General features: G+C 38.0%; 5 protein-coding genes and 1 pseudogene across 5 annotated transcripts; all 6 read left to right on the top strand.

The window, feature by feature from the left end:
• Nucleotides 1–754: 754 nt before the first annotated feature.
• Nucleotides 755–1666, top strand: LOC101831559 (annotated as a pseudogene).
• Nucleotides 1667–9071: 7405 nt separating this feature from the next.
• LOC101831833 (olfactory receptor 1468-like) lies at nt 9072–10004 on the top strand. Its single transcript, XM_013111570.1, has one exon. The coding sequence runs from the start codon at nt 9072–9074 to the stop codon at nt 10002–10004; it is 933 nt and encodes a 310-aa protein (XP_012967024.1).
• Nucleotides 10005–24414: 14410 nt separating this feature from the next.
• On the top strand, nt 24415–25359 carry LOC101824855 (olfactory receptor-like protein I9). Its single transcript, XM_005067420.2, has one exon. The coding sequence runs from the start codon at nt 24415–24417 to the stop codon at nt 25357–25359; it is 945 nt and encodes a 314-aa protein (XP_005067477.1).
• Nucleotides 25360–41075: 15716 nt separating this feature from the next.
• On the top strand, nt 41076–43358 carry LOC101827392 (olfactory receptor 1468-like). The gene is made up of 2 exons (XM_005088327.3): nt 41076–41089; nt 42416–43358. The coding sequence occupies exons 1-2, from the start codon at nt 41076–41078 to the stop codon at nt 43356–43358; spliced, it is 957 nt and encodes a 318-aa protein (XP_005088384.3).
• A 14854-nt stretch (nt 43359–58212) lies between these two features.
• LOC101832090 (olfactory receptor-like protein I9) lies at nt 58213–60415 on the top strand. The gene is made up of 2 exons (XM_005067807.2): nt 58213–58228; nt 59469–60415. The coding sequence occupies exons 1-2, from the start codon at nt 58213–58215 to the stop codon at nt 60413–60415; spliced, it is 963 nt and encodes a 320-aa protein (XP_005067864.2).
• A 10484-nt stretch (nt 60416–70899) lies between these two features.
• On the top strand, nt 70900–71844 carry LOC101832348 (olfactory receptor 1). Its single transcript, XM_040748002.1, has one exon. It carries the CDS (start codon nt 70900–70902, stop codon nt 71842–71844), a length of 945 nt encoding a protein of 314 aa, XP_040603936.1.
• Nucleotides 71845–72089: the final 245 nt, after the last annotated feature.

The raw sequence follows: 72089 nt of genomic DNA, 5'->3' as shown, positions 1-72089 counted from the left end.
GTGAATTTATCTTGGGATGTATTGAGTCATAGATACCTATGAGAAAAAACAATGAGTTACTGACTTCTATAGGTTAAAGAGAGTCATCTATGTTTGACATTTAATTGGCAATATAATACATTGAAGTGTACGTGTTTTTCTTGGGCTCATATAGAGTTGTGAGGATTGGTGTACAAAAATAATTCAAGAAAATTCACAGAAAAAGAAAATACACAATTATGTGAACTATAGTTGCCTAGAATAAGCAGGACGTCAGGAAAGAGATATACCAACACATTTGCATATCATAAGTAATTAGTAGTGAGTAGGCAATGCTAAAATAGTAGGTTATGCTAAAGCATATTAAGAAAAGTCAATGATGGCTATAATGACAAAACATATTTGGATAAAGAGATTACAATTATTTTGAGGAGAGTAAGGTTAATTAATATTGAGTATGCAACAAACCACTGGTGTTACAGAAAAATGTCTGTTTTCACTGGGTCATGGAGATGGATGGGGAGTGTCAGCAGAGTATAAACAACAGGATTAGCATGTCATCATCTGTCAAAGTTAACTGAAGAATTCAAAAAAAAATGAAATATATTCTAAGCCATAGTGAAGTACAAAATATACAAATTAAGAATAGGAAAAATAAAAATATTCTTGCTAAATGAGACAAAGGAGTGGAATTTAAATATGATCTCACACAGGCTCAACTACTAGAAGGTTAAGAAATTGGTCATTTTTATCTTTCATTCATTGGAGGCAGATCATGACTGGAAACAACCAAATTGACATTTCTCTCTTCCTCCTCCTGGGCTTGCCCATTACCCCAGAGCACCAGCACCTGTTCTATACCCTGTTCCTAGCCATGTACCTCACCACTGTTCTGGGGAACCTCATCATCATCCTCATTCAACTGGACTCTCATCTCCACACACCCATGCACTTGTTTCTCAGCAACTTGTCCTTCTCTGACCTCTGCTTTTCTTCTGTCACAATGCCCAAATTCCTGAAGAACATGCAGATCCAGGACCCATCCATTCCCTATGTAGAATTTCTGATACAAATGTACTTTTTAATAGTTTTTGGAGACATGGAGAGTTTCCTTCTTGTGGTCATGGACTGTGACTGGTATATGGCCATCTGCTTCCTATTTTACTACACAGTATCATGAGTCCCAAGCTCTGTGCTAGTCTACTGATGCTACTGTAGATGCTGACTGCATTCCTGCTCATAGACAGTTTGTCTTTTATGACAACAAGGTGATTCTTCACTTTTTCAGTGAACTCTGTTCTCCTAAAGCTGTCCTGATCAAATATTTATGTTAATGAGTTGATATTAATCATGAATGGACTCACTGTTAAAATACCATTCCTACTCATTGTTGGGTCCTATGCAAGGATTGTACCCCACATTCTCAAGGTCTTTTATACCCAGAGCATCCAACAAGGTCTTCTATACCTGTGGTTCCCACCTGTTTGTGATGTCTCTGTTCTATGGGACAATTATTTGTCTGTACTTATGTCCAGTAGCTAATAACTTTATGGTGAAGGAGATTATCCTGGCCATGATGTACACAGTGGTGACACCCATACAGAATCCCTTCATCTACAGCCTAGGAAACAGAGACATGAAGGGGGCACTAAGAAGAGTTATCTGCAGTAAGAAAAAATCTTTGTAATGTTAACACAGGATTTTTTTTACTAATTCTGTGTAATAAATGTAATGATGTTAATATTTTATGTCAGATGTCATTCCTTATGAAAGGGCATGCTACATAACTGTTCAGTACACAAAAGTAGGATTGTCTTTGATATCTGGACATATCTTCCTTCTTACTTCACATGAGCAATATTAGAAATGCATAGTGAAAGAGTTACTGTCTAATATGATCTCCACTCCTTACAACATTTTGTCATCTTACCCTGATTGTGATATTGACTGGTATGTCAGTTAAAGTAGTATAAAAAATAGATTTATGACACTTGATAATTATGAATTCTCTCCACAACCCAGCTTCCTTATAACATTTCCTAAAGGTTCTCCCACACTGATTTTGACATCATTTTTTTCAGTTAGCTTCCACTATTGCATTCATATCTTTGTTATCTTTCCTGATTAGTCTTCACCCTAAACATATTTATAGAAATTGTTTTGAATAATTATCATTTGCATAATGTTATCTTATTCTGAAATTGACTAATAACCAGGGACCATTCAATTTACTTCTTTAATATGCAGGAAAGAAAACTAGAAGCTGGTACTGCCTCGTGTATGTTTGCGCCAATTCAGATGGAGAAACTCTGTTACATCAAGGGCCACGATAGCCACCAGAAGTCAAGGTTCCAACTCAGATGGAAACTCCCTCCTGGACCACAGGTTAAACCTGCTGACAAAACTCCAAGCTACACAGACCAGAAGACCAGAGAGGAAACAGAAAAAAAGGAACAAAAACAAACATCCAACAAAGAAAAACTCAGAAATTGGCACCTATAGTCACTACAAAACACAGATACTTATACACAAGTATAAAAATACAACCAAAAACAACCAGGGTAATATGTCACCACTGAAGTCTATCATATTACACCAAGCCCTTAGAATTTCAGCAAAGATGAAGTACAAGAAAAATGCCTTAAAATCAACTTTATGAACACAATGGGGGTCCTTAGAGAGGAAATGAATAAATACCTTTAAGAAATTGAAGAAAGCTGAGCAGTGGTGGCACATGCCTTAAGCACTCAGGAGGCAGAGGCAGGTGGATCTCTGTGAGTTTGAGACCAGCCTGGTCTACAAGAGCTAGTTCCAGGACAGTCTCCAAAGCCACAGAGAAAACCTGCCTCGAAAAACCAAAAAAAAAAAACAAACAAAAAAACAAAACAAAAAAAGAAATCAAAGAAAATGATAAAAATGGAAGAAATGAATCCATTTTAAAAATTCAAGAAAAACAAACAGATGAAAAATAATGAGATTGTTCAAGGCCTGAAAATGGAAATAATAACCATAAAAAACATAAACTGGTAGAAATCTAGAAATGGAAAATCAATGTAAGTGAACAGGAAGCATAGATGCATGAACAACACAATACAAGAGATGGATAAAAGAATCTCTGGAAGGCAGCTATGCTCACCACTATACCACCAACGCAAGAATCTCTGGTGTTGAAGACATGACAAAAAAGATACATTAGTCAAAGAAGCTGCTGAATCTAAAAACTTCCAGGCATAAAACATCCAGGAAATCTAGAATGAAAGCCCAACTGTAAGAACAGTAGGAACAGAAGAAAGAAAATATTCCCAACTCACAAGCCCAGAAAATAATTTCAACAAGGTCATAGAAGAAAAATTTACTAACCTAAAGAAGGAGATGCCAATAAAGGTAAGAGAAAGACACGTAACAACTAGATTGGACCAGAAAAGAAAGTCCCCTTGCCAGATAACAGCTAAAACAGTAAACATTCAGAATAAAAAAGAATATTAAAATCTCCAAGGGAAAAGATTTAGTAACATATAAAGGTAGACATATTATAATTAAACCTAACTTCTCAGTAGAGACTCTAAAACAAAGAAGGGCCTGGACAGATATCCTACAGATTCTAAGAGATGCCAGTGCAGACTACTACACTTAGCAAAGCTATCAATCACCATGGATTCAGAAAACAAGACATTCCATGAGAAAGTCAATTTCAAACAATTTCTGTCTACAAATCAGGCCTACAGAAGACACTGGAAAGAGAACTCCAAACTAAGATTACTAACTACACCAATGAAATTACAGGAAATACATAATCACTCACATCAAAATCAAAATGAGGGAAGCACTCACACACACACACACACACACACACACATTTGCACAGCAACACCAACAACAAAATAACAGGAATTAACAATCATTATTCAAGATCTCACTCAACATCAACGGACTCAGTTTCCCAGTTAAAAAAATCCACCGACTAAAAGAATGGGTGCGAAAACAGAATCTGTCCTTCTACTGCATACAAGGACCACACCTCCACATCAAGGATAGGCATTAGCTCACATTAAAAGGTTGGAAAAAAGATTTTCCAAGCAAATGGATGAAAGAAGCAAGCAAATATAGCCATGCTAATACCTAACAAAATAGACTTCAAACCAAAATAAATCTAAAAGGATGGAGAAGGACTCTTCGTACTCAAAAAAAGAAAAATCCACCAAAATGATCTTTCAATTCTTAACATTTATGACCCAAATGCAACGATGTTCATGTTTATAATGGAAACTTTACTAAAGCTTAAAAGACACATTGACCCTCACACATTGCAGAAGATTGCAATATCCCAACTCACCAACATACAGTTTATACAGACAAAAACTACACAGAGAACTACTGGAGCTAACAGACATTATGATCCCAAATGGGCCTAACAGATATCCACAGAATATTTCACCCAAACACAAAAAAAACCATAATTTCTCAACACCTCACAGAACTTCATCCAAAATTGACCACATAGACAGTCACAAAGCAAGTGTCAGCAGCCATAAGAAAACTGAAATAACACCCTGAATCCTGTCAGACCACCACAGATTAAAGATGGATTGAAACAACAGAATGCCTACAAACTCATAGAAATTGAGTATCAAGGATAGACATTAACTCAGAGTAAGATTATAAAAAGATTTTCTGAGCAAATGAAACTAAGAACCAAGCTAATGTAGCCAAGTCAATACCAAACAAAATATACTTCTAACCGAAATGGATTAATAAATGACTGTGGAGTCAAGGCAGAAATTAAAGACTGCCTAGAATTCAATGAAAATGAATACACAATATACCCAAATTTTTTTTGGTTTTTCGAGACAGGGTTTCTCTGTATTGTTTTGGAGGCTGTCAGTCCAGCCTGGCCTCGAACTCATAGAGATCCGCCTGCCTCTGCCTCCCGAGTGCTGGGATTAAAGGCGTGCGCCACCACCACCCGGCCAATATACCCAAATTTATGTGACATAATGAATGCAGTGGTAAGAGAAAAATGCCTACATAAAGAAATTGATCTCATTCTAACAGCTTAACAGCACACCTGAAAGCTCTCAAATAAAAAGAAGCAAGCACACCCAAGAGGAGTAGATAGCAGGAAATAATAAAACTGAGGGTGAAATCAGTAATATTGATTGGAACAAAGGAAAATATACAATCAATGAAACATATTTACTATTGTAAATAGTACACTGCATATGTACTATTTATGTATGATATTATATAATATGGAGATTTATATGTATATCTAAAATATACACAAAAGTATACAATAAATACCCATTGGTAAAGCCTTAAAAAATCAATGAAACAAAGAGTTTTCTTTGCAAAACTCAACAAGCTAGGCAAACCTTTCTCCAAACTAAATAAAAGAAAGAGAGAATACCCAAATTTAAATAAATCAGAAACAAAAAGGGGGAGAAAATAATAGATACCTAGGAAATCCAAAAGAAAAGTGTTCCTTCTGTTTATATTTTTGCAAAATAATTTGAGCAGTATTGCTATTAGTTCTTCTTTGAAAGTCTGGTAGAAGTCTGCACTGAAAACATTTGGCCCTGGTATAGTTTTGGTTGGGAGATTTTGATGACTGCTTCTATTTCATTAGAGGGTTATAGGTCTATTTAAATTGCTTATCTGTTCTTGATTTAACTTTGGTAAGTTATATCTATCCAGAAAATTGTCCATTTCCTTTAAATTTTCCAATTTAGTGTTGTGCATGTTTTCAAAGTATGACCTGATGATTCTCTGGGTTTGCTCAGTGTCTGTTGTTACGGCCCCTTTTCATTTATGAAAATGGGGTACAGATCTGAACAAAGATCACTCAACAGAGGAAACTTGGATGGCATGGAAACACTTAAAGAAAAGTTCAACATCCTTGGCTATTAAACATGCGATATACTTGCCATAGTCCTGATTTCATATACTGACACATACAGAAAGTTGGCTGATGAAGTTTAAGTTTTCCAGAAGGTTGTATATCTGCACTAAGTCTTTTGGAGGTAATCTGTCCTGTTGAATTGAGATGCTGTCCTTGGAAGTCTATCCAGTGTGTGTGATTTTCTAAGATCTCACTCTACTTAAAAACTATTGGATGGGCTGGAAATATGGATCAGCCAATCAAGGCTAGGCTCAAAATCAAAAATATAAAAACTTCTGGTTACTTCCTTTATGGGATTTTGTTGTATGACACACTTTAAGTCATTAACAATGAGAATAAGGTCTAATAATTTGGGGTGGTTTTTCCAGTCACCCATATGCACTTCTCCCCCTAAGAAAGTGGGGTTCAGTCAAGCAGAAATCCTGATCATTACATGAACAGTCAATGAGAATGCATCCTTCCATTCTTTTTTGGCTTCTGGTTGCTGTTATTTGCTTATGTGTTTTGCTTGTTGTTTACATTCTACTTTCCCTATATGTAGGAAGGAGTGATTGGTGACTGTAATTGGTCTCCACTAGAGATCCCTGAGGTAAATTGACCCTAGAAAGGACCTAGGTAATTACTATGTCATTAATTATTTATACAGGATCTGGACTCCTCTGGGATATAGAGCTTGTAAGGCCAGGGGATACCAGTAGGGGGTTGTGACTAGGGATGGTGCAGATAGGTGATGAGTACAGAGGTCACTAGTTCCTGCAAATGCAAATAAATGAAGGTGAGCTGAATAGTGAACTAGAAACTTTGACTAAGCCTCAGCAGATCTGGGTAAATTCAGGGAAAAAAGTGTCTTGCTGTCAATCCACATAAATTTCCAGTGTGAATCAAGACATTTTTCCAGGTATGATATTCTTTTTATCTCTGTCTCCCAAGACTTCACCACAGTGAAAAGTTATTTGTTTCATGACCATCATATAACTGCTCTCATATGGATGGGTTCATTACAATTATTCATTATGCAATTTTCTCTCAATATCATACCATTTCAACACAAGAGAAGCGCTGTGAGATGGAGTTCACTGCTGTAGTGTGGTATGGCTATTTACTATACTTTCCCCTGTGGGGTCTTAACAAACTCTGAGCAATGTCCTATCCAAGATGATGATTGGTTTTTTATTTGTACAAGTTCACAAACCTGTGTTTTAGTGGTAACATCTGTGATTGCTCCTAAGCACATTCCATGAAGAATGACATTAATATCATCTGGGTGTTCGTGTAAAACATACAGTGAAAGCTACTCAAACAAAATCAGTACTGATAGAGAATCTTAAATGTCCAAAACATAAGAAACACATTCCTTTGGGATTTTTATGTGCTGTTTATTTTGAGAATGGTGGACTTAACATCTAAAGAAAGGATGAAGTCCATTGACCCATCAGTGGTAACAGTTGATGCTATTACTCTGGATGTAGTCTTTGCAAACATGTCTACCTAACACAAAGGTACTGTTCATTTACAGGAGAAAGAGAAACTGAGCACAATGACACATGCCTGTAATACCAGTGCTTGTGAAGCAGAGGCAGGAGTGCTGCTTGTTTGAGGTCAGTCTTGTATACATAAGGAGCTCATCTTTTTAAATGTTCCATGATACTTTTCCTGAATGTTTTCCTCCTCTGCCATGCTAATCTATAATATCTAAGTGTGCAAACTCTTAACTTGGCTGTATTAAACACAGTCGGTCTGTGCAGATACAATCAGTCGGACTTGGTTGTTCTATTTAAGAGAAGGTGTCTCAGATCTCTTGATGTTTCTGCTCCTTCCAGGTGATAAATTGGTTACCCAAGGTTGTCAATAATAAGATATTAACAAATATGTGTTTGTGTGGTGTGTGTGTGTGTGTGTGTGTGTGTGTGTGTGTCTGTCCATGCATGTGACTTAGTACACAGACTACCCAGTGCTGGAGGCTGATACGGTCAACATTTGAAGAAATGACTACACATTGGAGTCCTTGAGAAGGCTGGAGGTTACAGACTTGTATCGAAAGCAGGATATGAAAACTTTTCTGCATTATACTATCCTTTTCCTTTAATTCCTTAATATGATTGCATGAAGGTCATCATCTTATGAAGTGCTTGTTACTTTACTCAAAGTCTACAGATTAATTGACTGTTAGAATGCCATGGTGTAACTAGAAGAGAATGGTCAGGAGACAGGTGAACATAGACATGAACTGAGTCTGCTTCTATATTCCAGTCAAAGACAAGATGTGATCCTGATATATGAATATAATCTCACAAAGTGATGGATGATGTAGAAAGGTAATGAAGGGAGACTCTGTATAATGTATGACAGAAGTTTAAGGTAAGGAAAAATGAATGGATCAAAATTCACAGATCTCTGACTCATACATGAATTTCTTTAACTATACTATGGTATACTAGGGAAGTAAGAGAATGAGGAATGCTTTGGAAGACAACGAAGTGAAGACATGAATTTCACTTGGGGGTTTTGACCTCCTGATGGCTGTTATATGTGCAATGGAGGAAAGATGATTAGTGAACAGCATAGCAGAAATCAGTATGTTACAGAGACATTCATGCCTGAGTTTGAAATATTAATCTTAAATTATATAAAATTATGATGCTAAAGCTCAAAGCAGCCAGCCAGTAGCTCTTACTTCTACCAAGGCTGAATTGTAGATCCTGTCTTCCCTGTGACTGGAAACAACATCTCACATGAGAATCTTTGCTTCTTCCTTAAATACCTCTCTAGTACTGAGATTAAAGGCATGAGCTCTCTTTCCCTTTAAAAAAATTATGATGCTAAAGTTCATCCACTTTCTTCAAGAACATCAATATACAAAATTTCATAAGGCAAAGTGTAAGTGAACATTCAACAGTTACCCAGGATGTGCAGATAGAAGGAGAGAGGAGCATCATTCCACTTGGTGTCTCAGTAGAAATGCATAGAAATGTCTGGGAATGGATGAAAGATCAAAACATATTAAACAGAAATTGAGAAAATCACTAATGATTAGAATTATTACAGACATTTGGAATTTGAGGTTATAATTGTGATGATGACTTCCAGATCTTTTGTTGAAGAATACCTATTCTAGATATATGTTCACTTTTACTTTGAATTTTTAGGGACCATGACATTTTCTCATTAGGATACTGGAGATAAAGAAATAATAATGAACAACCAAACTGTAACCCCCAAGTTCCTCCTCCTGGGCCTGCCCATCTCCCCAGAGCACCAGCTCCTGTTCTATACCCTATTGCTGGCCATGTACCTCACCACTGTCCTGGGGAACTTCATCATCATCATCCTCATTCTACTGGACTCCCATCTCCACACACCCATGTACTTCTTTCTCAGCAACTTGTCCTTCTCTGACCTCTGCTTTTCCTCTGTCACAATGCCCAGATTGTTGCAGAACATGAAGAACCAGGACCCATACATCCCCTATGAAGGTTGTCTAACACAAATGTACTTTTTAATAGTTTTTGCAGCCATGGAAAGTTTCCTTCTTGTAGTCATGGCCTATGACCGCTATGTAGCCATCTGTTTCCCCCTTCACTACACCACCATCATGAGCCCCAAACTCTGTTTGTGTCTGATGGTGCTATGCTGGGTACTTGCCATGCTGTATTCCATGTTGCACACTCTACTCTTGGCTAGGTTGTCATTCTGTGAGAAAAATGTGATCCCCCAGTTTTTCTGTGACATATCTGCCTTGCTCAAGTTGGCCTGTTCTGACATTCATATTAATGAATTGATGATATTTATCATGGGAGGGCTTGTGACTGTCATCCCATTCTTACTCATCATTTTGTCCTATGTACAAATTGTCTGCTCCATCCTAAAGGTTTCATCCACTTGGGTTTTCCACAAGGTCTTCTCCACATGTGGCTCCCACCTGTGTGTAGTCTCACTGTTCTATGGGACAATTTTTGGTCTCTACATATTTCCATCAACTAATAATTCAACTGTGAAGGAGACTGCCATGGCCATGATGTACACAGTGGTGACTCCCATGCTGAATCCCTTCATCTACAGCCTGAGGAACAGAGATATAAAAGAGGCCCTGATAAGAGTTTTTTGGGAAAAGAAAATCTCTTTATAATAGTAACTCCGGGATTTCTTAATTTTTAAATTTTACCTAGTTAATATATTAATATTATAAAATCCATCTGTGAAATGAAACACATTCAATAACATACTACATAATATTTCCACTGCAAACAGGAGTTTTTCAAAGGAGTTCAGTTAGGGAATGGGACATTAATGACTCAGTGATGCTATCCTCTGTCTTTCAAGTGTCATTCTAGAAAGTTGTTAGATGAGAGTCACTGTTTTATCAGATTACCATTCCTTACATTCTTGTCATCAAAATGTTGTGATTTAATGGAAATTCCTGAATTGAATAAAATATAATTTTTAAATATGAATAAATGATATATCATGATCCTATGTTGATACTCATTAATCTTTTTGTTTATTCATTTTTTTCACTCATACCATACATTCTGACAACAGCTTCCATTCCCTCCACTTTTCCCAGTCCCTCAACAATTCCCACCTCTCTCTGATCCACTCTTCCTCCATTTCCCTTCAGAAAAAGAGCAGACTTTCTAGGTATATCAAGATGCAACAAGACTATGTACAAACCCTTATATCAAGTCTGGAAGAGGCAATTCAGTAAGAATAAGGGAATCCCAAGAGTAGAAAATGACTCACAGTCACCCCAACTCCTACTGTTAGGAGTCCCACAAAAACCACAAACTAAACAACCACAGCATGTATGCAGAGATCCTAGCACAGACTTATGCAGGCTCCATGATTGCTGTTTCCATCTCATAGTAGTTTTGATTTGAATTTACTTGATGATTAAGAGTTTCTCGGCCTTTTGGAATTCCTTTGTTGAGAATTCTCTGTTTCAAACTGAACTACATTTTTTAATTGGAATTTTTGGTTTGTTGGTGTCTAGAGTCTAGAGTTCTTGTATATTTTGGACATTAGTCCACTATCATGTGTGGAGTTTGCGAAAAGCTTTTCCCATTCTTTGGATGCTGGCTTGTCCTGTTAACAGTGCCATTTTCCTTCCAGAAGAAGATTTTCAGTTTCATGAGGTCTCATTTATTAATTGTTGATCTTAGTGTCCATGCTATTAGTGTTATAATCAGGAAGTTGTCTCCTGTGACAATGCATTCAAGGCTATCCCCTCCTTTCTCATCCGTCACATGCAATTTGTTCTTTAATGTTAAGATCTATGATCTCCTTGGTTTTGAGTATTGTGCTGGGTGACAAATATGGATCTATTTGTATTCTTCTACATAGTGACATCCAGGTAGACCAGCACCACATGTGGAAAATGTTTCCATATTCTGTTGTATATCTCTGGCATCTTTCTCAAAAATAAGGTGTCTGTATGTATATGGAATTCCGTCTGAGTCTTCAGTTCTATCAGTTCTTCAGTTGATCAACATATCTCTTTTTATGCCAAATAGCATATGGTTTTTGTTACTATATCACTATAGTACAGATGGAAATCAGTGATGGTGATACCTCCAGAACTTATTTGTGTGGGACTATTCTAGCTATCCTGGGATTTTATGCTTTCCCATATGAAACTGAGTAGTGTCCTTTTGAGGTCTGTAAAGAATTATGTTGGAATTTGAATAGGTATTGCTTTTGGCAGGATACCCATTTTTACTATGATAATTCTACCAATCCATGAGCATGGTAGATCTTTCCATTTTGTTATATCTTCTTTAGTTTCATTCTTCAAAGACTTGAAGTTTTTGTTATACAAGTCTTGGAATTGTGAGGGACAGGTGAGTATCTGAGATACTGGCAGAGGAGCCCTGATATCTAGGTACTATCCCATACCCCTGCCTCATACACAGCAGCCCCAGCAACCAAACAGCAGCACTCTCTCCCATCAACTATTCCCCACCACTACACTAGTATAGTATCCACCAGACCTCTTCCCACATCTGGAGGTACAGTGACCACCAGTGCCACATGCCCCAACTGTTCCTGGAGAAAGAGACCCTAACTACACCTGGAAGAAGAGCAACCAACAGAGCTGCAGACCCTGTACTGATTGGAGGAAGACATGTGTAGACAACAGTGTAAGAATACATTCAACAACACAAAAAGCAATATGATACCACCAGGACCACAACAAGACCTGAAAAGTCCAACACAGATGAAGCAGATGAAAAAGCCTTAAAATAGCTTTATGAGGATGATAGAGGACACTAAGGGAGAACTGAAAACTTCTCTTAAAGAAATGAAGAAAAAGACAAACAAAAATGAAAGAAATCAATAAATTCCTTAAAGAAAGCAAAGAAGAAAAAGAAAAAAATCCAACAATTCCAAGACTTGAAAATTGAAACAGAGCAATAAAGAACGCACATAGAAGAAATTCAGGAAATGGAAAATCTGGGTAATTGAACAGGAATTACAGATACCAGCATAACTCATAGAATGCAAGAGATAGAAGAAAGAAACTCAGACATTGAAGATACAATAAAGAAAATAGATTGATCAGTCAAAGGAAATGTTAAACCCAACAAAGCTTAATAAAAAACATCAAGGAAATCTGGTACACCATGAAAGACCAAACCTAAGATTCATAGGGATAGGAGAAGGAGAAGTAGTACAACTCAAATTCACAGAAAAACTACTCACCAAAATCAAAAACAAAAACTTTCCCAACCTACAGAAGGATATGCCTAGAAAATAAAGCTAAATTTACATATTTAAAAAAGGGGAAGGATATGCCTATGAACATACAAGACTCTTACAGAACATCAAATAGACAGGACAAAAAAAGTCCCCTTATCATATAATAATCAAAACACTAAACATATAGAGTAAAGAAAAAATACTAAGGCCTGCAAAGACAAAAGGCCAAGTAACATATAAAGTCAGACCTATCAGAATTACACCAGAGTTCTCAATGGAAACTCTGAAAGCCAGAATGTCTTGAACAAATATTTTGCAGACACTAGGAAACCAGGCATGCCAGCCCAGATTACTATATGCAGCAAAGCTTTTAATCACCACAGATGAAAAAAACAAGATATTCCAGGACAAAACTAGATTTAAACAATAACTATCCAAAACTTCAGCCCTACAAAAAGTATTAGAAGGAATGCTCTAACCAAGGAAGCAGGTTGGAAGAAAGTTACTTGAACCCACAAAAACACAGGCATCAGATAACCTCACACCAGCAATCCCAAGAACAGAAACACATGGACGCTACAACCATAAACAACAAAACCAAATATCTGGTCATTAATATCTCTTAACATCAATGATCTCAATTACCCTATAAAAAGACATGAGCTATCAGAATGTATAAGAAAACAAGATCCATCCTTCTACTACATACAATAAACATACCTCAGTCTCAAATACAGATGTTACCTCAGAGTAAAGAGTTTGGAAAACACTTTCCAATCAAATGAACCTATGAAACAAGCAGGGTGTAGCTATCCTAATGTCTAACAAAATAAACTCCAAACTAAAAATAATCAAAAGAGATGGATAGGAAAATTTCCATACTCATAACAGGAAAAATAATTCAAGATGAAGTCTCAATTCTGAATATTTATGCCCCAAATACAAGGGCAAACACATTTGTAAAAGAAATACTCCCTGTATCTTATGGGTTCACCAGGGCTAAAGTTAGAATTCAACAACAACACTAATTGCAGAAAGCCTACAAACTCAAGGAAATTGAACAATTCTCAATTGCATTATTCCTGGGTCAAGGAAGTAATAAAAAAAACTAAAGACTTTTTAGAATTCAAGAAAATGAAAGCACAACATACCCAAAATTATGGGACTATGTGAGAGCAGTGATAAGAGGAAAGCTCATAGTACTAAGTGCACACATAAAGAACATGGAAAAAGGCTTTTTCAGCATCTAGTGAGATGATCATGTGGTTTTTCTTTCGCAGTTTGTTTATATGGTGGATTACATTGATAGATTTTCTAATGTTGAACCATCCCTGCATTCCTGGGATGAAGCCTACTTGATCAAGGTGGATGATTTTTCTGATGTGTTCTTGAATCCGGTTTGCTAGTATTTTATTGAATATTTTTGCATCGATGTTCATGAGAGAAATTGGTCTATAGTTTTCTTTCTTAGTTGTGTCTTTGTGTGGCTTGGGTATCTAGGTAATTGTAGCCTCGTAAAAAGAGTTTGGCAGTGAGCCTCCTGCTTCTATTGTGTGGAATACTTTGACGAGTACTGGGGTTAACTCTTCTTTGAATTTCTGGTAGAATTCTGCACTGAAGCCATCTGGGCCTGGGCTTTTTTTGGTTGGGAGACTTTTGATGACTGCTTCTATTTCATTAAGGGTTATAGGTCTGTTTAGATTGTTTATCTGCTCTTGATTTAGTTTTGGCAAGTGATATCTATCCAGGAAATTGTCCCTTTCCTTTAAATTTTCAAATTTTGTGGAGTACAGATTTTCAAAGTATGCCTGATGATTCTCTGGATTTCCTCAGAGTCCGTTGTTATGTCCCCTTTTTCATCACTGATTTTGTTAATTAGCATGCTCTCTCTCTGTCTTTTGGTTAGTTTGGACAGAGGTTTGTCTATTTTGTTGATTTTTCTCAAAGGACCAACTCTTTGTTTCACTGATTCTTCTCAATGTTCTCCTGGTTTCTACTTGGTTGATTTCAGCCCTCAATTTGATTATTTCCTGGCGTCTACTCTGAACAGATGGGGAACACGGCGAGGGGTGGGGGGGAGGGGGATCTGGGAAATAGAGAGGGGGAGAAGTGGAAGAGAGAGTAGGACATGGAGGAACAGGAAGGTCGACTGGGGTGGGTAGGATAGGGGGAAGAGGGAATCATAGGTTAGAAGACAGATCAGGCACCACTGTGACCTCTAGTGATCTAAACGGATGACACCAATTGGCAAGCTAAGCAATAGTGTAGAGACCACCTCGAATGCCTATTCCTGATAGTGAACTTGATGTCTATAACCATCTGGGAGCCTTCATCCAGTGACTGATGGAAGCAGAGGCAAACACCCACAGTTAAATACTGAACAGAACCCAAGGAACCCAGCGACAGAGAGAGAGGAGCGAGCGAATTGGCAAAGAATGGGCTGGCAAAACCAGCAGAGACAGCTGATCCAAACAGGGAAGAGCTCTTGGACCCCAGACCGACAGCTGGGAGGCCAGCATGGGACCAATTCAGACCCGTGAATGTGAGAGTCAATGAGGAGGCCTGGGCTACCTATGGGGTCCTGAGCAGTGGATCAGTGTTTATCCCTCAAATAGTAACAGACATCGTGTGTCTATAACACAAAGAGGGTTGTTCTCTCTGCCTGGACTCTTAGGGAAGTGCCTGGACCCTACCCTGAATGAAATGATAGATTCTAGATATCCCCTATGTGGAAGGAATTGCCAATAGGGTGGGAGGATGGGGGGATGGCGGGGGGGGGCCGGGGGGAAGAGGGGAGGGAGAGGGAACTGGGATTGACATGTAAAACAAGCTATTTAAAATAAAAAATATATAAAATAAAAAAGAAAATGGAAAAAGTCTCACACTACTGACTTAACTGCACCCCTGAAAGCTCTAGAGCAAAAAGAAGCAAACTCTCACAGAGGAGGAACAAATGACAGCAATCAAATTGAGGACTGAAATAATAAAATATAAACAAAGAGAACAATAAAAAGAATCAATGAGCTGTAGGAGTTCCCTGATAGAATTTTTTGGGTCACTTATACACACTATCACATCATCTGCAAATAGTGAAAGTTTTATTCTTCCTTTCTGATTTGTATCCCCCTTGATCTCCACTGTTGTCTTATTGCTCTAGCTAGAATGTCAAGTACAATAATGAAGAGATATGGTGAGAGTGGGAAACCTTGTCTTGTTCCTGATTTTAGAGGAATCTCCTTGAGTTTCTCTCCATTTAGTTTGATGATGACTGTTGTCTTGATGTATTTTGCCTTTATTATGTTTAGGTATGTTCCCATTATCCCTGATCTCTCCAAGACCTTTATCATGAAAAGGTGTTAGATTTTGTCAAAAAGTTTTTCAGCATCTAGTGAGATGATCATGTGATTTTTCTTTTTCAGTTTGTTTATGTGATGGATTATGTTGAATGATTTTCATATGTTGAACCATTCTTGCATATCTGGGATGAAGCCAACTTGATCATGTTGGATAATTTTTCTGATGTATTCTTGAATTTGGTTTGCCAGTATTTTATTGAGTAATTTTGCATCAATGTTCATTAGGGAGACTGGTCTCTAGTTCCCTTTCTTATTCATGTCTTTGTGTGGCTTGGGTACCAAGGTAATTGTAGCCTCGTAAAAAGAATTTGGCAATGACCCTTCTGTTTCTATTGTGTGGAAAATTTTGAGGAGTATTGGGATTATCTCTTCTTTGAATTTCTGGTAAAATTCTGCACTGAAACCATCTGGACCTGAGCTTTTTTTTCTTTGGTTGGGAGTCTTTCTACTATTTTTTAGGGGTTATAAGTCTATTTAAATTGCTTACTTTTTCTTGATTTGAATTTGATAAGAGATGTCTATCCAGAAAATTGTCCACTTCCTTTAAAGTTTCCAATTTAGTGGAGTACAGGTTTTCAAAATATGACCCGATGATTCTCTCAATTTCATCAGTGTCCATTGTTATGTCATACTTTTCATTTCTGGTTTTGTTAATTTGCATATTCTCTCTCTGCTTTTGGTTAGTTTGGATAAAGTTTTGTCTATCTTGTTGATTTTCTTGAAGAACCAACTCTTAGTTTCATTGATTCTTTGTATTGTTTTCCTAGTTTCTACTTTATTGATTTCAGGCCTCAATTTGATTATTTCCTGCCCTCTCCTCTTCCTGGGTGAGTTTGCTTCTTTTTGTTCTAGAGCCTTCATGTGTGCTGTTAATTCTCTAGTGTGGCTGTCCTTCAGTTTCTTCATGTGGGCACTTAGTGCTATGAACTTTCCTCTTACCACTGCTTTCAAACTGTCCCATAAATTTTGTTACATTGTGCCTTCATTTTTATTGAATTCCAAGCAGTTTAATTTATTCTTTTATTTCTTCCTTGACCCAGGAGTGATGCAATTGAGCATTGCTCAATTTCTGTGAGTTTGTAAGCTTTCTGCAATTTGTGTTGTTGTTGAATTCTAACTTTAAACTATGGTGATCAAATAATATACAGGGAATTATTCCAATTTTTGTATCTGTTGAGATTTCCTTTATTGCCAAGTAAGTGGTCAATTTTATAGAAGGTTTCATATGGTGCTGAGAAGATGTGTCCTTTTGTGTTTGGATGGAATGTTATATAGATGTCTGTTAAACACAATTGGATCATAACTTCTGTTAGTTCCTTTGTTTCTTTGTTAAGTTTCTGTCTGGTAGTACTGTCCAGTGGAGAGAGTTGGGAGTTGATGTCTCCCACTATAAGTGTGTGATTTGAGTTTGAGTAGTGTTTCTTTTATGACTATGGGTGCCTTTGAATTGGGGGCATAGATGTTCAGAATTGAGACTTCATCTTGATGGATTTTTCCTGAGATGAATATTAATGGACTTTCATTTCTTTTGATTAATTTTAGTTTGAAGTCTAATTTGTTAGATAGTAGGATAGCTACACCAACTTTTTTCTTAGGTCCATTTGATTGAAAATCTTTTCCCCACCCTTTACTCTCTGGTAACATCTGTCTTTGAAGTTGAGGTGTGTTTCTTGTATGCAGCAGAGAATGGATTCTGTCTTCACGTATATTCTGTTAGCCCATGTCTTTTTATAGGCAAGTTAAGACCATTGATATTGAGGCATATTAATGACCATTGATTGTTGATTGTTGTTTTTTTGGATTTACTGGTGGTGGTGGTATTGTGTATAGGTTTCCTTTTTTGGCTTTTGGTGACATGGGGCTAGCTACTACATATGTTTTTGTAAGTGTAGTTAACTTCCTTGAGTTAGAGTTTTCCTTCCAGTACTTTCTATAGGGCTAGATTTGTAGATATGTATTGCTTAAATCTGGTTTTGTCATGCAATAGCTTGTTTTCTCCATCTATAGTGATTGAAAGATTTGCTGGGTATAGTAGTCTCGGGTGACATCCGTGGTCTCTTAGTGTTGGTAGAATATCTATCTGTCCAGGACCTTCTGGCTTTCAGAGTTTCCATTGAGAAATCAGGTGTAATTCTAATAGGTCTTTTTTTATATGTTACTTGACCTTTTTCCTTTGCGGCCTCTAATATTCTTTGTTGCACCCTTCCCCCAGAGGGGTCTGTTGACCTGCTTGTGGCTAGGAGCTTCTAGCAAAACACCTCTTGTCCCCTCCTCCCGGTAAGGCCTGCATGCAAGTTCTTGTTTTCTGTCCATCCTTATTGTCTAAAAGCTAATTCCTGTTTTGGGCCCACCCTTTGCCAGAGGTCCCTGGGAACATAGGCTTCTGACCTTGGTGGTTTTCCACCGTGCCTGCCTTTGGTATTTAAGGCTCCACTCTTGTTAAAATAAACGCCATTCTCCTTGTAAGAATGAGCCGCTGTCTTTGTCTTCATATACATCCTTAGCCCTTCACTTGGATCATTGTGAAGTGTTGTAGCGAACACCAGCTTGATACAATTATTTGTTTATTCTGTATGTTTGGTGTTTTGATTTTTAGGTAACATATCTTTTATTTGGTATAGTCTATTTGGTGTTCTGTAAGCTTCTTGTACTTTCTTTAGCTTGGGAAAGTTTTCCTATGGTTTTGTTGAATATGTTTTCTGTACTTTTGAGCTGGATTTCTTTGTATTCTTTACCTATTTTTCTTAGGTTCAGTCTTTTTATGGTGTCCCAGATTTCCTGCATGTTTTGTGTTAATGATTTGGCAGATTTAAATATTTCTCTGACCAATGAATCTGTTTCCTCCAAGTTATATTCAGTGCCTGAAATTCTCTCTTCCATCTCTTGTATTTTGTTATTTATTTTGGGTTTGTGGTTCCTAATTGTTTAACAAGATTTTCCATTTCCAAAATTCCCTCAGCTTGTGTTTTCTTTATTTGCCTTGATTTCACATTTCATGCCTTGCATCACTTCCTTCACTTCTTTGATACTTTTTCTTGGTTTTCTTAAAGGCATTTGTTGATATCTTCCAATTTTGTGTTTGTATTTTCCCTCATTTCTTTAAGACGTCCTACTATTGGATGTTTAGATGAGGCTGAGTGGATGTAGTAGCTAGGTATCTCCCACTGAGAAATGGCAGTGGATGCCATTTCTTCTTTAATAATCCTCAATAATCCTCATAAAGTTATTTTAAGTCATTTTCTTCTACTTCATCTGTGTTGGGATGGTCAGGTCTTGCTGTTGTAGCACCACTAGTTTCTAGTGGTGCCGAATTGCTCTTTAGATTGCTGAGTGTGCTCTTACCTTGTTTTCTGCACATCTAATAGGTATAGTTGGAGCTTGTGCTTCTGGGGGTCTCTCTTTCTCCAAATGGTATAGTTGGGGGCTGTGGGATCTATTGACTGCTCCTTCAGGCATGAATAAAGCAGAGCTTCTGGTGAATGCTCCTCTTTCTTGGTGGAAGTCTGCCCAGTGCTCATGTGGTCACTCCTTGAGAGACAGGTGTGGCTACAGCTCCGGTGGACACTCCTTCTATTGGATGTTTAGATGCGGCTGAGTGGATGTTGTAGCTGGGTATCTCCCACTGAGAAATGGCAGTGGATGCTGGTTGGGTCAGAGGAGCTCTTTCCCAGAGGAACTTTTTACAATAGTTTACAGAAGCTACTGGTGGAAAACGCCGCTGTTGCTTCACTCGGTGACCACTATTCACTCCTGGGACTGAGGCTGGGGCCTCCGTCTGACACTGTTCCTGGTTCTGAGGCTTGTAGCTCCCTTGATTCTTCTCTGGGACTGAAGATTGAGTCTTCCTCTGGCACTGCTTCTGAGCTGGGATTGAGGCCCCTCATTATCACTGCTCATGGCCTGTAGCTCAACCCTGCCTCTTACATTGTTCCCAGGTCTGAGGCTAAGGCCTCTCTCTGACACTGATCCCAGTTTTCATCATTCACTGTCTTAATTTTAGCGATTCTGCTTGGGGTAAGATGAAATCTCAGAATAATTTTTTCTTTTCTTTTCTCTGATTTCTAAGGGTTTTGGATAGTTCTTAAATGCCATCTGATACCTTATTTAAGAACTCTTAAAAGCTGGTGGGAGCAGATGCAGACATCCACATCCATTAGGTAGAGTTTGGGGAATCCTGCAGATGATAGCAAGGAAGAACTATAGGAGACACAGAGGTCCAGGACACCAGGAGAACACAGCCCACAGAATCAACTAAACAGGTATCATAGAGGTTCACAGATACTTAAGAGACAATTATTGAATGGGAATAAAGATACTATAGTGTCTGGGGTTGTTGATGTGATGATCAATGGAAAACATGGTTGCTATGAAAAAGTAATTAATTAATACTGTGTCTTTTCCTGGAGCATTCTCTGAGAAATAATATATTTGCTTGTCCAAATGTAAATGTTAATATGAGCTATATTGACCCAATTAATGCAAGAATAATAGAGATGTAGATTCCCTCAAAATGAAAAATAGATTATAACACAACATCATAAATTTCATCCAATTGATGATTGCCATGTACAATAAAGGATTAATGTAAAACAGAATTGTGGATCTCAGCTATTGCTTCAAAATAGAGAGAGAGTAATTGGAAGACAATGGTGATGGGTGCATTAAGATTTTTCTTAAAGATAAGAAGTCAAAGTAATATAAATAATGGAAATGTGTGCTTCATATGGGGACATATAATTTTCACACATTCATATTCTTAACATATATTAGAAAGTGTGGAAAAGTGTGGTCATAGAAGTCTAATCTATACTATCTATTCAGTAGCACACCTATTCCTCAGAGGGCTTGTTTACAGGGAGTTACAATGTATCCACAGAGTGCCAAGTGGCAACTTTTGAAAATGGGGTCTTCTCTGCATCTATGTGGCATTTGTGTAGCTTGGTCTTCTTATAGGAATCCCAACGGTGGAAGCAGGGACTGCCTTCTTTTACCGGATTTTGGAGCTCAACTCCACACATAGGGCTGCCTTACCCAACCTTCATACAAAGGAAGACTTAAGTCTTACTGCAACTTGATATGCCATGTTTTGTTGATATTCATGGGAGGCCTCCCTCTAAATAGAAATGGAGGAGGAGTGGATGGGGGAAAGAGTGGAGGGGCAAGGAGTGAAGGAAAAGGAGGGGAAACTGTAGGAACAGACAACACCAAACAAAAGAGTTAATGTCCAATCATGAGTTTCTCTCCTTTTCCACTTCTCCCTAAAGTGTAGTCACATGTGATCAATGGCTATTATGAGTCACCACAGTAGGACCCTGAGGGAACTGGTCTTTTAGAGGTCCTGATGATTACTGCCTTTAGTAAGTTACTGCAGCCCTGGACTCCTCTGGGACAGAGAGAGTCTTATTTAGGGATACATAGTAGGAGAGGTGTTTGAAGTGTGGTGTAGACACTGGAGAGAACTGCAGACCTGGTGACTTCCTGTGCTCATAGTGAATAAGAAGAGCAGGATCTTTTATCAGGATTTACGAGTCACCCTTGGCCATCCAGGTAGTTATCAGGAGAATGAGCTATTATTCCCTTGCTGTCCTTCCAAATTGAGAGCACTTCATTTTTCCTTCCTATTGCATATTCTCAGGTTAGTTTTTCAGATATAATAATATTCATCTTTACCATCTCTCTGAATCATGTGATTGTCATATGCTTTGTAATCAACATTGATAAAAAAATTTAGTACTCATGAGGGGCTTTACAATTCCTCATTCTTCAATTTTTCTTCCAAATCATATGATTTCAAGCTAATAACTGGTCTTGGAAATTTATTTCCATTCTTTAGTTGGGGTTTTGGATTTTGTGGAGAGTGACTCACTCCCATGTTGGCTTCTACCTCATGGTGACTTCTAGCCTCAGCCTCACAAGTGTTGGGACATAAGTCTGCACTACTACATGGGGATCAGTTTTGTAGTTCTTTGGTTTTCAAATCTTTCTCTTTTCCTCTCTGTCCCTCTCTCTTTCTATGTATGTCTTTGTCTTTCTATCTCTCCATCTCTCTTTGTATTTGTCTGTCTCTGTCAAAGTAGAAGTCAAAGGACACCAATCATCTGTGAACTCAACTTCACAATACATAGCATTTTCTGGTTTGCCATAGCATATGTCTGGCTGGCCTGCAATCTCTCTTATCTCCACCTCTCATATTCCATAGTAGCACTGTGGTTCTAGACACTTGATACTACACCTGACATGTCATCCACAGGGGAAGCAGTATGTGGGAAACTGGGTTGTGGTTTTTCCTACAAGTATCATCCCTCTAAAATGCAGAAACATGATTCTAAAGTATACATCAATTAATATACCTGCATTAAATACCCATCAACAGATTGAAGGTCTCTTCTGTGTGATTTTGTTGAATGGAAGATATGCTAGCCACATATTATACACTTGAGGTATATACATAGCCTCACATGTCTCTTAATGCACTTCCCTTTCCTTCTTCGACAGATTAAAGCGTGCCAGGGTGTTCATTAGTTAAAAACTATCTGAAAGAAAACAGAACAGAAAGGGTAATTTATTTTAAGGATGCAGCTTAGACATCCTGGGAAACTGAGGGTCTAATATCTACAGAATCAGGCTCCTGAGTCTTTAAGAAGAGTATAGGCAGCCTGCACATTTTCCTGTGTATCCTTCAACTTGCTTCATGAGACTTGTCATATTATGAAGAGTGATTTTCTAGGTCTACTGACTACAACATTAATAATATTGAGAATATCTTCCTGATAACATTAAGAACAGGCACTTACAAAGACTTGTTATCAGGAATTAAGAAAGTATCCACCAGTTTATGATATGTGTATAGGAGGGAGAACTCAAGATAATTTTTGCACTTATGTACATACCATGTTTCTTTTGTATTTTCAATAATTTATAAAATGTTCATCATATTGGTATTCTACATTAATATTAGCGACATCCTCTGTGGCAAGTTTAGTCAACAGATTTGCTGAAAAAAGTCATATCATGATATCCTCAGTGTTTAGTAAATACAAAATTACCTTTCTCAACTTGATCACATAGCGTCCAAATTTTAGTGGTGAACTCAGTAAGTTTGAATTCTGCAAAGTTTAAACAAGTGTGTATATTCAAACTTTAATGAGACTTTTCTGTCTGTAAGGGTGAAGAATCTATAACTCAGCCTGCATTACAGCCAGGAAATATTTAGGAAGCATTGGTCACATCCATGCACCATGCCAAGTTTGGCCCTGTTATAAGATAAAAGCAGACATGATTTTTCTTGCATGGAATTTGAATTCCAGTGGAAAGTCAGCTGTAAACCAGTGATCAGGAGCACCAAAGGCTGTAGGATGAGTACAGGATGCTTTGGAATGAGGTAGTAGGACTTACCAGGTCTTGGCAGGTAGACAAAAGTTTACCAAGCAAGCAGTATCATAAATGAAGGATTAGTAGGAATAAGTCAGATAATGCATGAGCAACAGGAAGAAGTTAACAGTCACAAGGAACAAGTGTTGAAGAATGGAGACTGGAAATCATGGCTTAAGTCATCCATAGAGCAAGTGGGATGCAAGAGTCACTGTGGCCTGAAAGATGGGCGCAAGACCAGCAATAAAGTATCATTTATGTACTCAAAAAGAAAAGAATGTGCCTTTATCTTAAAAGCAATGATACCTCCTTCAAACATTTATTAGAAAAGAGAGAAACAGATTTCCATATTAGATTGCCAGTGTTAATGAAGAATACTGTAAGAGGGCACTGAGGCAGAGAAATAGGTCATAAATTATGAATCTACTGTCATATTTTGGAGACAAAAGATGCTGCCTTGTTCTGAGAAAACACTCTTATGGTGAGGAATGCAAAAGTTTGCAAGACAATGTTCTAATTAGAATGCCCTAGATTAAAGTAAAAGAAATAAATTAATCTGTTTTCACACTGACAATCTTGATACACCCAATGTAAGATGATTAATTAAAGATGGGATATATATTCTGTAGTTTGGAAGTAAACCTACAAATAACTTTTAAGTGCCAATCTAAAACTTTAGTATACACATTTTTTGGGAGCAGTAGATACATGTACATATGAACGGATAGATGGACAAACAGAGAGAGAGATAATGAAAAACATCATTATATCCATCATATTGTGAGAGAATGATAAAATATGAGGCAATCCAACTTGTCTAGGATAATAATCAGGTAAGTGTAAGAAAACAAATCTATTTTATGCCAGAATCACATAGAAGAAACTGCTTAGAAGAGGACTTGCTAGTGAAATATGTTAGATAGAGTTTAATAAGTCCTTAAAAATATTGATATAGATATGTGGATCTGGAAAGCATGCATATTGTGAGAGTGTTTTCTAGAGTATGTAAATTTGTCACATCTTCTATTAAATTTGAAATATTTTCATCTTCATTTGGAATTAAGTTAAGTGGCACTATTACTTTGTTTTCTAAAAAGGCATTGGAATAAACAAATGATTAGAAGGAACCAAACTGTCTTCTACCAATTCATCCTCCTGGGACTGCCTATCTCCCCAGAACACCAGCACCTCTTCTATGTCCTGTTCCTGGCTATGTACCTCACCACCATCCTGGGGAACCTCATCATCATCATCCTCATCCTACTGGACTCCCATCTCCACACACCCATGTACCTTTTTCTCAGCAATCTGTCCTTTGCTGATTTCTGTTTTTCCTCTGTCACAATGCCCAAATTGCTGCAGAACATGCAGAGCCAAGACCCATCCATCCCCTATGCAAGCTGTCTGGCACAGATATACTTCTTTCTGTTTTTTGGAGACCTTGGGAACTTCCTCCTTGTGGCCATGGCCTATGACCGCTATGTGGCCATCTGCTTCCCCCTTCATTACACCAGCATCATGAGTCCTAAGCTCTGTGTGAGTCTGGTGGTGCTGTCCTGGGTGCTAACCACATTCCATGCCATGCTGCACACCCTGCTCATGGCCAGATTATCATTCTGTGAGGACAATGTGATCCCCCACTATTTCTGTGATATGTCTACTCTACTGAAAATGGCTTGTTCTGACATTCATGATAATGAATTGGCAATATTTATCTTGGGAGGCCCTATAGTTGTACTCCCTTTCCTTCTCATCATTGTTTCCTATGCAAGAATTATTTCCTCCGTCTTCAAGGTCCCTTCTTCACAAGGTATCAGTAAAGCCTTCTCTACCTGTGGCTCCCACCTGTCTGTAGTGTCACTATTTTATGGGACAGTCATTGGTCTCTACTTATGTCCTTCTGATAATAACTCTCCTGTGAAGGAGACTGTCATGTCTTTGATGTACACAATGGTAACTCCCATGCTGAACCCATTCATCTATAGCCTCAGGAACAGAGACATGAAGGAGGCATTAGAGAGAGTAGTTTTTAAAAAGCAAATTTCCTCCTTCCTATGATGGTAAAATGTCAGACTTTTATATAATTTCTTCTAGAAAATATTAATATCAACATAGGATGTTGCTACAGAAGTTTTCCTCACTGTGAATGCTTCTGTTTTAAGATCCCACAATATAACTTTCATTACACAAAACACAGGGAGTTTATAGGAGGATATGAATTTGGGAAATAAATTTTGGGTACCCAAATATGCACTTGTTGTCTTGTCCAGGTGGTCCTGGAAGTTGTAGAGTAGACTTAAAATCATTTCTGATCCCAATGGTTTTTCCAAGATTTTTCTCACTTTGTCCAAATGTCTGCAGTGATTGTATGCTTATAAATGTATACTCTGTGATCTCAGATCAGTACTTAATAACATCCAAGTATCTTAACTCACCATTCCTTTTCCAATCTTTCATGTGTTCTTTCTTCAGTCTGCCATTTGATAATTACATCACTTAATTCCCTAGATTCTATCTTTATTCCATTGTCTATATTGTTTGTATAGCCTTCCTTTACTCTAACAGGTTTTAGTATATTGTTGTGATTATTGTACTTTTTTCTATACTTGTTATTTATCAGTAGTCAGGTAAATATTTATGTATTTTTTTCAAGTCAGGTAAAAATATTTTGTTAAAATTTGGTGTTTTGTTCTGTTTTGTATTATCTTTATGTGCATGTTTTTCTTTTGTTTTCTTGGATTGGGAGAGTTGTTGTTGTATTTAAATGGCCTTTTCTCAGAAAGAACTTAAAATTGGGTGAGTAGGGAGGGGAAGAGGATCTGGTAGGGGAGAATGTGATAAAAATATATTAAACTTTTAAATAACAAAAAATAAAACATAGTAATAAAATTTTATTAAAACCCTGAAATTCAAGAATTGATGTCTTAAACATAAGACATAGAAGTAGAAGACCATTATTAAAATGAAACATCAGAGAAAAAGCTTCAGGATTTGGGGGTGAACACAGAAAACAAACAAAAAAAGCACAAACCAATAGCAAAAAGAGGCAAATGGGATTATATCGAATTAAAGCTTCTGGACACATAGTGGATTTTATTAAATTCTAAGACTTCCTCATATAATATATATTGCTAATGTTACCTATTCCCAGTTATGTCTAAAAGATTATGAAATTATCAAAAATAAAATAAATGTTTTAAAAAAGGAAAAAAGAAATAAGTTAAAGAAGATAGAGGCCCCATCATGTTTTACATAACTATTAATTGTTAACAGCCTCTGTGAGTGGGTAACCACCATCTTTAGTAGCATATTCATAACTGAGCCAACCAGACTATAACAGATACCTCAAAGCCCATGGTTACATGAACTGTACTCATTAATCTCAATAAGTATCAAAACAAATTGAATAGTCATGAATGTGAAATGAAATATGTGAGGAGTAACGATATGACAGGAGCTTAGGGAATTAGGGATGAGAGTTATATACATGTGTGAAAATATCAAAAAATAATTTATAGAAGTCACAACTGCACACAATGCAAAGATCAATGTACTGTGGTGAGCCCCAACTCAGTGGGTACATTGGCAACATAGCTACTGCCTCCTATGCTCAGGAAACATCCCAGAAAAAAGGAGTGGAAAGATTGTGAGAGTCAGAACACCAGGAAGTATGTTGTGTGACTGTCTTTCTTAGAATGTCTGTTTGACCAATGCCTGAAAACAACAATATTATCAGATATGATAATACAGAAGCAGGGAAGAATCTCAGTGTCCCATCCCTAGTCTAAGAACTATAGGCATCTATTGACTGTTGAGAGAAAATTAGGTTCTCAAGGGATGAACCCTGTTAGGTTTTCCAACACAAAGTAGAAAGCCCTGAGACTATATCCACACAAACAACAAATACAAACTCAACAGGTTGTATTTATGTAGTTTTAGATAGATAGATAAATAAATAGATAGACATACAGATAGATAATAGCTATGTGACAATAATAAAAGAAAAGGTTATTGCTTTATGAGGGGGATTATGGGATGCATTACAGGGAAGGGGAAGTGATGTGATTGCAATTTAATTAAAATTTAAAAATAAATTACTTAGTAATAATAAAATGATAAAAATAATAGATATTATCCCTTTGTATATTTCCTGACATATTTCCAAAGGACTCTATATCCTACCTCAGAGATACCTACTTATCCATATTCATTGTTACTCAATTCACAATAACCAAGAAATGCAAACATCTAAGATGAGGGCTTCTTAGCCTTAATAATGTTGCAGCATTTTAATATAGTTCTTTGTGTTATGTTAATTCAAATCATAAAATTATTTTCATTGCTACTTCAGAACTGTAATTTTGTTACTATTATGAATCGTGATGTAAAATATCTGAAATGCAGGATATCTGATACATAATCCCTGTGAAGGGTAACTCAACACTCCAAAAGTGTCGTGACCCACAGGTTGACAACCCCTGTGGTAGATGTCCATCAACTAATGAGTGAATAATGAAAATGAGGTACATTTACATAATGAAATATTATTCAGCTGTTAAGAAGAATGAAATCATGTAATTTATAGGTAAACACAGAGTTTGAAACAGCCATTCTGAGTGAAGTGGCCCAAACTCAGAAAAGCATCTTTCTCAGATGTTTGTTCTCAATTTTGTGTTTCTTCAGCTAGATTATTTGGTGTTTGTACTGTTCAGTTACTTTCAGTTATTAATGTATCCTAAATATTCATCATATCTTGGTATGTAGTTGAGAAAAAAATCCACCATTCTGTAACCTATTTCTTGACCCTGTAAGTTGGAAAAAGCTTTTGAATTTCCTATGTACCATTTCTCAATTCTTGGGATTATTTCCTGTGTCATGCGAGTTGTTTTCAGAAAGTCCTACCCTGCACTTATTTATGCGTTGAAGTATTTTACTTAATTTCCTATTGCACCTTTAAAGTTTAGGATCAGACAGATAGATGGATAGATAGATAGATAGATAGATAGATAGATAGATAGATAGATAGATAGATATAGAGAGATAGAGAGATAGATGATAGACAGGAATAGACAGGCAAACAGAAAGAAAGACAGATAGAGAGATAAACCATCTAGAAGCAAGACTGGAGAGATGGCTCAGCAACTGAAAGCATGTACTCTCTTGAAGAAGTCTTAAGTTTTGTTTTTGAGCATCCACACAAAGTTGATCAAAAAACCTGTAACCTCCGCTCCGGGAACATATGATGACTATGATTTTTGAGGACATTCACACAGAGACACTTATGCAGAGTTAAAAATAATAAAATAAAAATTTTAATGTAAAATCCACAAATGAGAGAAAACACCCAACATTTATCTTATTATGTCTTGCTTACTTCAATTTTTTTACTTTACATTTTAAAAGATTTATTTTTATTATTTAATTAAAACATTTTGCTTAATTTTCATACATTAATATTGTTAAAAGTTACATCTTTTCTAGCCCTTCTTCTTCCTGAACAACTACTCCCACTTTTGACTGTCTCTCCAAAATTCATGACCTCTTTTTATTACTGTTATAAGTATACATATATGCACATCTATACAGTCTTCTAAGTCCATTTAGAGTTGCTCATGCATATATGTATGTAGGGGTGATCACAGGGAACTGGATAACCAACCTATCAGGGGCTCATTCCTGATAAAGAATGACCCTCTCTTGGCAGTCATTAATTGCCTGTAGCTACCCATCTAGTGGTGGGACTTTAAGATATTCACCCATTCCTGTTAGAATGTCAGCTGGTATTATCATTCTGATGGCCACATTTAGGAAGCCACACTGCTGATAATTTCTAGGTGTAGCATCTCTGTCTTACATGGAAAACATTATTTTGTAGCAGATGTCTTGGTCCTCTAACTATTCCACACTATTCCATGAATTTAAGAGGTAGGAGTTATGTAGTACCAACACCTGTTCTATGCCCTGTTCCTGGGGAACCTCATCATCATCATCCTCATTCTACTGAACTCCCATCTCCATACACCCATGTACTTGTTTCTCAGCATCTTGTCCTCTTCTGAACTCTGCTTCTCCTCTGTCACAATGCCCAAGTTGCTAAAGAACATGCAGAGCCATGTTCCACCCAACCTCTGAAACTGTAAGCCAAGTCATATTAAATGTTTTCCTTTCTAAGAGTTTCCATGGTTATATTGTGTTTTGAGAGCATCAGAAACCCTAAGACAGAAGTTGGTACCAGGGATTGGGGAATTGCTGTGATAGCCACACCCATGTTTTGGTGTAGAGGAATACGAACTTTGGAACTATAAAGAAATAGCAGTTGAACAATTAAAGTGGATTTAAATAGGTCATCCTAGTAACAATATGGAAGACAGTGGTTTGGGGGATTATTTGAACTGTGGGGTCTGGCTCAAGAGATTTCAAAGGAGAGGAATGTTAGTATGTTCCTAGGGACTGATCTTGTGATATTTTGGTGAAGACTGTGGCTTATTTTTGCCCTTGCCCGAAAAGTTTGCCTCAGATTAAATAAAGAGTTTTGGATTAATTGCACTGGGAGAGAAAAATCTCAAAACACCTAGTATTGACTCTGTACTGTAGGTATTTGTGTTAACTCTAATAAAGATTTATTAAAAAAAAAAAAGAAGCAAGACTCTGAGATATCCTGGACTGAGGACTGCAGGCAGGTTGACTCGCCCCAGCTCACCAAGCAACCATGAGTCTGCTGACAGAACTGTCTTAATCCAGCTCCCACCCACCAGGAAAGGAAGTTCCTCTGACTTGTCTGCACCCACCATGAGACCCATCATAGTAGTGGACCTGCATGCACACACCCGAAGAAAACATTGGACCCGTATCCACCAGGAGAGGAAGGGACCCCACCTGTACTCACTGGAAGATGGGATGAAAAGATGACAATATAAAAACACATTCAACAACAGAAAACCAATATGTCACCACCAGAGGCTAGGAACTCTACACCAGCAAGAACTGAACATTGCAATAGAGATGAAGCAGAAGAGAATGACCTTATAAACAATTTCATGAAGATGATAAAGACCCTAAGAGATGAAATGAGAAAATCCTTTAAAGAAATGAAAGAAAAGACAAAAAAATTGCAAGAAACAATTCAAACAATGCAAGGTTTGAAAGCTGAAATAGAGACAATTTAAAAAACACAGTCACTCCTATAGCTGATAAACACCTTCAGCAAAGTGGCAGGGTACAAGATTAACTCAAAAAAAATCAGTAGCATTACTATATGCAGACCATAAATGTACTGAGGAAAAAAATCAGAGAAACATCACAATTTACAATAGTCACAACAATATAAAATATCTTGGGGTAATGATAACCAAACAAGTAAAACACCTGTATAGCAAGAATTTTGAGTCTTTAAAGAAAGAAAGAAGATACCAGAAAATAGAAAGAACTCCCATGCTCTTGGATAGGTAGGATCAACATAGTAAAAATGGACATCTTGCCAAAAGCAATCTACAAATTCAATGCAATCTGCATCAAAATACCAGCACAATTCTTCACAGATCTTGAAAAATAATCAACTTTATATGAAAAAACAAAAGACCCAGGATAGCCAAAACAACCCTGTACAATAAATGAACTTCCAGAGGCATCACTGTCCCTGACTTCAAGCTCTTCTACTAGGTATTGGCACAAAATAGACAGGTAGACAAATGAATGGAATTGAAAACCCTGATATTAACCCACATACTGAATTGGATGGGCTAGAAAGATGGATCAAACAATCAAGGCTAGGCTCAAAACAAAAATATAAAAACTTCTGGCGGCTCCTTGTATAACTATTTGTTGTATGAGACACTTTAAGTCATTAACAATCAAAATAAGGCCTGATCATTTGGGGTGGTTTTCCAGTCACCCATATGCATTTCTCCCCCTAAGAAAGTGGGATACAAAGGAAAGAACCAGACCCAGTTCCCGGCTCTCCCCACACCTGCGCCTGGCTTCAGGTGAGCTTGGGTCCTCCTGGGGACCCGTTCCCCACCCATCACCAGCTCCCTCCATCTTCCAGGGCCTATCCTGGAATCCAGAGTACCCACCAACATAAGAAAGACTTGAGTCTTTCCAGACCCCATCCCAGGCTCTCCCCACACCTGCAAGCCTGGCTTCAGTGAGACCAGTGGAGACAGGGAGACCCCACCTACACCCACTCAAAGAAGGGATGGGAAGACAACAGTATAAGAACACACTCAGTAATAGAAAGACCAATATGACTCCACCAGAATCTAGAGACTCCACACCAGCAAGAACTGAAAAGCACAACATAGATGAAGCAGAAGAGACAGACCTTAAAAATTATTTTATGAAGATAATAGAGACCCTCAAAGAGGAAACCAAGAAATCCCTTAAAGAAATAGAAGAAAAACAAACCAAAAAAATTGAAGAAATAAACAAATCACTTAAAGAATCTAAAGAGAGTCAAGAAAAACCAAACAAACAAGTGAAGGGAAAAAAGCCAAGCAGTCCAAGTCTTGAAAAACGAAATAGAATTAATAAAGAGAGGAGGGGAGGGAGAGGGAACTGGGATTGACATGTGAAGCAGGCTATTTAAAATTAAATAATAAAATAAAAAAATAGCAATGCTACCAAAAAAAAGAAAAAAACAGAATGAGGGGATGCTGGAATACAAGAGATGGAAGAAATAATCTCAGGTGTTGAAGGATATACAATAGAATACAAGAGATGGAAGAAAGAATCTCAGGTGTTGAAGGATATACAGTCATTGACCAAAGAAAATCTCAAGTACAACAAATCCATAACACAGAATATCAAAGAAATATGGGACACTGTGAAGAAGCCAAACCTGAGAGTAATCAGTATAGAAGAAGGCAAGGAAATACAGCTCAAAGGTACATAAAATATATTCAACAAAATCATAGAAGAAAACTTTCCTAACCTAAAGAACGATATGCCTATGAAAATACAAGAATCTTACAGAACACCAAATAGACTGGACCAGAAAAAGAAGTCCCTTCGTCACATAATAAACAAAACATCAAACATACAAAATACGGAAAAAATGTTAAGAGCAGCTAAAGATAAAGGCCACGTAACATATAAAGGCAGACCTATCCAAATTACACCTGACTTCTCAATGGAAACTATGAAAGTCAGAAGATCCTGGTGAGATGTCCTACAAATGCTAAGGGAACAAGGATGCCAACCCAGACTACTGTATCCGGAAAAGCTTGCAATTACCATAGAAGGAGAAAACAAGATATTCCATGACAAAACCAAATTAAACAATACATATCCACAAACCCAGCCCCTACAGAAAGTACTGAAAGGAAAATTTCAATCTAACAAAGATAACTACACTCACAAAGACATAGGCAATAGATAATCTCACTTTACCAAACACCAAAAGAAAAAGGGAGGGAAACCCACACACAATAATACCACCACCAATAAACACAAAACAAACAAGAAGCAACAATCAATTGTCATTAATGTCCCTCAATGTCAACAGTCTCAACTTGCCTATAAAAAGACACAGACTAACAGAATAGATAAGAAGACAGCACCCATCCTTCTGCTGCACACAAGAAACACATCTCAATGTCAAAGACAGACATTACCTCAGAGCAAAGGGTTGAGAAAAGATTTTCCAATCAAACAGACCCAAGAAACAAGCTGGTGTAGCAAACAACTCAGTATCTAACAAATTAGACTTCATGAACACTGATGCAAAAATGATCAATAAAATACTAGCAAAATGAATTCAAGGGCACATCAGAAAAATCATCCACCATGATCAAGTAGGCTTCATCCCAGGGATGCAGGGATGGTTCAACATACGAAAATCTATCAGTGTAATCCACCATATAAACAAACTGCAAAGGAAAAACCACATGATCATCTCATTAGATGCTGAAAAAGCCTTTGGCAAAATCCAACATCCCTTCATGATAAAGGTCCTAAAGAGATCAGGGATAACAGGAACTTACCTCAACATAATAAAAGCAATATACAGTAAACAATCAGCTAACATCAAACTAAATGGAGAGAAAGTCAATAAAATTCCTCTAAAATCAGGAACAAGACAAGGCCATCCACTCTCTCCATATCTCTTCAATATTGTACTTGAAGTTCTAGCTAGAGAAATGTGACAACAAAAAGAGATCAAGGAATACAAATTGGAAAAGAAGAGGTCAAACTTTCACTATTTGCAGATGATATGATAGTTTACGTAAGTGACCTGAAAAACTCTGCAAGGGAACTCCTAGAGCTGATAAACACCTTCAGCAAAGTGTTAGGATGTAAGGTTAACTCAAAAAAAATCAGTAGCCCTACTATATACAGACAATAATTGGGCTGAGAAAGAAATCAGAGAAACATCACCCTTTACAATAGTCCCAAACATTAAATATCTGGGGATAACATGAACCAAACAAGTGGAAGACCTGTATAGCAAGAACGTTGACTCTAAAGAAAGAAATTAAAGAAGATACCAGAAAATGGAAAGATCCCCCATGCTCTTGCATAGGTAGGATCAACATAGTAAAAAATGGCAATTTTACCAAAAGCAATCTACACATTCAATGCAATTGCTATCAAAATACCAGAACAATTTTTCACAGCTCTCGAAAGACAATCCTCAACTTTATATGGAAAAACAAAGACACAGGATAGCCAAAACAACCATGTACAATAAAGGAACTTCCGGAGGCATCACCATCCCTGACTTCAAGCTCTATTATAGAGCTATAGTCCTGACAGCTTGGTATTGGCACAAATACAGACAGGTAAACCAATGGAATAGAATCGAAGGCCCTGATATCAATTCACACACCTTTGAACACCTAATCTTTGAGAAAGAAGCTAAAACTATACAATGGAAAAAAGAAAGTATCTTCAACAAATGGTGCTGGAGTAACTGGATGCTGGCATGTAAAAGACAGCAGATAGATCCATATCTATCACCATGCACAAAACTTAAGTCCAAATAGATCAAAGACCACAACATGTATTCAGCCACACTGAACCTCTTGGAAGGGAAGGTGGGAAGTACCCTTGAACCAACTGATACAGGAGACCACTTCCTGAACATAACATCAGTAGCACAGACACTGAGATCGGCAATTAATAAATGGACCTCCTGAAACTGAGAAGCTTTTGTAAGGCAAAGGGCACAGTCAGCAAGATGAAATGACAGCCCACAGAATGGGAAAAGATATTCACTAACCCCACATCTGACAGAGGGCTGATATCCAAAATTTGCAAAGAACTCAAGAAATAAGTCTCCAAAACACCAAAGGATCCAATTAAAAAGTAGGGTACAGAACTAAAAAGAGAATTCTCAATAGAGGAATCTAAAATGGTTGAAAGGCACTTGAGAAAGTGCTCAACATCCTTAGTCATCAGGGAAATGCAAATCAAAACAACTCTGAATTACTGTCTCACTCCCATCAGAATGGCTAAAATCAAAACCACTTATACATTTTATGCTGGAGAGAATGGGGAAAAAAGCAAACACTCCTCCACTGCTGGTGGGAAGGCCAACTTGTGCAGCCTCCTCGATGGAGATCGGTATGGAGATTCCTCAGGAAAATGGAAATCAGCCAACCACTAGATTCAGCAATTCCACTCTTAGGCACATACCCAAATGATGTACACTCATACAATTAAGGACATCTTCTCAACTATGTTCATAGAAGCATTATTTGTAATAGCCGGAACCTGTAAGCAACCTAGATGTCCCTCAACTGAAGAGTAGATAGATAAAATGTGGTACATCTTCGCAATGGAGCACTACTCACCAGAAAATAAATGGAATCTTGAAATTTGCAGGCAAATGGATGGCATTAGAAGAAACCATCCTGAGTGAGGTAACCCAGTCACAAAAAGACAAACATGGTATGTACTCACTCATATATGGACTTTAGATGTGGAGCAGGGAATTTCCAGCCTACAATCCTACCACCAAAGAGTCTGGGAAGCAGGAAGGACCCTAAGAGAGATATACATGGTAACCCAGAGGAGAGTTATGGGATGAGATCTCCTAATTGGATTGGGAGCAGCGAGGGGTAGTTGGAAAAGGAGCAGGGCAGGGGGGGCAGGAGGGGAGAGGAGAACATAGGGAGGGCAGGAAAGTTGAGCCAGGGTAAGAATAGAGAAGGATGAGAGATACCATAATAGAGGGAGCCATTATAAGTTGAAGGAGAGATCTGACACTAGTGAGATCTTCACAGATCTACAATGACACTAACTGGCATTAAGGCTACCTTAAATGCCCTCCCATGATAATGAGATTGATGACAACTTTATATGCCATCCTAAAACCCTCATCCAGTAGCTGATGGAATCAGAGGCAGACACCCACAGCTAAAAACCGAATTGGACTCTTGGAACCCAGTTGCAAAGAGGCGTGAATAGCAAAAGAATCAAGATCAGGCTAGCAAAACCTACAGAGGCAGCTGACCTAAAAAGGGGAATGCAAGGACCCCAGAATGAGGACTAAGAGGCCAGCATGGGACTGACCCAGACCCACACCCCCGAACCTGGGTGTCAGAGAAGAGGCCTCAGCAATCTGTGGGACCTTGAAAAGTAGAGCGGTATTTATTCCTGGCAGACAAATACACTCTGGGAGCCCATTCTACATGGAGGGATGCTCTCTCAGCCTGGACACATTGGGGGAGGACCCAGGCTCTGCCCAGAATGATATGACAGACTGTGAAAATCCCTCATGGAAGCCCTTACCCTCCCTGAGTAGTGGAGGGGGGATGGACTGGGGTGGAAGGCTGGGGGAGGAGGGGAGGTAGAGGGAACTGAAGGTAACATGTGTAAAAAGACAAAAAAAAAAAGGAGAGAGAGAAAAATGAAAGTGGGATCCAGTAGATCAGAATCTCTGTTAATACCTCCAACAGTCAATGAGTATGCACCCTTCCATGCTTTTTTGGCTTTCTGGTTGCTTTTTATTTGTTTATTTGTTTAGTTTGTGGGTTTTTGTTGTTTAAATTCTACCTTTCCTAAGTGTAGGAAGAAGTAATCAGTGACTATAATTGGTCTCCACTAGAGATCCTGGAGGTAAATTGGTCCTAGAGAGGTCCTGAGTTATTTCTATGTCTTTAATTAGTTATACAGGATCTGGACTCCTATGGGATGCAGAGTCCCTAAGGCCTGAAGATGTCATCAGTGGGACATGGGTAGGGATGGTGCAAATAGGTAAAGAGTACAGAGGCCACTAGTTCCTGTGCCTGCAAATAAAATGAAAGTGAGTGGGATATGAACCAGAAGCTTTGAATCAGCCTCTGCAAAAGTGGCTACATAAGGAAAATAAGACAGTGTCTAGCTGTCACTCCACATGAATTTCCAGGGAGATGCAGGGCAGTTTTCCAGGTATGGTAACATTCTTTTTTCTCTGTCTCTCAAGACTTCATATCATTGGAAAAGTGTCCCATCGTCTAACCACTTTTATATGAATGGGTTCATTACAATTACTCATGTTTTCCTATACTTTCCACTGTGGTATCTTAAACTCTGAATAATGTCCTTCCCAAGATGGTCATTAGTTTTGTCTGCACAAGTTAACAAATCTGTGTTTTAGTGTTAACATCTGTGTTTGCTTCTAAGCACACTCCATCAAGGATCACATAAATATCATCTGGGTGGTCATGTAAAATATACAGTGAAAGCTACTCAACCAAAATCAGTACTGCTAAAGAATCTTGGATGATACACTATGTCCCAAATGCTAGAAACATATCCCTTGTGATTTTTATGTGCTGGTTAATTTGAGAATGGTAGGCAGAATATCTGAAGATGGTAGGAACTCCATTGGCCCATCAGTGACAACAGTTGGTAGTGATTTCTTGGGCTTGTAATCTTTGCACACGTGCCCACCTAACATGAAGGGACTGTTCATTTGCAGAAAGAGAAACTGGGCATGGTGGCACATGCCTGTAATTCCAGTGCTTGGGAAGCAGAAGCAGGAGTTCTGCATGTTTGAGGCCAGTCTTGGATATGCATAAGGAGAGCATCTTTGTAAATGGTCCATGATATATTTTTACTGCATGCTTTCCTCTTCTGCCATGCTAAACTATAATGTCTCAGTGTTCAAACTCTTTATTCAGTTGTATTAAACACAGTCTATGAAGATGCAATCAGTTGTTCTATTTAAGAGAAAGTTACTTAAATCTCTTGATGTTTACCATCTTTTGTGACATTTGGGACATGGGATAGATTAATTAGCTAGGGTTGTCAAGAATCAGATTAACACATATGTGTTTGTGGTGTGTGTGTTGGAGTGCATGCACACAAACATGTACACACACACACACACACACACAAACACAAACACAAACACATATACATGAATGTGACTTAATACACAGACTGCCCAGTGTTAGGGGCTGATAATAACATTGGAAATATTGTATAGAACTTTGGAGTCACTGAGAAGAGTGAAGGATTAAAAACTTGTGTATAAAGCAAAATATGAAAACTTTTCTGCAGTGAACTGTCCTTGTCCTCTAATTCCTTCATCTGACTGTTTGAAGATTATCATCTTATAAAGTGTTAGTTACTTTAGTCAGAGTCTACAGATTAAATGACATTTATAGACTGTCTTCATAGCAACTAGTATTTTTCAAAACTTGACATTGTGTTTAACCAACTTGATACATAAATTAGCCACCAAATAACATAGACATCTGAGGAATAAATCAAGTGACAATTTCAAATTAACTCTGTCAATTCCATATAAAAATTTTCATCATATCTGTCTACTGTACCAATATCGATGACATTTTGTTGATATGCATGTGGCTATGATTTGGAATCAGCATTATTACTGAGGAATGGTACAAACTACTAACCCTAACACTGTAGAACTGCAACATTAGATCTCTGACACTCATTATATAGTGCAAGACTTAGGCCTAACTGGTAAAATCTTTCTATTTAAATGGGGATTTTTATATATTTGAAATGAAAGGAATTTGTTTGTTTTGTTAATTATTATTTTTATTTAAATTAGAAACAAGGTTGCTTCAAATGTCAATCCCAGCCCCCTCTCCCTCCGCCGATCCCACAACTTTCCCAAGTCCCCACCCAATCCCCACTCCACTCCCCGGGGAGGGTAAGGCCTTCCATGGGGGATATCCAAAGTCTGTCCTATCATCCAGGGCAAGGCCTAGGCCCTCCTCCATGTGTGCAAACTGAGAGAGCATCCCTCTATATGGAATGTGATCCCAAAGTCCATTCCTATGCCAGAGATAAATACTGGTCTACTACCTGAGGTCCCATAGATTACTGAGGCCTCCTCACTGACACCCTGATTAAGGGGGTCTGGATCAATCCCATGCTGGCCTCTCAGCCATCAGTCTAGGATTCAAGAGCTCCCCCTTGTTCAGGTCAGCTGTTTCTGTGGGTTTCACTAGCGTGGTCTTGACCTCTTTGCTCATCACTCCTTCCTCTCTGTAACTGGGATCCAGGAGTTCAATTCAGTGTGGGTGTCTGACTCTGTTTTCACCAGTCACTGGATGGAGGGTCATGTTTGTGGTTTTGTGACTAGGTTACCTCACTTAGGATGGTTTCTTCTAGTGCCATCCATTTGCCTGCAAATTTCAAGATTCCATTGTTTTTTTTTCTGCTGAGTAGTACTCCATTGTGTAGGTGTACCATATTTCTCTATCCACTCTTCAGTTGAGGGACATGTAGGTTGCTTACAGGTTCTGGCTATTACAAATAATGCTGCTATGAACATAGTGAAACAGATGTCCTTGTTGTATGAATGTGCATCTTTTGGGTAGATGCCTAAGAGTGGAATTGCTGGATCTTGTGGTAGACTGATTCCCATTTTCCTGATGAATCTCCATACTGATATCCAAAGTGGCTGTATGAGTTGGCACTCCCACCAGCAGGGGAGGAGAATTCCTCTTTCTCCACATCCTCTCCAGCATAAACTGTCATTGATTTGGTTTTTATTTTAACTATTCTGACAGGAGTAAGATGGTATCTCAGAGCTGTTTTGATTTGCATTTCCCTGATGACTAAGGATGTTGAGCATTTTCTCAAGTGTCTTTCTGCCATTTTAGACTCTTCTATTGAGAATTCTCTATTTAGTTCTGTACCCCACTTTTTAATTGAATCATTTGTTGTTTTGGATACTTGCTTCTTGAGCTCTTGGCAAATTTTGGAGATCAGCCCTCTGTCAGATGTGGGGTTAGTGAATTTCTTTTCCCATTCTGTGGGCTGCCTTTTTGTCTTGTTGGCTGTGTCTTTTGCCTTACAGAATCTTCTCAGTTTCAGGAGGTCCCATTTATTAATTGTCAATCTCAGTGTCTTTGCTATACTGGTGGTATGTTCAGGAAGCTGTACTTCCCACTTTCTCTTCTAAGAGGTTCAGTGTGGATGGATTTATGTTAAGGTCTTTGATCCATTTGGACTTAAGTTTTGTGTATCGCAATAGACACAGATCTATCTGCAATCTTCTACATGCCAGCATCCAGTTATGACAGCATCATTTGTTAAAGATGCTTTCTTTATTTCCATTGTATAATTTTAGTTTCTTTGTCAAAAATCAAGTATTTGTAGGTGTGTGGGTTAATATTAGGGTTTTCACTTCTATTCCATTGGTCTACTGGTCTACTTTTGTTCTAATACAAATCTGTTTTCAGGACTATAGCTTTATAATAGAGCTTGAAGTCAGGGATGGTGACGCCTCTGGAAGTTCTTTTATTGTACAGAGTCAAGGACCATCCCTAGCATTTTCATGTCCTCCTAGAGATGACATGACTCCAGACCACACTGCAGAAATACCACCTCTTAGGGTAGGAAGCAAGTTCTGAGAAAACATACTCTCATCTTACCCATCAGTTAAAGATTAAGCCTAGTGAAAATTACCAAGTCACTCAGGCTATAGGCTTGAGTAATAGAGGGTAGATTGTGAAAGATAAAACCTACAGTTAGGTTACCAGGCAACACAGGATGGCCTAACACTCCCTCTGACCTTTGCTCTGCCAGGCTCATGGAAGCTGCAGTTAACACCCCCATTCCCTCCCCTCCTCACTTCCCGCCTAAGATCCTATATAATGTAGTGAGCCTCAGGTGTGTTTTTGGCTATGATGCTACCAAACTTCACAACTATCCGAGGCTAAGGGCTAAGGGCTAAGGATGTAAAACGAAGACAAAGACAGTGGCTCATTCTTACAAGGAGAATGGCATTTATTCTTGCAGGGGTAGAGCCTTAAATACTAAAGGCCAGCATGGTGGAAAATCCCCATGGTGGAAGCCTCTGTTCCCAGGGCCCTCCAGCAAAAGGTGTGCCCAAAACAGGAATTAGCATTTAAACAAAGGATGGATAACAGGAACTTGCTGCAGGCAATTCTGAGAGGAGGGGATGGGAAGTGTTTAGCTAAAAGCCCCTAGCACAAGCAGACAGACCCCCATGGGGGAAGGGTGCAACAATATAAATCTCTTTGGGATTAGTAAAGGTTGTCAGCTTGATCAGAATCTTGTCTTGCCATCTGTTCCTGTACCCCCTGTCCTTCATTTTCTCCTACGTGTCCCTGGTCTTACGTTGACTGTTCCATGCTGTACGGGTCAGTACAGGGTTGTTTTGGCTATCCTGGGTCTTTTGGTTTTCCATACAAAGTTGATTATCATAAAGGAATGTCTATCAGTTTGAGTACCAGGTACAAATGTTCACAGCCAAAATTCATTAATGGGCACAGGCACAGGCCCTAGTTGGAGGTTAAGAATGACTGTGAACAACCATTTGGAATGAAGTCATGTGTGGTATGTCCTGCTTACAGTTTACAATTGATGGAAAAATAGCTTAAAGCAGTAATCAAAATATTAAGTGCATGGAATATGTGTAGGATGCAATGGAACATGGCTGAAGTTCTTACTTGGAATGGGAAGACAGGGTAAATTTTGCTGTGTATGTGATAAGCAATTATCTGTACATATGAATGAGGATGGACCATATGAAGAGGAAAGGGGGGAGTAATAAGCAAGTGGTGAAGAAACTCTAAAATTGGGAGATTAAGAGTTTTTATCACAGCGTTGATAGAGAGAAATTCAAGTGTCAATGTGAGACCATATGTGTATATACCATTGGTACACATGAGATAATGAAACGGTATTAATGACCGGATAATGAAACAATGTTACTGTCTATGACAGGAGATTTGTCCTTATCCTCTGAGCAACAGTGGTAATCCAAAGAATAAATCAGAAAAGAGCTGTTGGAACTCCTCTGTTAGAGTGCCACAGTGAAAATGAAGCAGGTTGAAGAAGAGAAGGGTCAGAAAACATAAGAACATGAACATGAACTGAGTCTGCTTCTGTATTCCTGTGACGACAAGGTGTGATCCTGATATGTAGATATAATCTCAGAAAACGATGAATGAAAGAGGAGAATGAAGAGAGACTCTGTATAATGTATAACAGCAGTTTGAGGTAAGGTAAAATGAATGGATTGAAATTCACAGATTTCTGACTCAAACATGAATTTATTTTACTATACTGTGGGAGAATGGGGAAGTAAGAGAATGAGGAATGCTTTGGAAGACAACAAAGATATAAATTTCACTTGGGGAATTTGCCCACGGTGCCTGTCATACATGCATACAGTGGAGGGAAGATGATTAGTGAACAGAAATCTGTATGTTACAGAGACGTGCATGCCTGATTTTGAAATGGTAATCTAAGGCATTAGAGTATGTGAAATTTTCTTGAAATTTATATAAAATATGATACTAAAGCTTATCAATTTCTTCAAGAACATCAATATGAAAAATAGCAGAGCAAGATATAAATAAACAGCAGCTACTTGGGATGTGCAGACAGGAGAGAGAAGCATTAGTCCATTTAGTATCTCAGTAGAAATGAATAAAAATGTCTAGGGAAGGATGGGAGATGAAAAGCTACTAAAAGAAGTTGCAAACTCATTAATGTATATTATTTATACAATATTTATAAAAATATATTATTACAGACAATTGGAATTTGGGGTTATACTTACAATGATAACTGTCAGATACATTGCTATAAAATATGTATCCTAGATATATGTTCACTTTTACTTTGAATTTTAAGGGACCATGATATTTTCTAGTTAGGATGCTGGAGACAGAAAAATGATAATGAACAACCAAACTGTCATCTCCAAGTTCCTCCTCCTGGGCCTGCCCATCCCCTCAGAGCACCAGCACCTGTTCTATGCCCTGTTCCTGGCAATGTACCTCACCACTGTCCTGGGGAATCTTATCATCATCATCGTCATTCTACTGGACTCCCATCTCCACACACCCATGTACTTGTTTCTCAGCAACTTGTCCTTCTCTGACCTCTGCTTCTCTTCTGTCACAATGCCTGAATTGCTACAAAACATGCAGAGCAAGGAGCCATCCATTTCCTATGCAGGCTGTCTGACACAAATGTACTTTTTAATGGTTTTTGGAGACATGGAGAGCTTCCTTCTTGTGGTCATGGCCTATGATCGCTATGTGGCCATCTGTTTCCCACTCCATTACACCACCATCATGAGCCCCAAGCTCTGTATGTGTCTGATGGTGTTGTGCTGGGTACTTACCATGCTGTATTCCATGTTGCACACTCTACTCTTGGCTAGATTGTCATTCTGTGAGAAAAATGTGATCCCCCAGTTTTTCTGTGACATATCTGCCTTGCTCAAGTTGGCCTGTTCAGATATTCATATTAATGAATTGATGATATTTATCATGGGAGGGCTTGTTAGCATCATCCCATTCTTACTCATCATTGTGTCCTATGTAGGAATTGTCCAGTCAATCCTAAAGGTCTCATCCACGCGGATTATCCACAAGGTCTTCTCCACCTGTGGCTCCCACCTGTGTGTAGTCTCACTATTCTATGGGACAATTATTGGTCTCTACATATTTCCATCAGCTAATAATTCAACTGTGAAGGAGACTGCCATGGCCATGATGTGCACTGTGGTGACTCCCATGCTGAATCCCTTCATCTACAGCCTGAGGAACAGAGATATAAAAGAGGCCCTGATAAGAGTTCTTTGCAAGAAGAAAATGTCTTTATAATGACAATGCTGTTTTACTAATTTTTAAATTTATCTAGCAAATATGTTGTTATCAGTATTACAAAATGCATCTGTGAAATGAGACACACATTCAATAACATACTACATAATATTTCCACTGAAAGCAGTAGGTTTTCGAAGTAGTCAGTTAAGAAATGGGACCTTAGTGACTCATTGATGCCACCCTCTGTCTTTCATGTGTGATTCTAGAAAATCATTAGGTAAGAGCCACTGTTTCTTCAGATCTGCATTCCTTAGATTTTTTTGTTATCATAAAATTTTGTGATTTTATGCAAATTTGTGTTGAAAGCTATACACTTTTCAATATGAATAAATGAGATACCTTGATCATGTTGGTGCTCAGTAATCTTTTTCTGTTTATTTTTTTCTAGCACATTATATCCTTACCACAGCTTCTCCTCCCTCCACTTTCCCAGTCCCTGTCCTACTTCCCCTCTCTCCCAGATCCATCTTCCTCCATTTTGTAAAGGGAAGCCTTCCCACCAGTCTGGTTCCACAGCCGCATCAGTCCCAAATAAACACACAGAAGGCTATATTAATTATGAAGCTGTTGGCCTTGCTTGTTTCTTACTGTCTAGCTCTGACTTAAATATTTATCCCATAATTGTTAATCTAAGTATTTCTCTTACCAGAGAAATTTCCGGGCTTCCTACCCCATGGCGTTACATCTTGACTCCCCGTGTTTCTCCTACCCAGAGTCCTCCTGGATTCCTAGTCCCACCTATCTTGTTTCCCTATTGGCCAATAGTGTTTTATTGACATATACACAGGACTTCCCCAACACCATTTCCTTTCAGAAAAGAGCAGGCCACTCAGGGATATCAGCTGGACAGCATATGAGATGCAATAAGACTAGGCACATACCCTTATATTGAGGCTGGATGAGGCATCTTGGTAGAGAGGAAAGAGTAAGAGACATCCCAGAACTCCTACTGTTAGGAGTACCACAAAACCCCAAGCTAAACAACCACGGCATGTATGCAGAGTTCCTAGTGCATACACCTTCAGGCTTCATGTTTTCTGCTTCAGTTTCTGTAAAACCCATGAGCTCTGCTTAGATAAGGGTCATGTTCTCCTGAAGTTTTTGATACTACTTTCTCAAACAATTCTTCCTCCCCATCATCTACAGGGTTCCCCAAGCTCTGCCTAAAGTTTGGATGTACGTCTCCACTTCTGCTCCCAGCAACTTCTAAAGGAAGCTTCTCTAATGATTGGGATAGCTAACAGTCTATTATTATAGCAGAATATTGTTAGGAATAATTTCATTGCCTTTACTTGGTTGGTCATGTTTGGTTCTAACCTAGGTCTCTGAGCCATCCAGCTTCCAGTTCCTGGCCATCCCAGTGGGTAATGGATTCCCTGTCTTTACTTGGATCTAAAGTTAAACCAGTCATTGGTTGGCCACTCCCACAAGCTCTGAGTCACCATTGCCCCAGCACATATTGCAGCCAGTACTGGCCTGGCAGGTTTTGTGGATGGATTGGTATAATGATATAAATACATACATACATACATACATACATACATACATATATATATTAATTATGATTTGTTAAAACTTACCTGATAATACAGAAAGCAAAGTCAGTCACAAGTCATAGAAGCCAGGCACACACCTTTAATAACAGCAGCCAGAAGCTAGGAGGTGGTAGTATACACTTTTAATCCTAGAACTCAGGATTAAGAGGTAGATAGATCTCTGTGAATCTCAGGCCACTAAGAGCTATACAATATTGACCAAGTCCTAAAGAAAAACAGCTCACACAAAGATGATCTTAGCACCTGGTATCACACACTTTAATCCCAGAATTAAGGGAGTATATAAGCAGGAGCAAGGACTCAGTATGAGGTATTCACTCTCTAGCCTCATTGATAATAGGAATATCCCAGCCCTTTTAGAGGTAAGAGCTCTCTGGTAGCTTAGCTGTTTTGCTTCCCTGCTCTTCACACTGAACACCAATATCTAGTATCTCTGGGTCTTTTATCATGTTACAATTGGTGGTCCCAGTTCCACTACTGGGAGCTTGTCCTGGTTAAAGAGATGGCCAGTTAAATAGCTGAGGACTACTTCATTATGTAAATATATCACATTTTTTACTCATCCCTTCATATGAGGAACATTTTAGGTTGTTTCTGGTCTCTGGCTATTGAGAATAAGGCCACTATGAACATAGTTGAGCATGTGTCCTTGATAGAATGTCTTTTGTGTATATACTTAAGAGTGGTATAGCTGGGTCTTGGAGTAGATTTAGTCCTAATTTTATGAGGAACTGCAATACTGATGCCCAGTAGCTGTATAAGTCTGCATTCCCTTCATCAACAGAAGACTGTTCCTCTTGCTCCACATCCTCTCCAGCAAGAGTTATCAATTGTGTTGTTGTTATCAGTCTTTCTGACAGGTATAATATGGAATCTCAAAGTAGTTTTGATTTGAATTTCCCTGATGGTCAAGGATGCTGAACATTTCTTTAAGTGTTTCCCAGTCATCTGAGATTACTCTGTTGAGAATTCTCTGTTTAGATCTATACTCCATTTTTAATTGGATTATTTGTTTAATTGATGTCTAGATTCTCCAGTTCTTCATATATTTTGGATATCCATCCTCTATCAGGTGTGGAATTTGTGAAAAGCTTTTCCCACTCTGTAGGCTGCTATTTTGTCCTGTTGACTGTATCCTTTGTCTTACAGAAGAAACTTTTCTGTTTCATGAGATCCATTTATTAATTGTTGATCTTAGGGTCTATGATATTGGTGTTCTATTCAGAAAAGTGTCTCCGGTGCTAAGGCTATCCCCTATTTTCAGATGCAGTGTGTAGTTTATTGTTGAGATATTTGATACACTTGGTTTTGAGTTTTGTGCTTAGTGATAAATACAGATCTTTTTGTATTCTTCTACATGCTGACATCTAGTTAAACCAGCACCCTTTGTTCAAGATGCTTTCTTTTTTCTCTTGTAAATTTTGGGTATCTCTATCAAAAAAACAGGTGTCCACATATATGTGAATTCATGTCTGGGTCTTCAATTCTATTCCATTGATCAATGTGTTTCTTTTTATGCCAAAACCATGCAGTTTTTATTATTATAGTTCTACGGTACAGGTTTAAAGCAGTGATGATGATGCCTCCAGAACTTTTATTTTGAGGGACTCTTCAGCTACCCTGAGTTTTTATATTTTTCAATATGACAAATTTGTCCTTTCAAGGTCTGCAAATAATTGTGTTGGATTTTTATGGAGCTTGCTTTTTGTAGGTTGACCATTTTTATATTTTGTTATATCTTCTTCAATTTCATTCTATAAAGACTTGAAGGCTTTGTCATAAAAGTCTTGAACTTGTAAGGTACAGATGAGTGTCTGAGATCCTAGCTGGAGATCTCTGCTCTCTAGGCCCTAGCCCCTGCCCTTTCCCCACCCAGACAGACTTCCACCCCCATCTTGAGGGATGACAACCACCAGAGCCACAGGCCCCAACTGCACCCAGAATAAGAGACCCCAACTTTATGTGGAGAAAGAGTGACCACCAGAGCTACAGGCCCCACCTGTACTGATTGCAGGAAGAGATGGTAGATAGTATATAAGAACACATTCAATAACACAAAGAGCAATGTGGCACCACCAGAAACCAGGGGTCCTACATCAACAAGACCTGAACAGAAGAACACAGATGAAGCAGAAGGAAATTGCCTTAAAAATTACTTCACGAAGATGATAGAGCCTCTGAAAAAAAGAAATAAAAAAATCCCCTTAAAAAATGGAGGAAAAGACAAAGAATTGGAAAAAAAGCAATAAATCCCTTAAGGATAGTCATAAAAAAACAAGAAAAAACATTCAAACAAGTCCAAGACTTAAAGAATGAAATAGAAGCAATAAAGAAAACACAAACCAAAAGAATTCTGCAAATGGAAAAGCTGGGCATAACCAGCAAAATACAAGAGATGGAAGACAGAATTTCAGTCATTGAAGATAAATTAGAGAAGATAGATTGAACAGTCAAGGAAAATGATAAATCCAATAAATTATTAACACAAAACATCCAGGAAATCTGGGGCACCATGAAAAGACTAAACATGAAAATAATTGATATACAAAAAAAGTGAAGAAGTCCAGAGAATCCACAAGGATGACAGATGGAGGAAATCTTCTATACATATGTTTCTCTTATTAGTTGATGAATAAAACACTGTTGAACCATAGGGAAGCAAGAGAGGTGGGACTAGGAGATGAGGAGAATTCTGGGAAATGTAGTAAAGAGAAGTCACCATGTGATCCAGGCAAGAAGTGACTTAGTAGGCAGTAACAGTATATAAGCAAGAACAAACAGGAAATTGCTCTCTTCTCTGTGGACACACTGAGCTGTCAACATGTAGGAAGGCCGAGGGGTAATAGGTCCCTGGAACTTTCTCTGGTAAGAGAAGACCATGTGAAATACTTAGACTAGCCAGACCAAGAAAACCTCATGTTACAGATGACCTCGACTAAGAATCTAAGCAATAGTGAAGAGGCTGCCTTAAATGTCCTTCATCTTTAATGAGATTGATGATTACCTTATATGACATCCTAGAGCCTTCATCCAGTAGCTGATGGAAGCAGAAGAAGAGAGTCACAACTAAGCACTGAGCTGAACTCCTAGAATCCAGTTATACACAGGGAGGAATGATGAGCAAAGACCATGCTAGGAACACCCAAAGAAACAACTGACCTGAGCAAGTGGGAGCTCATGAACCCTAGTCTGACAGCTGTAGAAACAGAATAAGACCAAACCAGGCCCCCTGAACCTGGGTGTCAGTTTGAGGGCCCAGGAAGTCTATGTGGCCACTTGCAGTGGAGCCAGTATTTATCCCTAGTGCATAAACAGGCTTTTTGGAGTCCATTCACTTTGAAGGGATACTCTCCTAGCCTAGGTATAGGGGGGCTCAGTCCTGGCCCAAATGATGTGACAGACTTAGATGAACCCCATGGGAGACCTTACCCTCTCTGAGGAGTAGATGGGGGACACATACGGGTGTGGGATAACAGGAAGGAGAGGGAACTTGGATTGGTATGTAAAATACGATTGTTTTTTATTTGAATTTAAAACTTAATTAAAGAATATTGTCAGATAAACCAGTAAAAAAAGAATATGTCTTCTTCTCAGTACCTCATGAAAGCTTCTCTAAAATTGACCACACAAACCTCAACAAATACAAAAAAATGGAAAAACCCAATGTATCTTATCAGATAATGATGGCTTAAAGTTAAAATTCAACAACAACACTAATTGCAGAAAGCCTACAAACTAATGGAAATTGAATAATGCTCAACTGAATCACCACTAGATCAAGGAAGAAATAAAGAAAGAAATTAAAGACTTCCTAGAATTCAATGAAAATAAAAGTGATTGGGGATATCCTTCTGTATTCTGTGAATATATGTTTCTCTTATTGGTTGATGAATAAATGCTGATTGGCCAGTAACCAGGCATGGAGTATAATCAGGACTGAGAGACTAGGATAATTATTGGAAGAGGAAGCAAGAGAGGGAGTTGATGGAGAGATGCCATGTAGCTGAGGAAGAAAGAGGCCTGGGCATCATCAGTAAGCCAAGACTTACCAGAGTATTGGACTTGCTAGCACCCACCAAAAGGGAACTCTGGTCCCCTAACCACTAGACCAGTAAGGGGCTCTTTCTGCACCCACTAGAAGAAGAGATGGGAAACAGACAATACAAAAACACAGTCAGCAACAGAAAAACAAATATGACACCCCCAGATTCTAAAGACTCCACACCAGCAAGATTCCAACATTCCAATGCAAATGAAGCAGAAGAGAATGACCTTACAAACAACTTCATGAAAATGATAGAGGCCCTAAAAGAAGATATAGGAAAATCCCTCAAAGAAATGCATGAAAAAACAAACCAAAAATGCAAGTAATGGAAAAAAAACAAAGCAAAAAATGCAGGAATTGGAAGAAAAAACAAACCAAAAAATTCATAAAATGCAACAAATGGACAAAAAGATAAACCGAAAATTGTAAGAAACAATTCAAACAGTGCAAGGGTTGAAAACTGAAACAGAGACAATAAAAAAAACCCACAATCTGAAGAAAGCCTGGAAATAGAAAAACAGGGCAAAGGGTCAGGTACTACCGATACAAGCATTACCAACAGAAGACAAGAGATGGAAAAGAGAATCTCAGGTGTTGAAGATACACTAGGAGAAATGGATTCATCAACCAAAGAAAATCTGAAGTCCAACAAATCCTTAACACAAAACATCCAGGAAATATGGGACACCATGAAAAGACCAAACCTAAGAATAATAGAAGAAGGTGAAGAAATCTACCTCAAAGGGGCAGAAAACATATTCAACAAAATCATAGAAGAAAACTTTCCCAACCTTAAGAAAGACATGCCAATGAAGGTACAAGAAACTTACAGAACACCAAATAGAGTGGATCACAAAAAAAATTCCCTCGCCACATAATAATCAAGATGCCAAATATACAGAATAAAGAAAGAATATTAAGAGCAGCTAAGGAAAAAGGCCAAGTAACATATAAAGGCAAACCTATCAGAATTACACCTGTCTTCTCCATGGAAACTCTGAAAGGCAGAAGGTCCTGGATAGATATTTTAACAACACTAAGAGACCATTGATGCCAGCCCAGACTACTATACCTGGGAAAACTCTCAATCACTATAGATGGAAAAACAAGATATTCCATGACAAAACTAGATTCAAGCAATACATATCCACTAATTCAGCCCTACAGAAAGTTCTGGAAGGAAAACTCCAACCCTAGGAAGTTAACTACAACCAGAAAAACATAGGCATTAGAGAATCCCACTTTACCAACAGCCAAAAGAACAAAGGGGTGGAATTCCACACATAATTCCAACAACAACAACCATTCCAAATCAAAGAAGAATGAGCAATCAATGGTCATTAATATCCCTCAATATTAATGGCCTTAACTCACCCATAAAAAGACACAGGCTAACAGAATGGATTCGAAGACAGAACCCATCCTTCTGCTGCATACAAGAAACACACCTCACCCTCAAAAACAGACATTGCCTTAGAGTTAAAGGTTGGGAAAGATTTTCCAATCAAATCGATCCAAGAAACAAGCGGGGGTAGCAATCCTAATATCTAACAAATTACACTTTAAAATAAAATCAATAAAAAAAGATGAAGGAGGTCATTACATACTCATCACAGGTGAAAGCCACCAAGATGAAGTTTCCATTCTGAGCATCTGTGCCCCAAATACAAAGGCGTACACATTCGTAAAAGAAACATTACTAAAACTTAAATCACATATAAGGCCCCACACACTTATAGTGGGAGATTTCAACACACACCACTCTCACCACTAGACAGGAATACCAGACAGAAACTCAACAAAGAAGCAAAGGGTCTAATAGAAATAATGATCCAACTGGGATTAACAGACATCTATAGAACATTTCATCCACATAAAAAAGTATATACCTTCTTCTCACCACCACATGGAACCTTCTCAAAAATCAACCACCTACTTGGCAACATATCAAACCTCAGAAGCTACAAAAAATGGGAATAACATGCATCTTATCAGACCACCATGCGCTAAAATTTGAATTCAACAACACAAATTGCAGAAACCCTACAAACTCATGGAAATTGAATAATGCACAACTGCACCATTCCTTGGTCAAAGAAGAAAAAAAAGAAATTAAAGACTTCCTAGAATTCAATGAGAATGAAGACACAACATACCCAAACCTATGGGATACTTTGAAAGCAGTGCTATGGGGGAAGTTCATAGAACTAAGTGCCCACATGAAGAAACTGGAGAATAGTTATACTAGAGAATTAACAGCACAGCTGAAAGCTCTAGAACACAAAGAAGCAAACTTCCTCAGGAGGAGTAGATGCCAGGAAATAATCAAATTGAGGGCTGAAATCAATAAAGTAGAAAGTAGGAAAACAATACAAAGAATCAATTCAATGAAGAGTTGGTTCTTTGAGAAAATCAACAAGATAGACAAACCTTTGTCCAAACTTACCAAACAGCAGAGCATGAACATGCAAATTAACAAAATCAGAAATGAAAAGGGGGACATAACAACGTACTCTGAGGAAATTCAGAGAATCATCAGGTCATACTTTGAAAACCTGTACTCCACAAAATCGAAAATTTAAAGTAAATAGACGACTTCCTGGATAGCTATTACTTGCCAAAATTAAATCAAGAACAGATAAGCAATTTAAATAGACCTATAACCCCTATGGAAATAGAAGCAGTCATCAAAAGTCTCACAACCAAAAAAAAAAAAAAACCCAGGTCCAGATGGCCTCAGCAATAGTCAAGAGGCTACCTTAAATGCCTTTACCCAGTAATTAGATTGACAACTACCTTATATGTCATCCTAGAACCTTCATCCAGTAGCTGATGGAAGCAGAAGCAAACACCCATGGCTAAATACTGAGCTGAACTCTGGAATCCACTTACAGAGAGGGAAGAGTGATGCACAAAGGGGTCAAGACCAGGATGGAGAAACCCATAGAAACAGATGACCTGAACAAGGGGTTACTCATGGACCCCAGACTGATAGCTGGGAAACCAGCGTGGGACTGAACATAGATGTCAATTTGGAGGCCGGGTTAATATGTGGGACCTCTGGTAGTGGATCAATACTTATCCTTAGTACACGAATTGATTTTGAGAGCCCAGCAGAGGGATACTCTCTCAGCCTAGACGCATAGAGTGAAATGGGGGATTGGGAGGAATGGAAGTCCTGGGGAGGAGGGGAGAGAGTGAACTGAGAGTAACATGTGTAAATTTTTAAATAAAAATAATTATTAAAATAAAAAAATAGAAAGAAGCAATGAAAAAAAAAACAACTCTCTGCAGGTGATGGGAGCAGATGCAGACACCCACCCACTCCCATTCCTCAAGGTGAGCTTGAGGAATCCTGCAGATGACAGGGAGGGAGAATTGTAGGAGCAACAGGTTCCCAGGACACCAGGAGAATACAGCCCACATAACCAACTAAGCAGGGCTCACAAAGACTTAAAAAGCAATCATGGAGCCTGCATGGGTCTGCACTAAGTCCTCTGCACATATGTTGTGGTTGTTTACTTAGATTTTTTGTGGAACTCCTAACAGTGGGAGTGGAATGTCTGATTCTTTTGCCAGCTCTTGGTACCCATGTCCTACTGAGTACCTTGTCCAACCTCAATTTGAGGGTTTATTCCTAGTCTCGTTGTAATTTGTTTTGCTATATTCAGTTGATATCCCTGGGAGGATTGCTCTTTTTTTTTTAAGAGAAATGAAGGAGCAGTGGATCTGGGATGTGGGGCAAGTGGAAGGAGCAGAGGGAGGGGAGAAGGCAGTTGGGATAAATTATATGAGAAAAGTGTAAGTAAAAATGATTTTGTAAAAAAGAATTCTCTGTTCAGATCTAAAGTCCAATTTTGCAGATTGTTTTTTTCCTTGGTGCTTTGCTTTCTAGATTATTTGAGTATTTTAGATAAAATTTTTCTTCCCCTTCACTAAATTGATGGTTTCCTTTGCTGTAAGAAGCTATTTAGTTTCATGAGGCCCAGGGTCAGCTGTCAGCATTAATTCCTGAAAAAACACAGTACTATTCAGAAAATCTTTATCCATGCTTACATGTTGTTACATAAAGAAAAATGAAATTTGCAGGAAAATGCATGGGATTGGAAAGCTACAATAACATAAACCAGAATCAGAAAACAAACCGTGCATGCACTCACATATATAGAGAGCCTAATTCCAAATCTTTAGATTTGTGTGTTTAACTTGAAGTAACTATAGAAGCCAGGAATGTATAAAATGGCCATTGGGTTGCTGGAGGGAGATTAATGGAGGGAAACTGTAGAATGCAGATTAATTCCTTGAATTCACTGCACCCAGGACACGTGTTCTGTATGGTTCAAGCCAAAGCTACTGAAGTTATCTAGTCCCTGAGGGAGCTCAGAAGTTTGGTAAAGGTGAAAGTTTTTGTGGGGTTTTCTTTGATAGTTAATTTTCTTTGGTAGTTAGTTCATTCTTTTTTTGTTTGTTTTAAGAGAGAGAAAGAACATGAACTTTGCTGAGTACAGAGGTAAGAAATGGTCTTTAAGGAATTGAGGAAAGGGGAAATGTAATAAAAATACATTGTATGAAATTCTCAAAGAATAAATGAAAACAATGTTTAGAAAGTTCATCATATAATTGCTACTACCAGAAACAGAAAGTCTACTCCTGGTTGTCTATCTACAATTACTGTGATATTCAAACAAGCAGTTGAGAATGAAGATCTATAGCAATACTATTTATAACTTTTACAAAGTGGAAAGAGTCATTAACATATGACTTGGTAAAATGTTTCACACAATAAAAGAAAATAGTAATCAGTGACAAAAATAGCTGAAATATTGATATTTATTTATACCTATATACATATACCTTGGAAAACATCATAGTAATGAAGGTTGGTGGAGATTATATGTGATATGATTCCATTCATATAAAATGTTAATGACATAAAAACATAGCTGCATGAGGTTAGGCTAGGGGATACAGACAATAGCAATAAATGATCAAAAGTTTGTTTGAGAAAAATAATTGTGTGATAATTACACACATGAATGCACAAAATGTGTAACTAGAGATTTCATGGTAGTAAATACTAGAATTCTCAGCTATATATTCTGTTACTATAATTATTATTATAAATAATAGTATAGTCTCAGTTCTTATAATTCTATAGCTCCATCATGAGACATATTACAAAGTTTTACTAAATTGGAGGGTAAAACAACTTCCAGTGACTTTGGGTTCTTACCTAAACCAGTATACAGAGAATAAGCCAGAAGTTCTCAACCTTCTTAATGCTACCACCTTTTAATACAATTCCTCATGTTGTGGTGACCCCAACCACAAAATTATTGTTAACACTATTTTATAGCTGTAATATTGCTACTATTATGAATCCTGATATAAGTATCTGTGTTTTCCAGTTGTCTTAGGCTACCGCTGTGAGTCATTCAATACCCCAAAGGGTCTAGACCACTGAAATAAAGATATCATTGTGCCTGGGGTTGTTGATGCTTATGATCAATGGAAATTATAGTTGCTATACAAAAGTAAAACAAGTAATACTGTGTCTTTTTCTGGGGCATTCTCCAAGAAATAGTATATTGTACACACATAAGTAAATGTTAACATGACCTATATTGACCCAATTAACATGAGAATGATGGAGATGCAGATTCCCTCAAAAGGAGAACTTGATTATAACATAACATCACAATTTTCATCCAACTGATGATTGCCATGTACATAAAGGATTAGTGAAAACAGAATTGTGGATGTCAGCTATTGCTTCAAATTGACAGCAACATAGACTTTGGCAGTAGGCTACAACACAACAACTAGATAGTAGTTTGCAAGAAGATAGTGATGAGCAACATTAAAATTTTTCTTAAAGCTAAGGAGTCAAAATTCATCTAAACCATGGGAATGTGTGCTTCAGTTTTTTCCTAAAAACAAACATGATGTGAGGAAGGTAATTTTCACACATTCCTATTAGCAGGTATAGAAAGTGGGGCCATAGATCTGATCTATGCTATTTATCCAGTAACATACCCATTCCTCAAAGGGCTTGTTTACAGGGAGTTACAAGGTACCCACAGAGTGCCAAGTGGCAACTTTGAAAATGGGGTCTTCCTGGGCTTGTTTAACCCACAGAAACAGCTGACCCAAACAAGGGGGAGCTCTTGAACCCCAAACTGATAGGTGGGAATCCAGCATGGGACTGATCCAGACTCCCTGAATGTGGGTGTCAGTGAGGAGGCTTAAGAAATCTATGGGGTAGTAGATCAGTATTTATCCCTGGCATACAAATGGACTTTGGGTGCCCATCAGACAATGAGAGATGATCTCTCAGCCTGTACTCTTGGGGGAAGTCCTAGGCCCTGCCCTGGATGAAAGGACAGACTATGGATACCCCCCATGGAGGGCCTCACCCTCCCTGGGGAAAGGAGAGGGGATTGGGGGATGGGGTTGGGGGTTGGGGTGGTGGGAAGGTGTGGGAGGAGGGGAGGGAGGGGGAGAGGGAGCTGGGATTGACATGTGAAGCAACCTTGTTTCTAATTTATATTTAAAAATAAAAAAGACATTAAAAAAAGAAAAGGGGGTCGTCTCCGCATCTATGTGGCAGTTGTGTAACTTTGGGATTCTTCTTGTGAATCTCACAAGAAGAATCCCAAAGTTGGAAGCAGGGACTGCCTGAGTTTTTACTGGCTTTCGGAGCCCTACTCCTCATATTGGGTTGTGTTGCCCAACCTTCATACAAGGGAAGACTTAAGTCTTACTGCAAATTGATATGCCATATTTTGTTGATATTCATGGGATCCTCCCTTTTCTGAATAGAAATAGAGAAGAAGTGGATGGAAGTAAAAAGGGGAGGGGCAGGGAGTGGAGGAGAAGAGGGAGGGGAAACTGTGGCCAGGATGCAAAATAAATTAATTTAAAAAAAAAAAGATGGTGTGTCTTTAACAGCCACTTACAAGAAAATTTATGTTCTAGGAAATGTTATGTTATGTCATTTAAACATATACTTTCTGGTTACTTTTAGCAACTGTTCAAACTCTCCTCTTCTCCCCACAAAGAACAGACAACACCAAACAAACAAGTTAATGTCCAATCATGAGTTTGTCTCCTACTAAAGAGTAGTCACATGTGGTCAATGGCTATTATAAGTCACCACAGTAGGACCCTGAGGGAACTGGTCTTTTAGAGGTCCTGATGATTACTGCTTTTAATAAGTTACTGCAGACCTGGACTCCTCTGGGACAGAGAGAGTCTTATTTAAGGATACATAGCAGGAGAGGTGTTTGAAGTGTGGTGTAGACACTGGAGAGGACTGCAGACCTGGTGACTTCCTGTGCTCATAGTGAGTAAGAAGAGCAGGATCTTTTATCAGGATTTACGAGTCACCCTTGGCCATCCAGGTAGTTATCAGGAGAATGAGCTATTCTCTTGCTGTCCTTCCAACTTGAGGGTGTCTCTTTCTTCCCAATCATATATTCTCAGGTTAGTTTTTCAGATGATAGTATTCATCTTTGCCATCTCTCTGCTCACATGGTTGTCATATAGTGGAAGTATTTGTTTTGTGATCAACATTGATACACATCTTAGTATCTATGAGGTTCTTTACAATTACTAATTCTTTAATTTTTTCCCAAATGATATCATTTCAGCTAGTAACAGGTATGAGAAACTGATTTCCATTCTGTAGTTGACTTTGAATTTTGTGGGGAGAGACTCACTGTGTCCTATGTAGACCTCGAACTCATGGTGATTTCTAGCCTCAGCCTCCCAAGTTCTGGGACATGGGTCTGCACTACTACACAGTTTTGTACTTCTGTTTTTAAATCTCTCTCTCTCTCTCTCTCTCTCTCTCTCTCTCTCTCTCTGTATGTCTTTGTCTCACTCTGTCTCTCTGTATTTTTCTCTGTGTGTCTCTGTCTATGTAGAGGTCAGAGGACATCAGTTATCTGTGGGCTCACACTTCACAATACAAAATATCTTATACTTTCCCATGGCATGTGCCAGGCTACCTGGCCTGCAATCTTTCAGGGACTCTCTTATCTCCACCTCTCATATTCCATAACAGCACTGGGGTTACAGACATATGCTACTACACCTGACCTATAATTCACAAGGGAAGCAGAATTTGAGAAACTGGGTTATGATTTTCCCTACATATGTCATCCTCCAAAATACTGAAACATGTTTCAAAAGTATACATATATGAATGCACCTGCATTAAATACAAATCAACAGCATGAAGATCTCTTCTGTGTGATTTTGTTGAATGGTGGACATGCTAGCTAAGTATTATACACTTGAGCTACATATATAGCCTCACATGTGTTTTAATACTCCTCCCTTGCCTTCTTCGCCAGCTTAAAGCATGCTGGGGTGTTCATTAGTCAAAACTATCTAGAGGAAAACAAAACAGAAAGGGCAATTTATTTTAAGGATGCAGCTTAGACATTTTTAGTAACTGAGGGTCTAATACCTACAGAGCTAGGATCCAGAGTCTTAAAAGGAGTAGAGACTGCAGTTTTGAGTGCAGAACAGTCCAGAGACAGACTTGTTCTTCAGAAACCTGCACATTTCGTTGTGTATCCTTCAACTGGCTTCATGAGGCTTGTCATATTATGAAGAGTGATTTGATAGGTCTACTTACTTAAACATTAATAATATTGAGAACATATTCCTAATAGCACTAAGAATTGGCACTTATAAAAACTTTCTATCAGGGACTAAGAGAGTATCCATCAATTGATGCTATGTACATAGGAGGAAGAACTCAAAATAACTTTTGCAAGTATGCACATTCCATGTGCTTCTTTTTGTGTTTTCAATAATTTATAAAATGATCATCATATTGATTTTTCTACATCAATATTAGTGGTATCCTCTGTAGCAGGTTTATTCAACAGAATTGCTGAAAACAGCCATACCCTTATATCCTCAGTGTTTAGTAAATACAAACTTACCTCTCTGAACTTGATCACATAATGTCAAGTTTTTGAGTGGTGAAGTCAAGTTTAAACAAGTGTGTGTATTCTAACTTTGATGGGAATTTTCTGTCTGTAAAGGTGAAGAATCTATACCTCAACCGGCGTTACAGATGAGAAACAGTTAAAAAAAAAACATTAGTCACATCCATGCACCACGCCAAGTGTTGTCCTGTTATAAGACAAAAGCAGACATGGCTTTTCTTGCATGGAATTTGAATTCCAGTGGGAAGTCAACTGTAAACCAGTGATTAGGAGAACCAAGGACTATGGGACAAGTACAGGATGCTTTGGGGACATTGCAGTTAGTCTTATCAGGTCTTGGCAGGTAGGCAAAGGTTTTCCAAGCAAGCAGTATCTACTATAAATGAAGGATAAGTAGTAATAAGCCAGATAAAGCATGAGCAACAGGAAGACGTTAACAGTCACAAGGAACAAGTGTTGAAGAATGGAGACTGGAAGTCATGGCTTCAGTCATTATTAACAGAGCAAGTAGGATCAATAGTCACTGTGAGCCCATATGTGGCCTGAAAGGTGGCCACAGGGCCAGCAATAAAGTATCATTTGTGTACTCAAAAAGAAAAGAATGTACCTTGGTCTTAAAAGCAATGGTAACTTCTTGAAACATTTATTATAAAAGAGAGAATAAGATTTCCATCTTAGATTGCTAGTATAAATGAAGAATGCTGAAAGAGGGCACTGAGACAGAGAAATGGGGTGTGAATTAAGAATCTACTACGATATTGCTGAAGACACAGGATGCCGCCTTGTTCTAGGAATATGGTCTTGTGGTGAGGAATGCAAAGGTTTGCAAGACAATGAAGAAGAGAATTAGAATTCCCAAGATTAAAGTGAAAGACGTGAATAAATAAAATAAAATATTTCCTTATATTCTGAATTACTTTTATTAATATAAGAGAGACAGAAAAGGAAGTCACCATGGGAGTAGGATCATCAGTTTCTTTGGGAATCTGTTGTAACACTGACATCCTTGATACACCCAATGTAAGATAATTAATTAATGTTGTAATACATATTCTGTAGTTTGGAAAGAAACCTAAAGATGAGTTTTAAGTGTCAATCTAAAACTTTAATATACACAACTTTTTATTGCAGATAGACAGATAGATAGATAGACAGACAGACAGACAGATAATAGAAAACCTCGTTAGATTCATCTATTGTGACAGAATGATAAAATATGTCACAATCAAATTTGTCTAGGATGACTAACCAGGTAAGTATAAGAAAAAAATCTATTTCAAGCTAGAATTAAGTAGAAAAAAAACTATTTAGGAAATGGCTGGCTAGTGAAATATTTTAGACAAAGTTTAATAAGTCCTTAATAAATTTTGATATGGATATGTTGATCTGCACAGCATACTTATCATGATGATATTTTGTAGAGCATGCAAATTTGTTACATCTTCTGCTCATAATCCAATGATTTTGAAATATTTTCATCTTCATTTGCAATTAAGTTAAGTGGAACTACTACTTTTTCTGAAAAGGTACTGGAGTAAACGAATGACCAGAAGAAACGAAACTATCATCTCCCAATTCCTCCTCCTTGGACTGCCCATCTCCCCAGAGGACCAGCATGTGTTCTATGCCCTGTTCCTGGCCATGTACCTTACCACCATCCTGGGGAACCTCCTCATCACCATACTCATCCAATTGGACTCCCATCTACACACACCCATGTACTTCTTTCTCAGCAACTTGTCCTTTGCCGATTTCTGCTTTTCCTCTGTCACAATGCCCAAGTTGCTACAGAATATGCAAAGCCAAGACCCATCCATCTCCTATACAGGCTGTCTGACACAGATATACTTCTTTCTGTTTTTTGGAGACCTTGGGAACTTCCTCCTTGTGGCCATGGCCTATGACCGCTATGTGGCCATCTGCTTTCCCCTCCATTACACCAGCATCATGAGTCCTAAGCTCTGTGTGAGTCTGGTGGTGCTGTCCTGGTTGCTGACCACATCACACGCCATGCTGCACACTCTACTCACAGCCAGATTATCATTCTGTGAGGACAATGTGATCCCCCACTATTTCTGTGATATGTCTACTCTGCTGAAACTGGCTTGTTCTGACACTTATGATAATGAATTGGTGATATTTATTGTAGGAGGCCCTATAGTTGTACTCCCTTTCCTTATCATCATTGTTTCCTATGCAAGAATTGTTTTCTCCATCTTCAAGGTCCCTTCTTCTCATGGTATCAGTAAAGCCTTCTCTACCTGTGGCTCCCACCTGTCTGTAGTGTCACTATTTTATGGGACAGTCATTGGTCTCTATTTATGTCCTTCTTCTAATAACTCTCCTGTGAAGGAGACTGTCATGTCTTTGATGTACACAATGGTAACTCCCATGCTGAACCCATTCATCTATAGCCTCAGGAACAGAGACATGAAGGAAGCATTAGAGAGAATAGTTTGTAAAAAGCAAATTTCCTCCTTCCAATGATGGCAACACTTCAGACTTTTATATAATTTCTTCTAAAAATTATTACTATTGACATTGGATGTTGCTACAGAAGTTTTCCTCACTGTGGATGCTTCTGTTTAAAGATCCTGCAACATAACTTTTACTACACAAATTAGAGAGAGTTTACATAAGTATTTTAATTTGGGCAATAAATTTTGGGTACCCAAATATACACTTGTTGTCTTGTCCAGGTGGTCCTGGAAATTGTAGTGTAGATTTAAAATCATTTCTGATCTCCATGGTTTTTCCAAGATTTTCTCACTTTGTCCAAATGTCTGCTGTGACTGTGTACTTATAAATGTGTACTCCATAATCTCGAAGCAGTACTTAATGATCCAAGTATCTCAACTCACAAGCCCTTTACCAGTCTTTCATATGTTCTTTCTACAGTCGGCCATATGATAATTGCATCACTTAGTTACCTAGATTCTTCCGTTATTTCATTGTCTATGCTGTTTTATAGCCTGTCTTGACTCTTCACAGGTGTTTTGAAGACTTTGGTATATTGTTGTCATTATTGTACCTTTTACTATACTTGGTATTAATAAGTAACCAGAGATATCTTGTTGTAGTTTCTCTAAGTCATGTAAAAATATTTGGTTACAATTTGGTGTTTTATTTTAACTTTCTGTGCATGTTTTTCTTTTGTTTCCTTAGTTTTGGGGGGTTGCTATAACATTTGATTGTTTTTTGAGAAAAAACTTGAAATTGAGTGAGTAGGGAGGAGAAGATCTGAAGGAGAAGAATGTGATCAAAATACATATAACTTTTAAAATTGTTTTAAATAATAAAAAATAAAACATAATAATAAAATTTAATTAAAACCCTGAATCCCAAGAAATTGATGTCTTACACATAAGATATAGAAGTAGGAGACCATTATTAAAAGGAAACACCAGAGAAAAACTTCAGGATTTGGGGGTGACAGACAGAATAACAAACAAAAAAAGCACAAAAAATTCCAAAGAAAGGTAAATGTGATTATATCAAACTAAAATGCTTCTGGACAGTTAGTGAATTTCATTGAGTTCTAAGTGTTCCTTGTATAGTATGTATAGTTAATCTTACCATATTATATTTCCTCAAATTCTAAAGTTTACCTTTTCCCAGTTATTTCTAGAAGTTATGAAATTATCAAAAATAAAATAATTTTTTAAAAGAAAGACAAAAAGAAATAAGTTAGAGAAGATAGAGGAGCACATGAGGCCCCATCAAGTTTTTCATAACTGTTAACTGCTAACAGACTCTGTGAGTCAGTAGTCACAATCTTTAGTAGCATATTCAAAGCTGAGCCAACCAGGCTGCAACGGATAGTTCCAACCCCATGGTTACATGGACTGTCGTCATTAATCTCAATTGGTGGCAAAACAAAATGAATAGTCATAAATGTAAAGAGATTTGTGAGGAGGAAGGATATGTCGGGGGTTAGGGAAGTAGGGATGAGATTTGTGTACATGTGAAATTATCTACAAATAATTTATGGGGACCACAAATATACACAATGCAAATATCAATGTATTATGGGAGCCCACTTCAATGGATACATTGGCAACATAGGTACTGCATCCTATGCTTGGGGCACATCACAGAAAAAGGAGTAGGAAGATTGTAAGACTCAGAATACCAGGAAGCCTGCTATGTGACTGCCTTTCTTAGAATGTCTGCTTGACCAATGCCTGAACAATTATAATATTAGTAGACATGCTATTATGGGAAAGAGGGGAAGAATCTCACAGTATCTCATCCCTAAGCTAAGAGCTACAAGAAGCTATTTACTGCTGAGAGAAAATTAGGTTCTCAAGGGATGAGCCATGATAGGTTTTCTAATACAAAGTGGCAAGTCCTGAAACTATATTCACACAAACAACAAATACTGGATCAGCAAATTGTATTTATATAGTTTTAGACAGACAAACAGATAGATAAATATGCAGCAATAATAAATGAAAAAGGCTATCACTTTGAAGGGGGGATATGGAATACATTAGAGGAAGGAAAGGATTATAATTTAATTACAAATATAAAAATAAATTACTCAGTAACAATAAAAATAATAGAATTAACCATTTTTATATTTCCAGGGTGTATTCCTAAAGGGCTCAATATCTTACCACAAAATACCTGCTCATCCATGTTCATTGTTGCTCTATTCAAAATAGCCAGGAAATGGAAACATCCAAGATCAGTGCTTTTCAACCATCCTCATGCTGCAATACTTCAATACAGTTCTTTATGCTGTTGTGATCCAAACCATAAAATTATGAATCATATTTTAAATATCTGATATTCGGGATAACTGATATGCGAACCCAGTGAAAGGAGACATGACTCACAGGTTGAGAACCACTTTGCTAGATGTCCATCAACTAGTGAGTGAATACTGAAAATGTGCATATTTACATAATGTAATATTTTTCAGCTTTTAATAATAATAAAATCATGTAACTTGCAGATAAATACACAGAGTTTGAAACAGCCATTCTGAGTGAAGTGACTTAGAAAAACATCTTTTTCAGGTGTTTGTTCTCAATTTTGTGTTTCTTCTGCTCAGAATTGCCTATTAATTCACTGACCAGTTATTGACTAGACTATTTGGTGCTTGTATTGTTCAGTTACTTTCAGTTATTTATATATCCTAGATAATCATCGTATCTTGATATGTAGTTGAAAAAAGATTTCGCCGTTCTGTAGACTATCTCTTGACCATGAAGGTTGGTAAGAAGCTTTTAAATTTCTTATGTCCCATTTCTCTATTCTAGGGATTATTTCCTGTGTTATGTGAGTCCTCTTCAGAAAGTCTTACCCTCTCTTATTTATGCCTTAAAGTGTTTTACTTACTTTCCTATTGCAGTTTCCAAGTTAAGAGTCAGATAGATAGATAGATAGATAGATAGATAGATAGATAGATAGATTTTAGATAGGCAGACACACATACAGATGAACAGACATACAGATGGATGTCAGTTAGGCCTGAGCAATCTATGGAACCTCTGGTAGTGTATCAGTATTTATCCCTAGTACATGAATGGACTTTGGGAGTCCATTCCACATAGAGGGGTACTCTCTCAGCTTAGACACATGGGGGACATCCTAGGCCCAGCTCCAAATGATATGACAGGCTTTGAAGATTTCCCATGAAAGGCCTCACCCTCCCTGGTGAGCAGAAAGGGGGTGGGATAGCAGGTTGGTGGGGGTCAAGGGAGGAGGAGAGGGAAAGGGAACTGGGATTGACAAGTAAAACAAGTTTGTTTCTAATTTAAATTTTAAAAGGGAAAAAAATAATATCCACAAATGAGAGAAAACATGCAATTTTTATCTTAGTGAGTCTTGCTTACTTCACTTTTTAACTTTACTTTTTAAAATATTTATTTTTATTACTTTAAAATATTTTGTGACGCTCTCATATATTGATATTATATTTACATCATTTCTAGCCTTTCTTCTCCCATCACAACTCCACCACTTTCCCAACTTCCCTCCCAAATTCTTGACTTCTTTATTATTGTTGTATATGTATATATGTAAGTATGTATGCACATCAATATAGTCAATTATTGAGTCCACTTAGAGTTGCTCATACATATATGCATGTAGGGATGGCCACCATGAACTGGATAACCAACCGATTGGGGGTTCATCCCTGGTGAAAAATGATCTGCCCTCTCTTGGCAGTCATTAATTGCCTGAAGCTTTTCATCAAAAGGTGGGACCTTATGATATTCCCCCATTCTTGTTAGAATGTCAGCTGATGCTGTCATTTTGATGTCCTTATTTATACAGCCACATTGTTGAGATTTCACAGGTGTAGTATCTCTATCATATGAAGAAAATACTATTTTGTGGCATAAGTCTTGGTCCTCTAGCTATTCTACAATGTTCCCTATATCTGGGATGTAGCAGTTGTATTGTAGATATATCTATATGGCTTAGGTGCACCATAGCCAATTGTTGTCTGCATTTTGACCAGTCATGGATTTCTGTAATAGTCTCTGTCTGCCTCATTTTTGACGGTTCTTTGATAGCTTCCCAAGCTACACTTACCTGTGAATAAAAGGATATGCATATTGAATGGAACTAGAAATTACACTAGTTTAGGAAAGAGTAGTAGTAAGTTCTCCTCTAAGATCCATGATCTCACCAGCCATGGGTAAATGATTAGGTTTTAGAGTACCAGGAATAAATTCCTTCCTATCAAACAGGACTTACAGCCAATTAAATGTTGGTTACCCCAGTTTTTTCTCCAGTGTTTCTAAATTTTTCATTTTTGAGAACTTTCCCCACCTAGGTAATTTTTTAAACTGCTGTAAATGAGATTTTATTTCCTTATTTCCTGCTCTATAAGTTTATTATTTGTATGCAGGAAAGCTATTGGGTTTTTTGTCTTGAATTTTTTCCATTCTTCTACTTTGGGGAAGTGTTCTTGAAGTCTAAGAGATTTGGAGTAGAGTCTTAAGGTCTAGTAAATGTATATTCATGTTGGGGTAATTTAAATCCTGTTGGATCCTTTACACAAAATTAGATTTGCATGTCCAAAAATAAACATCATTATCATATCTAACAACCAATAAATACAAGATCAGTAAGAAAAAATTCAGATCCCTCAGATGAACATCTGCAATGTACATAACCTAATGTAACTGATAATTGCCACATACACGGAGCTGGTCAAGGAGTTAGAAACCACAAATTGTCTATGGCTTCAGGACCATTGACAGGGCAAAAGACATGGCATTAGGACATAAAGTGACGCCTACAGAGAATGGTTGGATGAATGGTGATGCAGTGTTTTCAACATTTTCCTAAAGAAGTAAGGATAAAACATGAGTAACCAAATGGTGTGGGAATCTGGTTTTTTTATATGTTAATTAAAATAAGAGTTAAACATGGTCTGGGCCAGTTCAGCTCTTGTCTTATTCCTGTCTTTAACTTATTGGCAGACAGAGGAAGTTTGTCACAGAAGTCTGATCTACCCTAGCAACATGCCTATTCTTCATATAGCCTGTTTCACAGGAGGCCAAGTTATACGGACAGACTGCTCGCTACCTGGAAACATTTCTAAACTGTGTCTTATAAAAGTCATTATGGCTTCTTTAGAAAAATTATTGTATCTAATGTGCATTCTGCCAAAAAGTGTGGTCTCTGATGATTTCTAGGGATTTTTTGCACTCTTTTCCTCATGCCCCCGCTCCAGTCCACAAAAAATTGCCCATAGGAACAAATAAACAAATAAACATCCATTCATGATTTTCTCTCCAAGCCCACCATCCCTTAAGTATTGTAATGTGTGATTGGTGGTGATAATCAGTCACCACTGTAGGACTCTGGGAAAACTGGTCCTGCAGAGGTCCTGGGTAATTACTGTCTTTAATGAGTTACTGGACTCCTCAGGGATGCAAAGCCTCTTAGGCTCAGGATGACTAGAAGGGGATATGAGAGAAGCAGAGGTACAGACTTAGGGAATGACTATGGGACTTGTTATAACCTTTGTCTACAGTGAATAGCGGAGAGTGGCGTCTTTTATCATGGCATCACCCTGTGTACTCTGGTAAGGATGAGCTTATTCCTACAACCTGAGGATATTGGTTTATGATGTTATCCAGCACAAGTTTTCAGGTATGCTAAAATTATTTATTATCCCTTTCACCTGAAGACTTTGCTATTGTTGAAGTATTTTGTTTCATGGACACCATTGGTAACCTCTTTAATAATAAAGGACTTCTTTACAAATGTTCCTTAGGTAAAGTTCTCAAAGGCCATATCATTGCAGCACATTGTTTGTTTGGGTTTTTGAGAAAGGAACCCACTTTGCATCATTAGTATGCTTTGAACTTGAGGTTACATTATGGCCTCAGCCTTTCAAGGCTGTGATTAGGTATGAACCACTGTGCCCAGTCTGCTGATTCTTACATTATCTTTAGCATACCTTCTGTGGTTCTTAAATCTTCTCTAACATACCTTCATTTATAGAGCTTTAATAAATTGTGAACAAGTTGAAATATCCAAGACCATAGTTAAATTTGTCTGACAGAGCTCAAAATCTACATGTTTAATAGTAATGGATGCAATTGTTCCTAAATACAGTCCTCAAACAGTACTATTAACATCACCTGTGTGCTCATTTGCCATGTAGAATCTGAACTTCAGAGGCATAACCAGTGTGTAATCAGTGTCTGCGATCAATTTCAGACAAGAAATTTTGGATTATGAAAAATATGTGAGTGGGTCAGGTGTACAGTTTCCTGTAATATTAGTGACTAAAAATAATTTCCTTGTGCTTCTATTCAGTGAGCATCACTGAACTTCATATGGAAAGATAAATACAATGATTAATTTATTACATACATTATTGCAAATATAAAAAGAAGCATGTACTTGTTTCAGAAGATCTGGGGCTATTCCTTCTATATCTTTACTATTATGTGAAGAGATACTTGCATATTTAATTTTAGAAACACTTTCATTAAAACCTTCATATGCTGTACAGACCTAAAATTGTATGTTTGATAGCTGAAGAAGATACAGTCATTAGGTCATAAGGGGCAATAACTCTAGTTGAGTTCTCTGGTTTCTTATTACTCCACAAGGTCCCAAACATTCACAGAAAAAAACCGGAATTATGACCTGTTGTGGTTTCTGCTATGTGTCTCTTCCCTCTGTAACACTCAAATGTGCAAACAGTGAATGTCATCAGCACCACCAGCAGGGTGAAGACCCCAGAATTCGTTCTTGACTCGTGCAGTCTCTGCTCTGTCTCTGTCTGCCACTGTTGGTGTCTCTGTGTCTATCTCACTGGCTCTCGGACTCTCTCTCCTCCTCTGCCCTCGCTTCCACTTTTGTTTGCTTGTTTGCTTGTTTTCTTTCTTTGTTTCTTTCTTTGTTGATGCCAGGCATCAAACGCAGTACTTTACACACATAGCAAGGCAAGAGTTGTACATTTGAGCTACATTCCCAAACCTCCCACATCTCTTAAGACTCCTCCTCTGTTTCCTTTGTCAAACATGAGACAAGTTGAGTATAATTAGACAAGATTTTCCAGAAGAAATATAACAGGAAGGCATTCTTAAGTGTATAAACCCATTATCTGCAGGAACAGTTAGCAAAGTGGAGTCCCTGAAATAGTAGAGATTGAAGTTATTAAGTCCTAAGTAGTCTGGAGGGAAAATTCTTCAGGAGAGTACAATTTTTTCTGAAATCCTTCAGTTTACTGTATGAATCCCATTACCGGGTGAATGATAACCTTCATTCAAATGTGCCTACTAAAATATTAATAAGGTTGAAATGAAACTTCAGAAAAACCTTAAAACTGATGTTTCTCAAAACCTAGTATCAGGGCCAAAGTGGTGTTCCTAATGAGTCAGTTTTAATTGGACAGATGTGGAAGGAAAATTCCCAGAGATTTTTAAAACAAGTACATCCTTCTTTTTTATTTTCAGTAATTTATAAGAAATAATCTTGAACTGGGTGGTGATGGTGCATGCTTTTAATTCCAGCACTCGGGAGGCAGAGGCAGGCTGATCTCTGTGAGTTCAAGACCACCCTGGTCTATAAGAGCTAGTTTCAGGACAGCTCCAAATGCACAGAGAAACCCTGTCTCAAAAAAAAAGAAAAAAAATCTCCATGTTCATTTTTCTACATCAAATTCCACAACACTGTCAGTACAGGCATAAAAATATATTTTAGTCACTAACATTACAGAAAATGTTGTACATCTAACCTACCCACATATTGTTGAAATACAAAATATCTTGTCTGAAAATCATCACAGAATATAAAATTTTCATACTAGATTGTTATATAGTAGGTTTGTATCCTGAAAAGATATTTTAAAGAATATTTGAATTGCAATGAAAGTGTTATGCCTTTAAAATTAAATGAATCAATCTGAGGCTGAAGCACAGCCAGGATATATTCAGGAAGTATTGGCTTCAACCAAGCCTCATGCCAGGTATTGGCCCTGATGCAAGATGAAGGCAGATAGAGTCTTTTCTGCACAGAGTTTGCAGTATGGTGTGAAATCAGCTGTAAAACAGTGATCAGAGGCATCAAATGCAGTACAGAGAGGATGGGCTGCTTGGGAACATGGTACCAGGACTCTCCCGGTCTCATCAGGTGTTCAAGGTTTGATTAAGGAACTACCTCCTAATATGCATGAAGGATATGCCAGGAGGAGAAAATACAGGTAACAAAGAGTGATAGTAATAAGGAATAGCAAGTTTTGAATATTGGAAACAAGATACTTAACTTCCAGCAAAGGCTTTACTGCAGAATAGGATGAAAATAGGAGGCTATGTTTATACTACAGATAATGTCTTTTCCCAAAGAGCAATGATAATCTCCATGAAGCAATAATCAGAAAAAACACAAGATTATAATCTCAGGATGCCACTGTATGGATGAAACAAATTGAAAATGGATTTGATAGGACAGAAACTGACACAAAGAAAACATATGCTTTGATGTTCCAAGACAGAAGGTGTCACAGTGTTCTATGGATATGGTCTTCTGGTAAGCCATGGAGGAGCAGCAAGTAAACAAAGAGAAGAATCTATCAGGCTTCCTAGATTGAAGGTAAAATATATTAATGGTTTTTTAAATACATTCTCATGATGCAATTTGGAATTCCTCTCACTGAGCTATAAAAGCAGGAGAGTAGGAGGTCCAGAGAGAGATGAGTGACATTAAGATGTATTTTTGTGGAGGGTCAAGCCTTCTGCATGTCAGAGAGACTGGGAATGAGATACAGAGTTAGCAAGAAAAACACACAGAGTTCTTTTCTGAAGGATGAAAGCTTTTCCTTCACTTCATTACCCTTTATAATACTTGTTCTACCCCATTTTTTTTCTGCTCTGTTCTACCCTGATGCTTCCCTTCTTCCTCTTTCCTGTTGACTTCTTTCTAACTTCTCTATTTTTCCCTTACAGTTTATGTACCCCTGCAAAATCTTTCAAGCAATACAAAAATTACAATGTGGTTATGTTCTATTTTTAAGTGAATGATTGCAATGAGTACAAGTAAAAACATCATGTTTCTTATTTCCAACACATGATTAAACATTCTAAATATTGCAGGTGAAAAACAAATTATTCCCAAGAACCCATGTACATTCATGTCCATGCAACTTGTTATAGATTAACAAAGTGTAAGCAAGCAATGTTTATTTCCTCAGCCAGTTCTCTTCGCTGCCAGGCTGCATTTTGAAGTTACAAAGAAAAGATCCATGATTTTATTATTTAACTCAAAAGATAATCTTATAAAAATTAATAGAATCACAAATCTACACTATTATTTGTGAAAAACAATCAATCATCTCTATTTTAAATTCTCAGGGTACATCAAATGTTTGTTTTATTAAATCATATCAAGAGGCTAAGTGCAGAAGTGGATGCAAGGAATTAATCACTACCTTTGATCAACAACCTATCCTAGCAAGAGTGGTACATCAACCTGCAATAGTAAGGCTGCCATTATTTTGCTTCCTGACCTCAACAAGTCCCTTTCTCAACTATTAAAAGTGTGCCTTTCTAAATTGTTCCCGCAAGATTTTCTGCCTGAAAGCCATTAACAAAAACATCTTAACCTAACCTTACTCACAGTTCTACATGTCTGAATTCTTTCTGATGGTGGTGACTGAATCAGTAATCTGCTCCAGCAGCAATGCTTAGACAAAGTCAATCACTATTATTCTAAGTACCAGTAACAAAGTCCAGTGAGGGGCTAGAAACCCCAGAGAATGTTCATATAACCCATAGATTAGAAGTGATGTGGTGACAACGAGGGCAACAAAAAGAGCTATGCTCAACGACAGCATAAGATCCTCATGACATATAGTCGTTGGGGCTCTGCCTCTCCAAGGCTCACTGAGTGCGATTTCTGCTGACTGCCCAGCCATGATCATGATTTCCAAATGGCATAGCCCCTTGCATGGCCCGCAACATATTTGGAATATGTTAACTGCAATTCCTATGGCGTACTCCTGAGAAGATAATTAATTAGCAATATAATACATAATCTGTAAGTAAAAAGATACCACTTTCATTGGTAATCCAAAGTTTGTCATGGAGTTGTACATAGAATTTTGAGAGGATTTGGCTCAGAAAAATAATCCTTCAGCACCATGGCCATGTGAGATACTAACAGAAAAGAAGACAACTGTTATTGTTTAATATTCATAGAATAATATTTACAAATTAGGCAGATAAGTTTTTAAAATCAATGAACTGTGTATATCAGAAACAAATACATGAAATATTTAGAAAGTAATGTACATTAAATCATGGAAGAAAGAACTAAATACTCAAACATCAATATTATAGAGGTAACAAGCATAGGAGTGTGTATGCAATTTTTGTCATGGTGGGGGAATTCATACCATTGAACATTTAACAAATGATTAATAGGAGGGCATGATCACATTTATTTTGAAAGCTGATGCCATGTTTTCTCTTAAAGGTACCTGAGACAGAATGATGGAAGGGAACCAAACTGTCGTCACCCAGTTCCTCCTCTTGGGCCTGCCCATCCCCCCAGAGAACCAGCACCTATTCTATGCCCTGTTTCTGGTCATGTACCTCACCACAGTCCTGGGAAATCTTATCATCATCATCCTCATTCTACTGGACTCCCATCTCCACACACCCATGTACTTGTTTCTCAGCAACCTGTCCTTCTCTGACCTCTGCTTCTCCTCTGTCACAATGCCCAAATTGCTGCAAAACATGCAGAGCCAAGACCCATCCATCCCCTATGCAGGCTGCCTGGCACAGATATACTTCTTTCTGTTTTTTGGAGACCTTGGGAACTTCCTCCTTGTGGCCATGGCCTATGACCGCTACGTGGCCATCTGCTTCCCCCTCCATTACACCAGCATCATGAGTCCTAAGCTCTGTGTGAGTCTGGTTGTGCTGTCCTGGGTGCTGACCACATTCCATGCCATGCTGCACACCCTGCTCATGGCCAGAGTGTCATTCTGTGACGACAATGTGATCCCTCATTTTTTCTGTGACATGTCTGCTCTGCTAAAGCTGGCCTGTTCTGACACCCATGTTAATGAGGTGGTGATATTTATTGTGGTTAGCATCTTTCTTGTCCTTCCATTTGCACTTATCATCATGTCCTATGTACGAATTGTGTCTTCCATTCTCAAGGTCCCTTCTTCTAAAGGTATCTATAAAGCCTTCTCCACATGTGGATCCCACCTGTCTGTAGTGTCACTGTTCTATGGGACAGTCATTGGTCTCTATTTATGTCCTTCTTCTAATAACTCTACTGTGAAGGAGACTGTCATGTCTTTGATGTACACAGTGGTGACTCCCATGCTGAACCCCTTCATCTACAGCCTGAGGAACAGAGACATAAAGGGGGCTCTCGAAAGAATCTTTTGCAAAAAGAAAGTTCAACTAAACTTATGATGGTAAAACTTGAAAATTTAACAAAAGTTTCACACCATAAACATATTAATAAGAACAATGGAATATTTTGCAGAATTTTCCCACCATGAAATCCCACCATGTTCATAGGTCATACTAAGTGTCCACTGCATTAAGAAGTTTATCTAAGTACTTTAACAAAGGGAGAGGGTCTTAGGGACCACAATCACCTTTCTCATTGTTTTGCCCATGTGGTCCTAGAAAAATTATAGTGTAGATGCACTACT

Source organism: Mesocricetus auratus, unplaced genomic scaffold, assembly GCF_017639785.1.
Source record: "Mesocricetus auratus isolate SY011 unplaced genomic scaffold, BCM_Maur_2.0 Super-Scaffold_100007, whole genome shotgun sequence".
Taxonomy (NCBI): Eukaryota; Metazoa; Chordata; class Mammalia; order Rodentia; family Cricetidae; genus Mesocricetus; species Mesocricetus auratus.
This window is presented reverse-complemented; position numbering and strand designations above follow the sequence as displayed.

What these genes read in the sequence shown, in the direction of transcription:
- LOC101831833 (XM_013111570.1), top strand. Translation starts at nt 9,072, where the DNA reads ATGAACAACCAAACTGTAACCCCCAAGTTCCTCCTCCTGGGCCTGCCC.
- LOC101832348 (XM_040748002.1), top strand. Translation starts at nt 70,900, where the DNA reads ATGATGGAAGGGAACCAAACTGTCGTCACCCAGTTCCTCCTCTTGGGC.
- LOC101824855 (XM_005067420.2), top strand. Translation starts at nt 24,415, where the DNA reads ATGATTAGAAGGAACCAAACTGTCTTCTACCAATTCATCCTCCTGGGA.